The sequence below is a fragment of the Zea mays genome, chromosome 3 (assembly GCF_902167145.1).
Source record: "Zea mays cultivar B73 chromosome 3, Zm-B73-REFERENCE-NAM-5.0, whole genome shotgun sequence".
Classification (NCBI taxonomy): Eukaryota; Viridiplantae; Streptophyta; class Magnoliopsida; order Poales; family Poaceae; genus Zea; species Zea mays.
This window is the reverse complement of record NC_050098.1, coordinates 35,654,411-35,725,908: the sequence shown is the minus strand read 5'-3', so window position 1 is coordinate 35,725,908 and position 71,498 is coordinate 35,654,411. Positions and strand designations below refer to the sequence as shown.

The window sequence follows — 71,498 nt, the reverse complement described above, 5'->3', positions numbered from 1 at the left end:
ATCGTCGAGCCATTTCGGCTTGATCTTGAGAGTGTTTTTCTTCAAGAACTGTGATCTGCCGAGTCATCCCTATCAACAAGTATTCAAACAAAATGAGGTCAGAAGGTAAAACAATCCACGGGCAAGAACAAAGGAGAAGAAGAAAGGACACTAACCAGCATTGGCGGCCTCCAACTCAGATACACGACTCCGAAGCAACACCGGATTCCAACGCTCAAGAGATGAAGCCACCTCCGGGATGGAAGCACCCTGCGACTTCAGCTGGCCGACCATTCCATCCACCAAAGCCTGATAAGAAGAGCGGATGATCATAATGGCAACAATTCACGCAACATAAAGATCCAACTAAAGCACAGCACAGCACCTGGAGGTTGGAGAAAAGCGAAGGGATCCCCAAATCATTCGAAATCGGCTGATGACCAGGTGCCAGACCACCACTCGAAGCAGGTTGCAGCAGACCAGCAGGAACAAGCTCAGTACATTCAGCAGAGTTTAACTCCAGACCAGTGGGGATGCTGCCCTCCAAAGCGACCCCCTGATCCGGAGTCCGAGCCACCATCATGCCGCCAGAGTGTGGAGGTGAACCCACATGAACATCCATGGAAGTGCAGGAGGGAGACCCCGCTCGGACACCCTCGGGGGCTGGGTCAAGGTTGGCACTGCCCACTTGAGCCGGGTCACCCCCGGCAACACCCTCGGGGGCTGGGTAGTGGCCTACACTCCTCGCCTGAGTTGAGCCCTCCCCGGCGACACCCTCGGGGGCTGGGCACATGTCAGCACTATTCAAAGGATCCAAGCTCTCTGTCGTGACCACCTCTAAGGTCGACGGGCCTTCAGCTGTTTCCACAGGATCAGGACGGTCCAAGTCATTATCCCGGCCCTCGAGATCGTGCTCTAAGGTCGACGAGGCACGGGATGACCTCAACCCAGCATCTGGCACGGCTGCACAAGTTTCTGTTGCATCAACGTCCGCAGGTTCCAACAGCAAGTTCTCAGGGACCATATCCTCTAGAGCTTGATCAAAATTGGCCATGGACAGTTCTTGCAGACCAATAAGAGCAGACAAGGCAGGAGAAGGAACCCCACTACTACCACCGCTAGCGACGAACTGACGACTGTTCTTCCGAGTTAATGGAGTTTCATTCTCTTCCTCCTCATCTTCCACAGCAACAGCACAAACAGCATCCTCATCAGCAGCGGGCGGAGCACACCCATTGGGATCAATGTCAGCAAGACCAGTTGTAGTCACTTCTTCAGCAGTAGGAGCTAAGGTGCTGGCATCCTCATCAAAGCTAGACACTCGCCGGAGGCGTCTTCTTTTCCTTTTCTGCTCATCAGCAGAAGGCTCGGGCTGACTAGTTCGGCTGGGACGCCTCGGGCGAGTATCGGCAGGTTTCGAGACATCCAAGGTCGCATCAACCTCTGGAAGCGGCACCACTGCCAATGTACCATCAGGAGCAGTATCAGATGAATCCTCAGCTAGCAGATCGAGCATGTCATTTATGTCTGCGTCACTAGGGTTCAGGGGCACTTCAAAATAAATCTGCCGTTCATCATCAGGTATCTCCCCGAGCGAAGCAACTAAGGAACGGACCTCTTCAGCAGAAGGTCGAACTCTAAGACCCAAATTGCTATCTGTCACGGGCGGATTGGACACAAAAAGAATGAAATCTTTGGGAGAAGGCAGCTTCCAAGCCGAGTATGCCACTGGAGCTCCAACGTTTGAAACCTTACCCCTGAGGATCATCTCGAGTCGGCTCACCAAATCAACAGAAGGAATTCTCCTATTAGTAACTCGAGTCGAGTCGGCCAGCCCTCGGTAAAGATATGCCGGATAGGCCCTGTCCTTCAGCGGCTGAATGTTTTTGAAAACAAAGTCTGTGACCACGGCTTCGGCAGTCAGACCTCTCTCTTTCAGTAATCCAACCTCAGTGAGCAACACGCCCGCCTCGGCTACCTCTTGGTCCGTGGGAGACTCAGTCCAACTCGGAGTACGAACGTCTGCCTGTCTCCCTGAGCGAGGAGGGAGAGAATTTCCATAATTATCCATTATAAACCACTCCAGACGCCAACCTTTAATGCTGTCCTTGAGGGGTATCTCGAGATACTCGGTCTTCCGCCCCCGGCGCATCTCTAAACTGGCACCTCCGACCAATTGATGCTGCCCCCCGGCCATCCCAGGACGGCAGTGATACAGATACTTCCACAAGCCAAAATGCGGAAGCACGCCAAGATAAGCTTCGCAAAGGTGAACGAAAATAGAGATTTGGAGAATGGAGTTAGGGTTCAAGTGAGTCAGGTTGATGTGATAAAAATCAAGGATACCACGGAAAAAAGGAGATATGGGAAGGCCGAGGCCGCGAAGAAGAAAAGGAGTGTAAACCACTGACTCGTGGGTATCTTCGGTTGGGACAGTGGTCCCATGGCAAGAACGCCAAGAACAGAGTTCCCGTGGAGGGAGAACCCCGATGGAAACAAGGCGGAGAAGCTCAACTTCAGAAATCACAGACATATGGTTACCTGCGAAGGGTAACTGACTGTTGGGGTCGATGGTGGGGATCACTGCAGCAGACGAGTTCGCGGTTTTCCTCTTGGGCGCCATCTTGTCTCTCGCTGGCGAAACAGAGCAGGAGGTGAGTGGCAGAGAAGACTCAGATGCGGAAATGCAAGAACTAGGGCACGGAAAGCAAAGGCGGCTAAAAGCGCGACTCTTAAGGGATATTCTTGAGCCAGATACCTTTTCAAAAGTGCCCAGTCATCACCCGGCGGTCATCTCCGAAATCCCAGCATGCCACGTGGATATCTAACAGTTATTTCCAAGAAAGCCGATGTGCCACCTCATCACTCAGCCGTTTTCCTCAGATTAACTTGAGAAGCTGGCTATCACTCGGCGCTGCCTCTAAAACGCCGGCCACGTGTTCAATCGCTCGGCATTGCTTCTAAAATGCCGACGCCGACCTTCAATCACTCGGCGCTGCCTCTAAAGCGCCGACCACGTGTTCAATCGCTCGGCATTACTTCTAAAATGCCGACGCCGACCTTCAATCACTCGGCGCTGCCTCTAAAACGCCGACCACGTGTTCAATCGCTCGGCATTACTTCTAAAATGCCGACGCCGACCATCAATCACTCGGCGCTGCCTCTGAAACGCCGACCACGTGTTCAATCGCTCGGCATTACTTCTAAAATGCCGACGCCGACCATCAATCACTCGGCGCTGCATCTAAAGCGCCGACCCCGTATTTTGTCGCTTGGCATTACTTCTAAAATGCCGATGCCGACCTTCTATCACTCGGCATTGCCTCTAAAACGCTGATCTTGTGTTCGATTGCTCAGTGTTACTTCTAAAACGCTGATATCAATCTTCACAATCGCTCGGCGCTGTTGCTACTATATCAAAAGAATCGGTTCAACATTCAGCAAAAGCAGTGACAAGTCATCAAAAAGAAGGGATAAAACGGCAATCTTCATTAAAGGGAAGTTGACAAGCTTACAAACCAACTCTTTATGAGTTGGTACTTCCCTAATTCTACTTTACATTACTACTACTACTAAACTACATTATACTACACTAATTACTACTACATTATTTTATCTATACTAAACTATACTAATATCTAAGAAGACCAGTGGCACCTAGCCACTGGCCCTGCCCCTGCCGCCGCCGCCGCCCTTGGTGCTGCCCCTGCTGCTGCCCCTGGTGCTGTCCCCGCTGCCGCCGTTGCTGCCCTTGGTGCTGCCCCTGCTGCTGCCCTTGGTGCTGCCCCTGCCGTCGCCGCCGCCCCTGCCACTGCTGCCGCCGTCGTCGTCATCATCGTCGTCGTCGTCGTCGTCGTCTTCACCCTCGTCGCCGCCGTCCGAGTCCTCCTCATCCGAGGAGTACTCCGACTCATCCGAGCCTTCGAGCCCGGCGCGCTCGACGGCCCGGATGTATGTCCAGACCTCCGCGGCTATCCCCTGGGAGTCGTCCGAGTCATCGGACGACGCCGGGGGAGAGACGGGAGCCGAAGACCCCTCGGGCTCGGAGGAGAACTCCTCCTCCGAGTACTCCGAGTCACCAAACTCCTCCGATGGAGGAGTCGGTTCACGCTTACGCTTGTTGTTCTTGCCCATGGTTAAAGCTTTGGGAGAGAAGAAAGGGAAGAAGCAGTAAGGAGCAGCGAAGAGATGTGAAGAAACCAGAGAAGCAAAGGGGTTATTTATAGAAGGGAAAGGCAACCGCTCACTTCTAACCGCGGTCACTGAACAGTCGCAAGGCATTCAATAAGCACTTCCACCCACCCGAAGACACGTCAGACGGCGGACGCCGTTTCATGCAACACTACACCCATTGGGACTCCAGTCAACAGCGCGAAGGATATGATTACACTAGCCGTCCCATCGCATTACTACTCAGAGGCAACCGGCTAAAACACTCAGCGCACCAAGCCGTCCCTTGCCCACACCCATTGGGGGGGGACGCCCAGGAATTATCGGTATATTTTTCAAACGGTCACATCTGTGCAGAGCATGCAGTGAATACCTCAAGACAAAAATGAGATATCAGTAAGGATCAGAGGAAAGCCAAATATAACCAGCAAAGTACAAGATATGGCCGACAGAAGCGACGTGAAGACTAGACAGAGAACGTCCGTCAAACGTCCAATCAATCGCAGAAGCAAATAAATTGCACTACCTAGCAAGATATGGATGGATTGCAAACTCGGCTGCTAAAGACAAAATATACGCTGACCTGGGCAGCAAAATATTGATGACATAATGCTGACCTCCAAAGCATAATGCAAAATAGCCTCATGCCAGTTTCCGCAAGTGAAAGGAAAACCTTCGAATGGATTATCCTTAAAAAATTCATTTGAAGGTCGGGGGCTACACCCATTGGGTGCACCTCCGGTGCACCCCATGGAATATTATTCTAAACCGGTATAGCGCCGACTTCTAAGGCGTAGAGCAAGATCGAAAAGACTAATCCTTAACCGAAATGCAGGAGTACGAATGAAGATAACCTTTGGAAGAAGACCTTCGAGTAGATTATCTTCTAAAATCTACTCAAAGGTTGGGGGCTACACCCATTGGGTGCACCCCCGGTGCACCCAATGAATTCCAGAGTCTTACAATCCAAAATGCCGACCTCTAAGGCACAAGCACAAAGCCGAACTTCGGTCGGACGAGTGATCAAAACCAGAGGAGCAGCAAGGAATCATTTTTTGGGCCTTGGATCTTTGAGTTGATTACCTCTAAATCAACCCAAAGATCGGGGGCTTGTGGGGGATAGATATCCCCTGGGTCCACTAAAGAAGTAAAAGGCCTCACGAACGGCCCAAGGGCCCAATAATTCGTAAGGTCATTCTTTCGTGGGCCTAGGGAGAGACAGCCAACAAAGGAGACGTGAGACTAATTAATGCAAACACAGGCGGCCCACAACGTCGAACGAACGGATCACAACAGAGACCCGACTTTCCCGCGCTGAAGCCCTCATGCAACAGAGCCATGCGAGGATAAGTCGGCGAAGGTTACGTAGGGATAAGCTCAAGGGGTTCACTATCTTCTAGCTACTTGTTGTTATCGTATCACATGTACTGCCCCACGGTCGAGTATATAAGGCCTAGGGGGCACCCCTTCAGATCGATCGACCCTGTTCTACTAAGCCACCCACAAAAACTCTCTGCGCCCTCTATCCAGAGAATCCTCTTGTAACCACGCTCATATACTCACCAGGACGTAGGGTGTTACGCACTTCTAAGCGGCCCGAACCTGCAAATCTTGTCCATTGTCCCTCGTGCGATCGGCACGAACCATTTTGCTACAGTCGTCGGCACCGTCCTACTCCTAAAAGCACCTTGAGGGGCAACCCCGGGTGTGCGGTCGGACCCAAAACACCGACACACCCCTCCACTCCCATACTCAAATTTGTCAAATATGTATCAAACATGAACCGAGGCCACATATATTCTATCACTTTGGATCCATATGCTTCTACAGGCGTCCAAGTGTGTTTCTTTTGTTTCTTCATTAACTATTTCTTTGGCATTGATGTTTTCTCGCTAATTTATTTCATACCTTTGTATAGCACTATATATACGGAATGGGCATATAACATGATCCTTCCAACATGCCTGACTATTATGACTCAAGCTGAATATGTGGACCTATGTGTCGTGGGAAAACTGTAAATAAAATTGCTTTTTTGTATTGAGAAGTCTAATTGTTGTTTTCTGGGTAGCCTGAAAAGCTTCAATATATTTAGAGGTGGGGAACTATGTCCCCCTGACCATCTAAAAAGAATTATAGTTTCTGGTTGCATATGTATATTGTATTTGATTTTGGTGTTCAAATGTTGTGTGAATCTATTTTTATCTGTTGTGTAGTATGATTTCAACAAATTACAAATAAACTTTATCAAAATTTTTATTTTCCCATGTGGACAACATTTTCCGGTTCAGTTCACAAGAAAATCGGTGGGGATGGATGGTTTACCGATGTTTTTTTACCAGAATTTGAATTGTAAATTGGTCTGTTTTTTGACAAAACTAGTGGTTTTCGCATGATTTACTGTTTCCGGTGGCGGGTGGTTTCTGAGTAAATTAAAACGGTTACTTGAACTCTGGACTGCACAGATTTGAACCGTGGTCTCTAGAAAGAGAGCACTCGTCTCTAACCGCCATAACTTATGTTGGTTTATATTGTACAAAGAAATTATATATCATATATAAAAACCGCCATGATGTACCGGCAACTAACTAGTAAAAGTAGAATAATGATGGCAGCAGTCGAATTTCACCATATTTGTATTCTTATATCACAAATAATCTTTGTACCAACGCTATGAGTAGCTCGGTCCTGCGTCACCAGGCTCAAGAGGTCGATTTGCTGGCAATATTATGCCCGTTGCCCCCGCAACCCAGTTCAGGCGAACACGAAGAGAAGATCAGCGGACAGCATCACAGCACACAGTGTTTTATGCTGCAAATATAGGGGGTGTTTGGTTTCTAGGGACTAATTTTTAGTCCCCCATTTTATTCTATTTTAGTCCCTAAATTACTAAATATAGAAACTAAAACTCTATTTTAATTTCCCTATTTAACAATTTATGAACTAAAATGGAATAAAGTGGAGGGACTAAAGTTTAGTCCCTATAAACCAAACACCCCTATAACTGAGGAATGTTTCTAGTTGAATTGATTGATGAATGGCTATATATATAGTAATAAAGAAGCACAAATTAGCATGTTATAGAATCATATATATAGGCTGCCCTACACGCGTGCCTCTCAAGTCTCAACGAGCCGTTTCATCCCACGGTCTCAAGACATGTGCCACGCCGCAAGAGGCAACACCGAAAAGAAGGACACGCGCTAGGTCCGCATGAAGTCGGCATGCGTCCAGTCTATCGACTGACAGACACACGCGACCAGCATCAAATTACATATGTTTTAGGCCGGACGACGACGACGACGACGACGTTACCGAACGTAGTAGGGGGTCGGGAAAAAGAAACAAACAAATCAATGGACATGTTCGTAAGGGATCATGTTGGAGAGCGTGCGGCAGATCTCGGACATCTCGATGAGCGACCTGTTGTGGTCCTCCATGGGGTTCTTGGAGACGGCCTTCCTGAACTCCTCGTCGCAGTTCTGCGTGTCCTGCGCCACCATGCTCATCGTGGCGCGGATGGTGACGGCGTCGCGGAAGCCGATGGCGCGCTTGCAGGCGCCGAGGTTGTCGGCGGCGTCCAGGTAGTAGGTCTTGCAGAGGTTCAGCGCCCTCCGCGCCTCGGGCGTCGCGGCCGTCTTGACCTCCTCCTTGGCGAGCCTCCGCGCCGCCTTCACGCGCTTCTTGAACGCGTCCACCTGCATCTCTAGCACCGTCACCGCGTCCACCACCTTGTACTTGTTGGCGTGCTTCCCCGCCGTCCTGGTGCACAGGTCGGGGGACGGAGTCTTCATGCAGATCTCCGCCACCGCCGCGGCTCCCCCGCCTGCAGACGCCGGCCGCGCGGCCAGGACCGCGACGGCAGCCGCGAGGACGATGAGCAGTGCCCAGGCTCCAGCCATCGCTAGCTAGCTGCTGGTTTTTTTAGTCGATCGCAGGGTCTGTGCAACGAAGGCAGATAAATACTACTCCTACAAGGTGGGACGGGTGGCTTCGGTGGCTCTGCATGCATGCATGGACGACGGAAATGACGGCCCTCCTCCATTGCTCGGGTTGCCATGGTCCGCTCGCTGTCGTCTCTTCCCTTGGGATTATACTCCTTGTCCTCATGTTTCGCTCCTTCTTACTAATCTGAGATGGTCTACGGCCTAGAATAGAGCAAAGAGCGCCTGACCGAAATTTTTAAAAAAGACCATCACAATTTGATTCATTGAGCATCTAACGGCTCAAAACAACATGAAAAGGTTACAAAAAAACGGATAAACGACTTGAAATTTAGAGCTGTTTTAGTTTACAGCGTTCGCCGGGAAGCTGCACACTTTGTGTTAGATTTAATAATGAGTTGGCATTGTATAAGAAAACACATGTGGATCTTAACTCACATCACAGACACAGGTTTCATGTTTCTCCCATAGACGTCTATGCTTACTGCAAATCACATACACGTAATCTATATCTATACTATACTTAAAACATCAGTATCAACGGTCGTCTCGCGTCATTTTTTTACAAATAATCACTCACAGCTATTTCAAATTAATCCGTTGCACGCCTATAGATGGCCAAACGGCGGTCCGGCACGGGCCAGACGCCCGCGGGCCACAACTCTGGCCCAGACACGTCATACCGGTCTACTGGCTATGCCGGCCCAGCCCGTTAGCTCGTCGGCCCATTTGATTAAATCAGCGTAAAATGTTAAAAAACAGTGCATGATGTGGGGTTCAAACCCATGCCCTAATGGAAGAAAGATCGAAGACACTAGGTGAAGTTGTCTAACCAGTAGAACATCATGCTCAGATATTTTTAATATTAAATATAAATTGTATATAAGTATATACTCTTTTTGTAAAATAAAAAATTAATCATGTCAGGCCGGCCAGCACTATGGACCGAGGCTACAGCCCAAGCATGGCACGACGTTCTTGGCTCTGCAAGCATTAGGTCGTTTTTTAGACCACGTTGGCGCAGTGGACTCCATGGTGTTTGAGGTTGCTGAATTAGATGGAACAACAATGATTTGTCACACTAAAACAGAAATCATGATCAACTAAGCCCTCTCGGGGGCTTGCTTAAGAATAAGAAAGAGGAATCTTATGGAAATAGCATGGAATAAGGTTTGATCCTATTCATAGGGATTCCGTAAATATCCCATTCCAAAAATCGAAACAATCGGGACTTTTCGGAGATTGACTGCAGTTACTAATTCATGATCTGGCATGTACAGAATGAAAACTTCATTCTCGATTCTACGAGAATTTTTATGAAAGCGTTTCATTTGCTTCTCTTCCATGGAAGTTTCATTTTCCCAGAATGTATCCTAATTTTTGGCCTAATTCTTCTTCTGATGATCGATTTAACCTCTGATCAAAAAGATAGACCTTGGTTCTATTTCATCTCTTCAACAAGTTTAGTAATAAGCATAATGTTGGCACTTGCTCTCAGCGGCAAGGAAGCCAACAAGGGTGAACGGTGGTGACAGCAGGGTTACGCGCACGGGGGGCAATAGCTCTGTTGATCTAGCCTCTCACGGGCACTGTGCGGGGGTATTTATAGGTATCTGAGTGCCCAGCGCCTTGTGTTAAGGACGCATGTGCCCTTAGACACCTAGTTTATCCCCAGAATATTCCCATAAAGCGGGGTTACAAGCCGTAATTACAAGAATGCCTTTACAAACTAGGCCCGTAACACAAAGGCGGCCACGCGGGGCCCGTTACAATGGGCCAGATCACACGTGGGCCTTAGAGCAGGACGAGGCCGTGCTACGGGGAGACGTCACCGCAGGCCTTCGTCTGGTGCTGAATGAAGCGAAGGGTGTCCCTGCCCGTTTTGTCTTCGTCAAACCAGCGACTGCAGCGAGAGACGACGAGCGAAGGGTGGCGTCTTTGCCTTCGCCCCAACATTTGCCCTCCGAGGGACCAGTTCGACAAAGTCACCTGGTGCCGAAGACGTCGCTGGATGGCGGAGACGCTGCCCTCGCTCGAAGTGGTTCCGCGGGGGTTTCTGATGTGACCGTTGATGGACGGCGTACTGTTGGATTGCGGGTTTCCCGAAGCGTCGCGCCCTGTCGGATTGCGGGTTTCCCGAAGAGCCGCGCCCTGCCTATAAAAGGGGGCGGGGGCCGGCGCTGTTTGAACTTTGCCTTCCGCGCTCCGTGAAAACCCTAGCCTCCCGCCGCCTTGCTGCTCTTCTTCTTCCGCTGCTCCTTTTGCTCGCCGGAGTGCTGGCTCGAGTGAAGCAAACCGCCCGCCGCCGCCGACGGTACGTAGCAATGCCGTCCTCTTCTTCTTCCTCCGACACCACGCCGCCGGCCGCCGCCTCGTCTGAGGAGACGTTGAGTAGCGTGATGGTGGAGGAGTTGCGCGCCGGCGACTCCGTTGATTTTGGTGTGTCACGGATGACGTCAGCCCGCGTTGAAGATATGCAGCGGTTGGGCTACTTTGGCGGCGGAGTTGCTCGTGCTCCGGGGACGGAGGAAGTCCCCGAGCCGGAGGGTGAGTTGGTCGTTTTCGAGGCGTTCTTCGCCGCCGGTCTCCGCTTGCCTGCGCACCGGTTTGTCGGCGAAGTCCTGCGTAGATTCAATGTTCAGATACATCAGCTGACACCGAATGCTATGGTGGCGCTGGCGAAGTATGTCTGGGCGACGACTTCGTACGGCGGGCAGCCGTCTGTTGAAGTTTTTGCGAAGAATTATTGTTTGCATTGGCAGAAGAGGATGGTTGGGGACGGAGTTGCCCAGTTCGGGTCGTGCACATTCACGCCGAAGACCGGCAAGACCACAATGCCAGTAGTGGAGTTGGTTCCGTGCGCCCGCAACAAGTGGGGCAATTGGAATGAATTTTGGTTTTACGTTGCGGAGGGTACTGTCGAAGGCCATAAAGGTCTCCCTGTGTCTGAGATGTGCTCTCATTATTATTCTGCGTATCCGCCTTTTGAAGTGGCAGAAGAGGATGCAGACGAAGGGGCCCTCCGATGCGCCGCCGGTCAGAGCAGTGGGCGTGATTTAGTTGAAGAGTTCGTGGCATACGGGGTCTGGCCCTTGGCGCACGGCTGGGCGTTGGGCGAAGTGTGCCCTCGCCAGATGCCTTTTCACGGTGGAAGGGTGGTGCGAAGTCCTGCCTTCGCACTGAACTTGCGGAATCGTGACCCGGCCGCCTTTGTGCGTGATGCGGAGGACTTGGCGGTGCGGCTCGTGGGACGTTACGTGCCGAGGACTGAAGGCCAGCGCAGCTTTGATATCCGCGGGTCAAATGAGCGCTTGAACAGGGTCTTCGAATTAAATCAATTGCCGTACGACGGCTATCCTGGTCAAGACGAAGCGGACCGCCGTGGGAAGAAACCGGCGGTGGAGACTGGAGGCGACCCTGCGCTGGCGGCCGCCCCCTCCTCAAAAAAGAGAAAATTAGGTACTGCGATGGGGGGACTTGGGGTGTCTGATAGTTTTGCTAGAGAGTTAATGAGGACGTGTGCGGCCCCGGGGGAAAGGATGTCTTCGCCCGAGCTCCGGGAGTCTTCGGCTCGGATGCTGAGGGTTACCGGGGGTTGCTGGCCGAAAAATGTTCCTATCCCCTGCGCGGCTGAGGAGGACTGTTTTACATCTCGTATGGTTCATCGGTGGAGAGTTTTTCCTTACGGGCGAAATATCGGTGCTGTTGTGTGGACAGTGATGGACAAGGATCGCCAAGGGGCGGCGCAAAAACGCCAGGCGACTGTCAGGATTCACGAGGCTCGGCCGAAAAGGCCGCGGGGAACTGCGAAGGCCGTGGCCTCCAGCGGAGGTAAGCCGCCGCTGGCGGCGAAGGCGGGCGCCTCTGCACCTAGCAAGGCGCCGGAGGCAACGGCGGGCGCCGGAGGCTCCAAGTCGGCGAAGGTGGTGCCCCCGGCCAGTGGAATGGCGGAGGCTTCGAAGGCGGCCCGAGCGCTGCCGCTGGCGGGCAAACGTGTTGCCGACTTCGGCACCGACATTACTGTGGACGACTATCTTGGTGGTAAGTCGCTGGCCTATATTTTTTTTGTTTTTTTTTAATTCGAAGATGCGTTGCAGGGTCGGACGAGGGCCAGCTTGCCATGGTTGCGCCTGGCGCGGAGATCGCGACAGCGGCCATAGTGCCGAAGGCGAGGGGCGAGGCCCTTGACGCCGGAGGCGAGGTGTCGGCCCTCGCCGTGGTCAGGGACGAGGCGGGCGCGGCGACCCGCCGGCTGAAGAGAGTGACGGAGGCACTGAGTCAGGCGACGGAGGCGCTGAGTCAGGTCCGTTGAGCCATACTCTCTTCCCCACCTCTCTTGGGGCAACGGCCTTACGTGCTGTGTCGCGGCTCTGCAGGTGGTTGACTTTGCTAGCCGCACTGCGTCGGGGGCCCTCACGGCGGCTGTGTCTGCCGAAGTCGAGAGACTTCGGACACAACATGCTGACGCTGTTCGTGAGAAGTCGGCCTCCGACAGCAAGTGCCGTAAGCTGACGGACAGGGTGGCCGCCCTGGAGAAGGAGAAGGCTGACCTCCGGCGCCAACTGGCGGCGGAGAGGAGGGAAGCTAACGAGGCTATCGCCAAGGGGCAGGCTGCGCAGGCGGAGGCCAAGCTGGCGCGGGCGGAGGGCAATCTTGCCACGGAGCTCGCCGAACATCTGCAAGAGCGGCTCACCGCCCTGGAGAGCCGCGCTAAGGAGGCCGAGGCCGCAATGCATGCGGAGGCCGAACGGACGCGCACTCAGCTTATGGATACATATCGTGAGCTGGGTGCACGGACCGGTGACTTCGAAGTGCCGGACCGAGAGCTCGGCCTTCGCTGTCTGCAGTGGGCGCAGGAGGAGCTGCTGGAACTTCCAGCCATCGTGGGGGGGTTGATGTCGTACGCCTCCCTGGTCACCTGCGAGGGGGCGATGAACGCGCTCTCCCGCGAAGGGTGCCGGCACTTCGAGGCCTTCGACCAGGTGGATGAAGATTTTGATCGAGATATCTATAAGGTCGAAGACCCCGTAGTGAAGGAATCCGCCGGGGCCCTCTACGACCGGATGTGGGGTCTGTACGGTCGTGAGGTGGTCAGGGAGCGGGCCGAGGCTGCGAGGGCTCAGGTAACGTCGTTTGTTTGTTGTTTGCTGTATGCGGGCTGTGCGTGTGTTCGCTGAATTTTTGTGTGTGTTGTCTTAGGCGGAGCGTGGCGAGCGGGTGGACGACTTCGGGGCACTGAACAGCGTGCTGCCTGACCCGGAGCTGACCCCCGCGGAGGCCGCGACTGGAGTCACCCTGGAGACAACCCCGGGGCCTGCGGAAGACGCGCCGAGCGTGCCCACCTCTGCTGTGGCCGGCGAAGACCTGCCTCCAAAGGTGGCCGAAGGCGCGCCTGGCGCCCCCGCAGCTGCTGCGCCGAGCACTGAAGATTCCGTGGCAGTGGTGGCGGAAACGGCGGCGGAGGAGACAGCGGAGGCTCCCGCAGCGGCAGGGCCTTCGCAGGTGGCGTAGTGGGTGTTTAGGGTTGGGGACTTTTTGGATGTTGTGTACTGAATTTTGGTTGCTGCGCAGGTTCAAGATTTTGGGCCTGCGCACGCAACCGCTACTACTGGGTTTTTGGCGGCTTCGACCGCGGAAGATGGAAATGAATATGGTGGGGCTGTATCTGAGTTTTTTGATTTTACTGATTCTGGGAGCTCGGTTGAGTGGACTGAGGAGTCGGAGGAGGAGGACTTGGATTATTTTGCGGCCTTGGACGTGGCTGCGGCGGAGGCTTCGCCACACGCCGCGGACGCGCCAGACGTGCTGGGTCCTAGCACCGGGCGCCGACGACGAAGGGCGGTTGCAAAGCGTAGGGTTAGTGCGGAGGAAGGGGCTCGGCTTCGCGTGAGTAGGGGTGGTCGGCAGGAACTGTTGTCTCTGCCGGACGCCACGAGCACAGGGGAAGGGGAACTGCGAAGTCTTTTTGCGGGTGAGGAGCTTAGGATAATGTTATTTAATTATAGGGAGATGGGGATTATTCCTAAGGTGGAGCCGATGTAGAGTGCGGTGCCCTCGCTTGTATATGTGTAAAAGGTTGTAAGATGAAGTTGTGTGCCCTCGCGTGCCTGTGCCTGCGAGGGCGCTGTATGCTTTGCGTGGCATGGTTGGCTATGCTGTGCTGGTGTGATTATAGTCGGTCTTTAGCGCGGATGGTTTGATGCTGTCGCTCCTGCTTTTGTTGTACTTAGTTTGACTGCTCCCTTAGGCGGCTTCTGCGCGGAGTCTTCGCGAGAGACATCGGAATTTTTTTGCACTTGATGTGTTTAGTCCGGCTGCACCCTTAGGCGACTTCTGCGCGGATAGACTTCGCGATAGACATCGGAATTTTTTCGCACTTGTTGTGCTAAGTCCGGCTGCACCCTTAGGCGACTTCTGCGCGGATAGTCTTCGCGATAGACATCGGAATTTTTTCGCACTTGTTGTGCTAAGTCCGGCTGCACCCTTAGGCGACTTCTGCGCGGATAGACTTCGCGATTGACATCGGAATTTTTTCGCACTTGTTGTGCTAAGTCCGGCTGCACCCTTAGGCGACTTCTGCGCGGATAGACTTCGCGATAGACATCGGAATTTTTTCGCACTTGTTGTGCTAAGTCCGGCTGCACCCTTAGGCGACTTCTGCGCGGATAGTCTTCGCGATAGACATCGGAATTTTTTCGCACTTGTTGTGCTAAGTCCGGCTGCACCCTTAGGCGACTTCTGCGCGAACTCGTCGCACGCGAGGGTGGCTAGCGCTTAGCCTCGTGGTGACTTCGAATTGGTCGAATGCCGAAGACCGTTGTCGCGGTCTTTTTTCGACACATGTTTTTGCGGGGGATTTTTTTTTCACATATATTACATGGCTCCGCCTCGTTAAAAACCTCACCCCCGGGAGGAAAAGAGTGCGGGCCGGTACAAGATTGTTTGCGGCGAATTACAAGGGCGAAATCAGCCCTAAATGGGTCAAACAAAAAAATTGCGAAGGTTGTCGATGTTCCAGGAGTGCTCCAGGTCCTCGTCGTTTGGCGTTGTGAGCCTGTAAGCGCTGGGGGAAGCTTTTGACTTGACTATGAAGGGGCCCTCCCACTTGGGCTCCAACTTGCCCTTGGACTCCGTCCGAGCTGTCCGGATGAGTACGAGGTCCCCCTCGCTGAACTCCCTCGGGATGACTGCGCGGTCGCGCCATGCTTTGGTTTGGGCTTGATATTTGTTTAGGGCCTGTAGGGCGAAGACCCGGTCTCCGTCGATGAGATCTTTTGAAGTTGGCTCATCCACGTCGGGGACGGCTGACGGAACTGTACGCGGGGACCCATGCTTTATTTCTTGCGGGGTCATTGCCTCCGATCCGTATAGAAGGCGGAAAGGAGTGAACCCGGTCGCCCTGCACTCAGTTGTGTTCAGCGCCCAGACTGCCTCCGGTAATAAATCGGTCCATCTGCCTTTTCTTTCATCGAGGAGCATCTTTTTGACAGCTGTGAATATTTTCCCATTGGCGCGCTCCACGACCCCGTTGGACTGCGGATGATAGACTGAAGCGAAGGCAAGCTTGGTGCCGATGGAGAAACAAAAATCCTTGAAATCTTGGCTGTCGAACTGCTTTCCGTTGTCAACTGTAGCTCGGACGGTACTCCGAAGCGGCAAACGATGTTCTGCCAGAAGAATTTTTGGGCAGTCTTTGATGTGATTGTGGAAACAGCCCTCGCTTCAATCCATTTGGTGAAGTATTCGACGGCTACGAAGGCGAACTTAAGGTTCCCCTGAGCGGTGGGCAGGGGCCCGACGATGTCCAGGCCCCAGCGCTGGAGAGGCCATGTATGGGCGATCAGCTTTGTATATTGCGAGGGGTTGCCTGACCGAGGGGAGAACTTCTGGCAGGCTTCGCAGGACCTCGTGACCCGATTTGCGGCGCAGATCATTGCGGGCCAGTAAAACCCTTGACTGATCACCTTGGCAGCCAGGGCCCTTGGCCCTGCGTGCGAGCCGCACGTGCCACTGTGGACTTCGCGTAGGATCTGCATGCCTTCGGTTTCGGTGACGCATTTGAGCATTGGCTGACTGACCCCTTTCTTGTATAGTTGGCCCTCGATCAGAGCGAAGTCCCGGCTTCGATGTCTGAGGCGCTTTGCCTCACTGACGTCGGCTGGATGATAGTACCCCTGTAGGAACAGGGTTATTGGTGCCCTCCAGTCTTCGGTCATGATTAGGTTGACTATACGGTGGCCTTCGCTATCATTAGTTATCTGGAGCCCTTCGGGGCTCCGGACGGCTGGAGTGCCGATGGTGTGGAAAAACACGTCGGAGGGCAGGGGCTCGCCCCTGGCGGCGGCCTTGGCTAAGGCATCGGCCTCCTCGTTCTTGGCCCTATCCACATGCTGCAGGGTGAATCCCTTGAATTGTCTCTCGAGACTTCGGATAGCCGCGAGGTATTGCATGAGGGCGGGGTCTTTTGCTGCATAGTCTTTCTCGACCTGTCCGGCAACTATCTTGGAGTCTGTCTTGATGATACATGTGGTGACTCCGAGGGCCCTTAGCTTGCGGAGGCCGAGGATAACCGCTTCATACTCTGCTATATTGTTTGTACATTTGTCGGATTCCAGAGCGAAGTTGAGGCGTGCTGCATATCTGTGTTTGACTCCGGCAGGTGAGGTGACGACTGCAGCGACGCCTGCCCCCGCATGGCACCATGCACCGTCGCAATGAATGGTCCAGATCTTCTATGTGGACGGGTCCGGCTGTGTTGCTGGCCCAGTCCAGTCGACGACGAAGTCTGCCAGGACTTGCGACTTGATGGTTGTCCTGGGCTCGAAGCTGATGTGGTAGCCGGAGAGTTCGGCTGTCCACTTGGCAATCCTCACCGATGCCTCCGGGTTTCTGAATAGTTCGCCGAGCCCTCTGTCAGAGGTGACTCGGACCTTGAATGCTTCAAAGTAATGGCGCAGTTTGCGCGAGGACATGACAACTGCGTAGGCGATCTTCTCCAGCTCTGTCATGTTGCATTTGGACGGTGTCAGGACTTCGGAGACATAGTAAACAGGGCACTGTCTGACTGCGCCTTCGACTGACTGCTCCTGCACTAGTGCCGCGCTGACCGCGTGCGGCGAAGCCGCGACATAGAGCAATAGGGGGAGCGAGGAGTCGGGGCTGGTGAGGATGGCCAGCTCCGACAGGTACTGTTTGAGTGAGGCGAAGGCCGCCGCTTGCTCCAGTCCCCAGGCGAAGTCTTTCGCGCCGCGGAGTGTTTTGAGGAAGGGGAGACTTCGCTCGGCGGACTTGGAGATGAATCTGTTGAGAGCGGCCAGTCTGCCTGTCAGACGCTGGACGTCCCTGACGGACTGCGGAGGCGACATGTCGACGATGGCCTGGATCTTGGTTGGGTTGGCCTCGATGCCGCGGTGTGACACCAGGTAACCCAATATCTTGCCCTGGCGAACACCAAAGACGCACTTTTCCGGGTTCAGGCGGAGTCGTGCATCTCGCATGTTCGCGAATGTCTCGGCGAGGTCGGCGAGGTGGTCCTCCTTATTCTTGCTGGCGACGACGATGTCGTCCACATATGTAAATATATTTCTGCCGACCTGGCCCTCGAGTACTGTTTTGGTGAGTCTGGAGAAGGTGGACCCCGCATTCTTGAGTCCCTCCGGCATCCTGATGAAGCAATAAGTGCCGAAGGGTGTTATAAAGCTGGTGCTAGCCTTGTCTTCCTCCTTCATGTATATCTGGTGATAGCCGGAGAAGCAGTCGAGGAGTGACATGACCTCGCACCCGGCCGCGCTATCGACTATCTTGTCGATCCGCGGCAACGGGAAGTTGTCCTTCGGGCAGGCCTTATTGAGACTGGTGAAGTCTATGCACATTCGCCATTTCCCGCTTTTTTCTGCACCATTACGACATTGGAGAGCCACGTGGGGTAAGCCACTGGCTCGATGAATTTAGCTTCTAGGAGGCGGTGCACTTCCGCCTTGGCGGCCTCTGTCTTTTCGTCGGACATTTTGCGGAGCCTTTGCTTTTTTGGCCGCACCGAAGGGTCAATTCCCAAGCTGTGCTCAATTATGGATCGGCTGACTCCGACCAGGTCTAGGGCGGACCAGGCGAAGACATCTTTATTTTTGGCCAGGCAGCAGAGAAGCCTTTCTTCTTCATGTGACGTAAGGTCTTCGCTGATAGTGACTGTCTGCTTGGGCGTGGCCTGATCAAGGGGAACAGTCCTGGTTCCATCTTGGCTCTGCAACTGTGCCTTCTCGTGCTGCTTGTCGGCTGGGCTGGCGGGCGCGGGGACCTCGCGTTGGGCCGTGAGACAGTGTACGTTCCTCTGACCAGGCACGAAGTCCCGCTCTATGTTGCGCGCCGTCTGCTGGTTGCCGTAGATCGTGATAGCGCCTAGCGGACCTGGTATCTTCATACATAGGTACAGTCCGTGGATGGCGGCTTCGAACTTATTGATTGAGCCCCGGCCCATGATGGCGTTGTACGGATATACCATGTCGACAATGTCGAAGGTTACTTGCTCACTTCGGGCATTGGGTGCTACACCGAAGGAGAGGGGAAGCTCTATTTTGCCAACGGGGAAGGTGCCTTTGCCGCCGAAGCCATACAACGGATTGTCCGAAGGCTTGAGCAGGCTGTGGCTTATACCCATGCGGTCGAAGGCGTGGAGGAAGATGATGTCCGCCTGACTGCCGTTGTCGACTAGGACTTTGTGCAAGTCCCAGCCTGCCACGCTGCAATTGATGACCATAGCGTCGATGTGGGGGGCGCTGCGCAGGTCGACGTCTCGTGCATCGAAGGTTAGCGGTATATGGGACCACTTCGTCTGCACGACTGGGCCGGTAACCGCGACATGGTTGATGCTGCGGTAGTGGTCCCGCTTCTGCCGCTTGGTGTCGAAGTCAGTGCTGGACCCCCCTGTTATCATGTGAATGACTCCGCGATATGGTTGATCGGCGAAGTCTTCCTGTTTTGGGGCGTGGGGGATGTTTTGGTGTTGCTGGTGTGGTGGTGGGGGTGGAGGAGGTACGATTTGTACTTCCTGATGGTGTTGGTAAGCGTGGTGCGGTGGATGCAGAGCGGGAGCGTGGATATATGGTGGAGGGGGTGGCTGGTAATTATGCGCGACAATTCTGGGATTGTCGGCTGGCTGCGCCCGCGCCATTCTGTCTCTGGTGGCCTTCGTTTCGGGGCAGTCTTTCGTTTGGTGGGCGCAGTCTTCGCCGTGGAAAAGGCAGTAGAACCGGCGCGGCGGCTGCGCGCGCCCTCGGCCCCTGCCACGAGTTCCGTTCCCGCGGCCTTGGGGGGGATATTCCTGGCGACGAGGGGGGTCAGCAGCAGGCTGCTGGTTTGCGATGTTGTGCACTTGCTGCTGACTGCGGCCATCTCGACCGGAGTCTGGTTGTGGAGTCCTCGTCCATGTGCGGCTGGACTGCGGGGCATCCTTGGGCTTCCGCTGTGACTCAACTTTGCGCTGGTGGAGCTCTTCGGATTTGGCATATTTTTCAAAGAGCTGATATAGCTCCTGAAGGTTCTTGGGTGGATCTCTTATACAGTGGCTGTAGAGGACGCCGGCCCGAAGGCCACTGATGGCGTAGTGGATAGCGATCTGATCATCGATGGAGGGCAGCTGTGACTTGAGCGTTAAGAATTTGCGGTAATACTCCCGCAGAGTCTCCTTTTCCAGCTGTTTGCAAAGCGAGAGCTCGGCCAAAGCGTCGGTGTCTGGGCGGTACCCTTGGAAGTTGAGAAGGAACTTGTCCCTGAGACTTCTCCACGAATCAATGGACAGCGGAGGCAATCTGGTGAACCAGGTGAGTGCTGGGCCCTCTAGGGCGATGATGAAAGACTTCGCCATTGTGGCGTCGTCCCCTCCGGCGGATGCAACGGCGACTTGATAACTCATTATGTATTGTGCCGGATCGGTGCTGCCGTTGTACTTGGGATATGCCCCTGCTCGGAAGTTAGCTGGCCACGGCGTCACTTGCAGGTGTGGCGCCAGGGGACTTCGCTCATCGAGGTAGTTGACCCCTTGGAATGGTGCGCCGTGCTGGAAGGCGTAATCATGTTGGTGGAAACGCGGGTTCTCCGGCTGCGGCCGGTGTTGCAGGGGTGGGCCATGCTGCAGGCCGAGGTGGCCTTCGCGCGTGTCCTCCGGTTGCGCGCGCTGCTGGAGGGGTGGCTCTTGCTGTAGACCGAGGTGGCCTTCGCGTTGCATCAGCGCGATCTCGCGCTCGAGGTCTTGGGCCTTCTGCTCCTCGTCGCGTATCATCTGCCGCACCTTGGCTAGTGCGGACACACGTTGGCGCTTGGCTTCCAGTATCTCTTTCTGCCTCTGGAGATTGCGGTTCTTGAGGCGCAGGGCGCGCAGCTGTAACTGTTCTTCTGTTGAGACGCCGAGGACCTCGCCGTCCTCGGTGAGATCCGCGCCCTCCACTGGGGCGAAGCCTGGGGGCGGCTGCGATTGTCCTTCGGGCCCGCAGGTGCGGAAGGTGTCGTCTTCGCAGGTGCGGGGAATGTTGTCTTCAGTGGGCTCTTGGTGGGTGGATTGGGTGAGGGCGAGGGCCTTGCCTTTTCTTGCGGCCAGCAGTGCTGCCTTCGCAGCCTCGTTAGCCTTCGGGTTAGCTCTCTTGGGTGCCATCGCGGGTGGTCTTGTCGTAGCACGAACGGTGGGCGCCAAATGTTGGCACTTGCTCTCAGCGGCAAGGAAGCCAACAAGGGTGAACGGTGGTGACAGCAGGGTTACGCGCACGGGGGGCAATAGCTCTGTTGATCTAGCCTCTCACGGGCACTGTGCGGGGGTATTTATAGGTATCTGAGTGCCCAGCGCCTTGTGTTAAGGACGCATGTGCCCTCAGACACCTAGTTTATCCCCAGAATATTCCCATAAAGCGGGGTTACAAGCCGTAATTACAAGAATGCCTTTACAAACTAGGCCCGTAACACAAAGGCGGCCACGCGGGGCCCGTTACAATGGGCCAGATCACACGTGGGCCTTAGAGCAGGACGAGGCCGTGCTACGGGGAGACGTCACCGCAGGCCTTCGTCTGGTGCTGAATGAAGCGAAGGGTGTCCCTGCCCGTTTTGTCTTCGTCAAACCAGCGACTGCAGCGAGAGACGACGAGCGAAGGGTGGCGTCTTTGCCTTCGCCCCAACACATAACGACCCTATTGTTCCGATGGAGAGAAGAACCTATAATTAGCTTTTCGGGAAATTTCCAAACGAACAATTTCAACGAAATCTTTCAATTTCTTATTTTATTATGTTCAACTTTATGTATTCCTCTATCCATAGAGTACATTGAATGTACAGAAATGGCTATAACAGAGTTTCTGTTATTCGTATTAACAGCTACTCTAGGGGGAATGTTTTTATGTGGTGTTGCCCTCATATAAGAGGGGGAGATAAAAAGAAGGTAAAATTCAATTCAAATAGTTAATTAAGTTCAGAAGGCTATTCCATAATTGAATTCCAATAAAAAATACTTAGTCTCTTAAACAAGACATTCTAAAACTTAGAGAATTCTAGTCATTAGGATTTCCTTTTATATGAAATAAGCAATATTCGAGAATTTCCTATAAATATAGGTTTTCTTTGGAATTCAATCAATCAATTACGAAACAAGAGAGCTCTTTTATTTTAACAAAAAGAAATACAAAAATGATTAGAAAGTAAAATTATTCAATCTTTTTTTGTATTTTAATAAATATTTTTTTTACTAATAACTAAAATGAAAAGTTATTTATTGGCTTTAAACGTTAGTAATTGCTACGAAGTATCATAATTTATATGGAGCGCATCCAGTTTTTATTGATGCCTGACTTTAGCAATCACTCCATATTTTGATCTATCTTTTTTATAAGTTTGAGTTTTGTCGGTGTTTTGGACCCACGAGGACCCTCAATCGACTAGTGAATTTGATGTTGCGTGTCCCTACCCAGATGGGTTGATGCAAGATAAAAAAACAAGTGGGAGGATGAGGCTTATATTATCTTGCACCGGTGTGCTCGTAGTAGGGGTTACAAGCGTCGCGAGAGAGAGGGTTCGGCCTTGAGGTGAGTCGTCTGAGTTAGCATCCTTCGCCTTCGCCCTCCCTCCCCTCCCCCTCGGGAAGGCCCTGGGCATCCCCTTTTATAGATACAAGGAGATGATCCAGTTGTACATATGGAGGTGTAGCTATGTGCTAACGTGGCCGACGGAGAAGTACTTGAGCCCTATAGAAGCGCAGCTGGCGGTGCGGCCTGGGTTCTGCTGATGTTTCTTTGCCTTCGTAGAGAGCTAAGACGAATCGACGTCATGGACGCATGCAGGGAACCATCATTACCTGTTATTGGAGTAATTTGATGTGACACCGGTCTTGTTCCTTCGTAGCCTGAGGCAGCTAGCTAGAGGTAGGGTAATGATGTATCCCCTGTGGCGTAGTCGGTCCAAGGCCGAGGTCGGGCGAGGCGGTGACTTCTCCTGAGGCCGAGGCTGAGGTCGGGTGAGGCGGTGACTCCTCCCGAGGCCGAGGCTGAGGTCGAGCGAGACGGGGACCTTCCCCCGAGGCCGAGGCCTGGGTTCAGGCGAGGCGGAGACCTTCTCCGAGGCCGAGGCTGAGGCCGAGGCCTAGGGTCGGGCGAGGCGGACCTCCCTGTTGTGCCCGAGGCTGAACTCGAGAGAGGCCACGACTTACTATTGTTAGTCTTACCCTGGAGATTGGCACAGTAGTCGGAACGAGGCGAACAGTGTTGTTACCCTGTCAGAACGATCAGTAAAGGGGCGAAGCGACTGCGGTCATTTCGACCTTGCCAACTGAGGGGCGCGTGTCAGGATAAGGTGTCAGGTGATCCCCGCATTAAATGTGCATACGATACGGTCGAGGGTAAGGTGATTCGGCCGAGGTTGCTGCACGACAAAGTTTGCCCGAGCTTGGCCTCGGGCGAGCCGGGGGTGCGTCTACCGCCTGAGGGGACCGAGGCGTGAATCCATTCGGGACTACTGTTCTTGCCCGAGGCTGGGCTCGGACGAGACAAGATCGCGTCCCTTGGTAGATGAGGCTTTTACTTTGAGTTGTGCTTACCAGTCTTTACTGTCTATTTTGAGGATGTTTTCCAGCTGTGCTTAGGAGTATTGGGGGTACCCCTAATTATGGTACCCGACAGTAGCCCCCGAGCCTCAAAGGGAGTGTAGGCACTCGCTTGGAGGTTCTGCCGGATTTTTTGCAAGGGGACCAGCCTTTCTCGGTTATATTTTGTTCCGATGGGTGCGCGCGAGCGCACCCGTCGGGTGTAGCCCCCGAGGCCTCGGAGGAGTGGTTTGACTCTTCTGAGGTCTTAATTCTTCTTGTGATTCCTTGGTCGGCCTTGTTGTTCCCTCATGCGGCCTGGCCATAGCCCGGGTGCATGGTCAGGCTCCAAGTCTTTAAGCTGGTTTATCGACGTGGTCAACAATTTGGTCGTAGCCTGGTGCGAGAGCAGCCTCCGAGCCTCTACACGGAGCGAGAGGACGATCGAGGACTGTCTCGGCTTTTTATTGTACGCCCCTTCGTCACCTTTCCGCAAGGAGGAGGGGGGAATGTGCCATGTTACCCTCAGTGGGCGCTGAACATGGTGTTTCTAGTGAGTTGCTATTGGGTGATCCAAGCAGACGCCCGAGCCCTGTTCGATAAGGGTCGGCTAGTGGCTCGGAGGCACGTTCCAAAAGTACCTGCAGGTGATTTGCTGGACCCGGACCCATTTGATAGGGTCCGAGGGCTCGGTGCCTCCCTTCGGTGGGATTCCATTACAAATCGTTCCCACTGGTCTCGGAAATGTCCTAGGGTACCTCGGGAGCGTAGCCCGAGCCTCGGCCATGTAACGGATGTACCCAGGGTCATCCCTGACTATGCATGCTCTGGGGCGGCTGTCGAACCCTTCCGAGGGGCCAACCTTCGACCCCCTGATTAGTAAAGGGCTCGGAGCCCGAGTGCTCTGGGGCGGTTGCCGAACCCCACAGGGCGCAACCTTCGAACCCCTGATCAGTAGGAGGGCTCGGGGCCCGTTTCCTTCGCTGAGAAGGATCCTTTCGAAATATCCCCTTTCCCGATCCCTGTGGCAAGAGAGAGAGAGAGAGGGAAAAGGAAAAAGGATATAAATTTAAACAACGTGGCACACCTTTTTTGAGGCGGTCATCATGATGGAGGCGAAACGGTGCCCGCTTCGCCTGCCAGAGGTGTCGCGTGCCCTGCCAGGGAGTTAATGCGACGGGACGGGCGACTCGCGGGGTATCTGTTGCGCGTGCGCGAGTCGTTCGAGGAACGGAAAACCCGTTTTGCCTTCGAGTTTGAAATTCACGAAGGGTTCGGGCGAAGTTTTGGGTGGATCTCGCCCGGGCCTTTATATACCCGAAAGAGGGGCCGACGGTGGTTCTTTACCCTGTCATTTGCACTTGCCTTCTGCTTTTGTTTTCGCAACCTAAGAGAGTAGACAGAGAAGAGAAAACCGCGCACCTCGTCCTCTCTTCTCCCACCGCTCCCGTCCGGCGATGGCTGATAAGGCGACCGTCATTTCGCCGCGCGACCTGTGGCCTTTCTCCACCGTCACTGTGGAGGATTTGCAGGCCCTTGTTACCGAGGGTTTGCTCCATCCTCTCTCTGGCGGGCCGCAGCCTGAGTGGATGGCCCCCGGGAGCGAGGCCGACCTGACTCCGTCGCCGGGGTATGTGGTCAGTTTCACCCCCTTCCATGAGCGGGGGTTTGGGATGCCAACGAGCCGCTTCATGCGGGCGCTCCCGCACTACTACGGGGTGGAGCTGCATAACTTCAACCCCAACTCCATCATGCAAGCGGCTATTTTCGTGACGGTTTGTGAGGGGTTTCTGGGGATTGACCCCCACTGGGACCTGTGGACCCATCTCTTCTCCGCGGAGTTCTTCGCCGCGTCGACGGACGTGAAGAAGGTCCATATGGTGGGCTGGCGGCTGCACCCTCCAGCTGAGGTCAGGGCGGGCACAGCAGTACATCCCTGCCTCCCTTGTGTCTTCGAACAAGGGGTGGCAGAACCGGTGGTTTTATCTCCAGAACGACGATGGGATGCTTCCGCTATTTTCTCAACGAGTGGTGACCGCTGCCGGTGATAACTGGCGCTGGGGGGCCACACTCGAGAACCAGGAGAAGCTCCAGCCCATTCTTCGTGCCCTGCAGAAGTTACAAGCCGAGGGCCTTACCGCCGCAGGGGTCGTCGCCGCTATTCACTGCCGGAGGGTGCTCCCGTTGGCAGAGCGGCGGTTGCGGCTTTCGGAGATGAAGCTGGGGGTTGATTTGGAGGGTTCACGGATGTCCTCGACCTCCCTCTCCGCCGACGACCTCCTCAGACGGGTAGCGGGCACGGTAGGAAGGCTGGACGCTGACATCCTTAGCCAGCCCCCGATGCGTCCCGACCATGGGTATGTGTCCCAGGTAAGTGTCCGACCCTCCTTCTGTTTTGCGTTGTTTTTATTACGTCTTTAGTTCTTACTGTTGGGATTTTCATTCGTCCCCAGGGGTTGAGGAATTTTAAACTCTCTCGGCCACCGATCCTGGAGGACGCGACGGGCCGGACTGCGCGTAGGCTCGCCGCGGAGAAGGACAAGGAGAAGAAGGACGCGGAAAAGGCCTGAGCTCACGAGAGGATGCGAGCTTGGGAAGCTTTGGAGAAGCGTCGTCGGAGGCAAGCAAGGATGGGCTCCCGTTGGAGCCATCGCCGGACACGCCTGACGACGACGACGACGACGACGACGACGATGATGATGATGATGATGATGATGATGATGATGATGAAGACGATGACATGGTGGACCGGCTTGGCTTCAGTCCGGATTCGAGGCTGGCCCAGGGGTCATCAAGCCATCTTCCAGGTGGGCTGGCGTCACCAACGTTCGGGGCCGGGACACCGGGGTCCTGGTCCGAGGAGCAGAGGCGGGCCGAGGGGGTACTTGACCCCTTGGCCGAGATAATTGGGGTGACTCCGGGGGGTCAGGCCGAACCGCATGTCCCCCAAGAGCAAGCGCCTGTGCCAGCCATACGGGAGGTTGGTCCCTCGGCCGTCGTGGTGTCGCCTGGGCAAGCCGCCCCTCGGTGCCTCGGGCGTCCGAGGTGGAAGCGGCGTCGAAGCCGGCTCTGGGGCAACCCTCAGCAGCGCCCGCAGAGACCGGGGCCCGAGAGGTCTCCCCATAGGCACGATTGGCCTTGCCCCGGAGCGGGTAAGTATCTGAGGATACCTCTGTTTCAGTTTTTTCGCTGTGTGTCTTGAACTTGCCCTCTCTCTCTTTCAGCAAGCGGAGGCAAGGCTCGGCTGGTCTGGCCCCCACGAAGGCTCTTAAGACGAGGCCGGCCTCTGCAACCGGTGCTGCGGCGCGCCACGCCGGTTGGTTGGCCTCCGCACAAGGCACCCTCTGGCGGGGGGCCAGGCGGCACGAGCTGTCATGGGGCAAGCCTCCCAGGTTGACCCCCTGTTGGAGCGGCCATCATGCCGGGGGAGGCCGTTGACGCGGCCGCGGCCCCGAGCCCGCCTGTCTTGTTGCCGGCGCCGGCATCGATTCCTGTCGGGGTCGTCGCTGATTCGCCCGCGGAGCCGCCCGTCGCCGCCGATGTCGGGATGGCTGAGGCGCCTCCGCCCTTGGTCATCCCCGATCTCCCCATTTTCGACCATGAGGAGGGGGCGGCCGTTGTTGCCGAGGTCAGTGAGCGGAGGCCTGTCACCTTGGCCGAGGAGAGGCCCGAGACATCGACTGTGGTGGTACCCGATGCACCGACTGCAGGGGGGCCCGACGCCTCGGCTGAGGGGCGCGCAGAACCGTGGCCCGTCTTGGGGAGCAGTGGCCTTATCCCCACACAGCTCAATCCCAATGAGTGGTGTGGGCAACCGCTCCTGTTCTGGAGCCGCGACACCTCGGAGCCCCTCCTCTCCCTCAACGATGAGTTGGAGGAGCAGTTTCAGGTTAATTTCCGTGAATATACTGAGGCGGCGATGAGGTCGCTTCGGTCGACCATGGAAATCCTTTCCAGGGACGTTCCCAGGGTCTTCCAGGTAAGGTTTTAGACGTACACCTCACGTGATCAGGGCATTCTTTGTGATATCCTGTTTTCCTTTCTCAAGAGCTTGCGGATGTGAGCACCGCTAAGTCGTTGTTCATCCGCCGTGAAAGCGACGTTTGGGAGTCGCTGCGGTCTCAGTGGGCCGCGCTTACCGAGGCCAATGAGCGCCTTGCCCAACAGAGCGCCGAGGTGGCAGACCTTCGGCTGCTCTGTGATGAGCTAAAGTCGGAGGCAGCGACGGCGCAGACAGAGGTGGCGTCGGCACGAACGGAGGCTTCGTCGGCCCAGGAGCAGGTGGCTTCCCAGGCCGAGGAGATGCAACAGCGGCAGCTGGAGCTTGGCCAGGTCACCAGCGAGCGGGACCAATTCCGGAGCCAAGCTGTCAAGGCCGTGAGCCGGGCTGAGGCCCTTAGGGGATAGCTGGCTGAGGTTACGGAGCGGCTAGCCGAGGCGACCGCTCGGGCTGGGACCCTTGCGAAGGGCCTGGTCGTGGCCGTCGGGTCTGCCCACTCCGGCCAAGCCATGGCCTCACAGCAGCGTGCCTGTGCCGAAGGTCTGTTTTGTCTGCTTTGTGATTTTGTTTTTGTCTTCATTCTTCTCCTCGTGTCTGAAGAATATTGTCCGGTTGTCTTCAGGGTTCGAGACGGCTCTTAACGAGTCCGTCAAGAACTGCAAGGCGCTTGCCCAGGCGGCTGAGCAGAAGGAGGCCGACCACGTGGCCATGTCCGAGGCCATCTCGGCCTTTTGCCGGAACTTCGGCCTCGACGACATCCCCTCGGGTAGCTCCCCCCAGAGTCGCATGCGGGCCTTGGGCGGCCACGTGTGCAGCAAACTCCGTGGGGCGCTGCACCACGGCGTTAGGCGGGCCTTCGTCGTCTTCGCTTCCCACTACGACGTGGATTTGGAGCGGGTCAGCGAGGGCTACTGCTTACCCGACGAAGAGGAGGCCGCCTTAGCCGGGTCCAAAGGCTTGATGCGGCTGCCGAGGGCCCAAGCGCGGTGCTGGCTTCCTCTTTTGAGGTGGAGATCCTTCTGCCTGTGTCGCTGTCCGAGGCCGGGCCAGATTCTGCCGCAGGCGGGAATGACGCCGAGGGTGCTGCTCCTCCCCCCGCCGACACCTGAGCCTGTGGGGAACAATTTATTTTAAGTATGCGTATGTTTCTTGCGGCCGCTGAGGCCTAAACATTTTTAGTGTCAGAGTATAAAGTTGTGTTTTCTTTCCTCTTGTTTTGAGCGTTAGGACTTGTTCGGTAGCAGAATCACTTGTCTGAGCGTGAGTTACTTTTCACGGAAGGTGATGAGTGAGGTATCCGTATCCCGGAGGCGTAGGAGTCCCTCGGCTCGGTCGGCCTTGCCATTCAAGGTCTCTCTACCTCGTTTTTAGGATTCTGTTATCGATATAGTCGAAAGGCACGGAAGTCGTTTTGGTAGAAAACTTTTCCGAGGAAAATTTTGACGCAGAGGGGGTTCCCCCCTTCTAGCCCCCGAGGGAGGTTCGGTTTTTGCTGAGGCAAGGCCGATCCTCCCTTGACGGTTAGACTTTTATTTATACATGTAAAGAGATCGAGATACATGAATGACTTGAAACACTTTAAGGGTAAAAGCGACGTAGCAGTTCGATGTTCCAAGCGTTGTTGTAGACCTCGCCTTGATCGTTGGCCAGCTTGTATGTCCCGGGCTTCAAAATTTTGGCGATGATGAATGGCCCTTCCCAGGGAGGAGTAAGCTTGTGGCGCCCTCGGGCGTCTTGTCATAGCCGAAGCACCAAGTCTCCCACTTGGAAGTCTCGGGGCCGAATCCTTCGGGCGTGGTAGCGTCGCAGAGACTGCTGGTACCGCGCCGAGTGTAGTAAGGCTACGTCCCGAGCCTCTTCCAGCTGGTCCAGTGAATCTTCTCGGCTGGTCTGGTTGTTTTGGTCGTCGTATGCCTTTGTCCTCGGGGAACCGTATTCGAAGACCGTGGGTAGGACGGCCTCGGCCCCATAGACTAGAAAAAACGGCAAGAAACCCGTGGTCCGGCTCGGCGTCGTCCTCAGACTCCAAACCACCGAGGGTAGCTCTTTTATCCACCGCTTGCCAAACTTGTTGAGGTCGTTGTAGATCCTCGGTTTTAGTCCCTGCAAAATCATGCCATTGGCGCGCTCCACCTGCCCGTTTGTCATTGGGTGAGCAACGGCGGCCCAGTCCACACGAATGTGGTGGCCTTCACATAAGTCTAGGAACTTTTTCCCAGTGAATTGCGTGCCATTGTCGATGATGATGGAGTTTGGGATCCCAAAGCGGTGGATGATATTTGTAAAGAACGCCACCGCCTGCTCGGACCCGATGCTGGTTAGGGGTCGGACTTCAATCCATTTGGAGAATTTGTCGATGGCGACCAGTAGGTGCGTGAAGCCTCCGGGTGCCTTCTACAAGGGACCGACGAGGTCCAGACCCCATACGGTAAACGACCAAGTGATAGGTATTGTCTGTAGGGCCTGAGCGGGCAGGTGCGTCCGTCTCGCGTAGAATTGACACCCTCGGCAGGAGCGTACAATCCTAGTGGCGTCGGCCACTGCGGTCGGCCAGTAGAAACCTTGTCGGAAAGCGTTTCCTACGAGGGCTCGAGGTGCTGCATGGTGACCGCAAGCCCCCGAGTGTATTTCTTGTAACAGCTCTTGTCCTTGGGCGACAGATATGCATCGTTGGAGAATGCCTGAGGGGCTGCGGTGGTACAACTCTTTTTCATCACCCAGTAAAACGAACGACTTGGCGCGCCGAGCCAGTCGCCGAGCTTCGGCCTTGTCGAGGGGCAGCTCTCCTCGGAGGAGATATTCCCAGTATAGGGTCCGCCAGTTTAGGTTTGGAGTGACCCCACTCTGCTCTATCTCGACGCGCAGGGCCTCACCCTCGGCGGCCGAGGGTACCTCGGGCTGGACCAAGGCCTCCTTGGTTTCGGGTGTGTCGTTGAGTTTGACGGATGGTTGATATATGTCCCTGGAGAAGACATTCGGGGGAACCGTCGTTCGCCCCGAGGCTGTTTTAGCCAGCTCATCCGTGGTCTCGTTGTACCGTCGAGCAACATGGTTGAGTTCCAACCCGTAGAACTTATCTTCCAAGCGTCGAACTTCGTCACAGTAGGCCTCCATTTTTTGATCGCGACAGTGAGAGTTCTTCATGACTTGGTCAATAACGAGCTGCGAGTCGCCACGAGCGTCGAGGCGCCGAACCCCTAGCTTGACGGCGATGCGCAATCCATTAACCAAGGCCTCGTACTCGGCCACGTTGTTTGACGCCGGAAAATGGAGGCGTATTACGTAGCGCACATGTTTCCCGAGGGTGATATAAAGAGCAAGCCAGCACCTGCTCCAGTTTTCATAAGCGACCCATCAAAGTACATGGTCCAAAGTTCGGCCTAGATTGGAGCTGTCGGCAATTGGGTGTCGACCTATTCAGCCAGGAAGTCTGCCAAGGCTTGAGATTTTATGGCGTTCCGAGGAGCGAATGAAAGTGTTTCCCCCATGAGTTCCACTACCCATTTTTCTATCCTACCCGAGGCCTCTCGGCACTGGATGATCTCTCCTAGGGGGAAGGATGACACCACAGTCACCGGATGAGACTCGAAGTAGTGTCGCAGCTTTCGCCGTGTTAGAATCACCACGTACAGTAGCTTCTGGATTTATGGGTAGCGGATTTTGGTCTCGAATAGCACCTCGTTGATGAAGTAGACCGGCCTCTGGATGAGCAGTGCATGCCCCTCTTCTCGTCTCTCGACTACGACCGCAGCGCTGACCACCTGAGTGGTTGCGGCTACGTAAATAAAGAGATTCTCTCCCGCAGCGGGGGCACCAAGATGGGCGCATTAGTAAGAAGTGCCTTTAAGTTTCCGAGGGCTTCTTCGGCCTCGGGAGTCCAAGTGAAGCGCTCGACCTTCCTTAAGAGGCGGTACAAGGGCAATCCTTTCTCGCCAAGGTGCGAGATGAAGCGGCTCAGAGCCGCAAGGCATCCAATGACCCTTTGTACCCCTTTTAAATCTTTGATGGGTCCCATGTTGGTGATGGCCGCGATTTTCTCTGGGTTGACCTCGATGCCTCGTTCGGAGACGATGAACCCTAGGAGCATGCCTCGGGGGACTCCGAAGACACACTTCTCAGGATTGAGTTTTACGCTCTTCGCTTTTAGGCACCTGAATGTCACCTCAAGGTCAGAGAGGAGGTCGGAGGCTTTCCTTGTTTTGACAACGATGTCATCGACATAAGCCTCGACCGTTCTACCGATGTGTTCTCCGAACACATGGTTCATGCACCTTTGGTATGTTGCACCTGCATTCCTCAAGCCAAATGGCATAGTAGTATAACAATTCATGCCAAAAGGTGTGATAAAAGAAGTCGCGAGCTGGTCGGATTCTTTCATCTTGATTTGGTGATAGCCTGAATAGGCATCGAGGAAAGACAAGGTTTTGCACCCAGCGGTGGAGTCCACAATTTGATCGATGCGGGGCAGAGGGTAGGGAACCTTTGGACATGCTTTATTTAACCCAGTGTAGTCTACACACATCCTCCATTTCCCACCTTTTTTTCCTTACAAGTATAGGGTTAGCTAACCATTCTGGATGGAATACCTCTTTGATGAACCCTGCCGTCATTAGCTTGTGGACCTCCTCGCCTATGGCCCTACGCTTTTCTTCATCAAAACGGCGTAGGTGCTGTTTCACGGGTCGGGCACTGGCTCGGATGTCCAGTGAGTGCTCGGCGACATCCCTCGGTATGCCTGGCATGTCCGAGGGACTCCACGCAAAAACTTTGGCGTTTGCGCGGAGAAAGTCGATGAGCACTGCTTCCTATTTGGGGTCGAGCTCAGAGTCGATCCTGACTTTCTTCTGGCGTCGTTGCTGGGGTCAAGAGAGACAGACTTAACCGCCTCGGCTGGTTCGAAGTTGCCGGCGTGCCGCTTCGCATCGGGCGCCTCTTTGGAGAGGCAATCCAGGTCGGCGATGAGGGCTTCGGACTCGGTGAGGGCTTCGACGTACTCCACGCATTCCACGTCGCAATCGTAAGCGTGGCGGTATGTGGATCCGACGGTGATGGTTCCCTTAGGGCCTGGCATCTTGAGCTTGAGGTACGTGTAGTTGGGGACGGCCATGAACTTGGTGTAGCACGGCCTTCCCAACACCGCGTGATAGGTCCCTCGGAACCCGACTACCTCGAAAGTGAGGGTTTCCTTTCGGAAGTTGGAGGGAGTTCCGAAGCAGACTGGCAAATCAAGTTGCCCAAGGGGCAGGACACGCTTGCCGGGGACGATCCCGTGAAAAGGTGCTGCACCGGCCCGGATCGTGGACAGATCGACCCCAAGAGCCCTAGGGTCTCGGCGTAGATGATGTTGAGGTTGCTGCCTCCGTCCATGAGGACCTTGGAGAGCCTAGCGTTGCCGATGACAGTGTCAACGACAAGCGGGTACCTTCCTGGGCTCGATACGCAGTTGGGGTGGTCGCCTTGGTCGAAAGTAATGGGTTCGTCGGACAAGTCTAGGTAGACTGGTGTCGCTACCTTTGCTGAGCAGACCTCCCGACGTTTCTGCTTGTGGTGTCGAGCCGAGGCATTCGCTACTTGCCCACCGTAGATCATGAAGCAGTTGTGGACCTCCAGGAACTCCTCTTCTTTGTCGCCCCCCTTCTTGTTGTTGCCTTGGTCCTTGCCACCTTCTGCCGAGGGCCCGGCCTTATTGAAGTAACGCCGGAGCATGTCGCACTCCTCAAGGGTGTGCTTGACGGGACCCCTGTGATAGGGGCACGACTCCTTGAGCATCTTGTCGAACACGTTGGCCCCTCCAGGAGGTTTCCGAGGATTCCTGTGCTCGGCAGCAGCGACGAGATTCGCGTCAATGGCGTTGCGTTTTGCTTGCGCCTTCTTCCTGGTCTTCTTCTTCGTGCCACGCTGGACGGACATCTCGGGGACGTCTTCCTTCTGTCTTTCCTGAGGCTGCTTGTCCTTCCGGAAGATGGCTTCGACCGCCTCCTGACCAGAGGCAAACTTGGTGGCTATGTCCATCAATTCGCTCGCCTTGGTGGGAGTCTTGCATCCAAGTTTGCTTACCAGGTCCCGGCAAGTGGTGCCGGCGAGGAATGCTCCGATGACGTCCGAGTCGGTGATATTGGGCAACTCGGTGCACTGCTTTGAAAACCACCGGATGTACTCTCGCAGGGATTCCCCTGGCTGCTGGCGACAGCTTTGGAGATCCCACGAGTTCCTAGGGCGCACGTACGTACCTTGGAAATTTCCAGCGAAGGCCTTGACCAGGTCGTCCCAGTCGAAGATCTGCGTAGGAGGCAGATGCTCCAGCCAGGCCCGGGCAGCGTCGGAGAGGAAAAGGGGGAGGTTGTGGATGATGAGGTTGTTGTCGTCCGTCCCTCCCAACTGGCACGCCAGCCGGTAATCTGCGAGCCACAACTCCGGCCTCGTCTCCCCCGAGTACTTGGTAATGGTAGTCGGGGCTCGGAACCGGGCCGGGAACGGCGCCCGTCGTATGGCCCGGCTGAAGACCCGCGGACCTGGTGGTTCGAGCGAGGGGCTCCGATCCTCCTCACTATCGTAGTGTCCCCCGCGCCTGGGGTGGTAGCCTCGGCGCACCTTCTCCTCGAGGCGGGCTCGACGGTCGTGGCAGTGTTGCTCGTCGCCGAGGCGATCCCGAGCTGCAGGTGTCCTGTCTCCTGTGTGCTCGGTGTGGATCGAGGCCTTGCACATGCGTCGAGAGGACACTGCGTGATGCTCCGAGGGGCCTCCTCGCCTTTGGGAGGCAGAGCTCTCGACTCGTCGGACAGCGGCATTTTCCAGGAGGTCCTTGAGTTCGCCCTGGATACGTCGCCCCTCGGTGGTGGATGGCTCCGGCATTGTTCGAAGTAACATCGCCGCTGCAGCTAGGTTCTGGCCGGCCCCGCTGAAGGCCAGGGGCAGCCTTGCCCTGGCATCGTCAATGATACGACGCTGAACGTCCCAGGGCCGATGACGCGCTCCTCCAGCGAGTGCTTGGCCTACCCACTCCTGCTCGATGTTTTGTCGAAGCTGCACAAGTTGCCCCGTTTCTTCGTCGAGCTTGGCCTGCATCTCGCGGAGTTGCTCGAGCTGTGTGCCCTGACCCCCGCATGGACTCGGACCACAGCTAGCTCCCGCGGGATCTCAACGCGAGACGCAAGCACAGGGGCGTCGTCATTTCCTGGCATGCCGAGGTGGTTGTCTTCGTCGTGATCCCCCTGATCGATGTGGAAACACTCGCGACTTAGGTTGTAACCCTCGTCGCCAAGGCTGTGGCCATCATCAGAGTAGCCGGAGAGGCAGTGGTCACATGCGGACATGAAGTCTCGCATGGCACTGGGATCACGGAGTCCGGAGAAATCCCAACTGAAGTCGGGGTCGTCCTCTTCCTCGGAACCCGCGAGTCCGGAGGTTGAGACGGCCGTCAACAGGTCCCAAGTTGACCACATATGGTACCCTGGAAGGTCAGGATATGCGCTTGCAAAAGCGCTCGCCGAAGTGGGGTCGCTTGGTGGATCGAAGCTGAATCTAAAAGGAACAGGATGGGAAACAGATGGTACCTCCTGGTTGACGGGCGGTGGTGAAGTCGCATCGGGGATGGAATGCGCCGCTATCTCAGGTGCGAGACTAATGCCCGACAAGTCCCTCGCAAGGGTGCTGGCGTCATTAGTCCGCCTGGGATTGGCACGTTGCTGGGAAGCGACACCCGTCGTTGTCCCAGGTGCGAGGATAACATCCGACATGTCTCCGACAGGGGTGCCGATGTCGTCAACTCGCTCTGGTCCGACAGCCGACGAGGTGCCGCCTCTTGCCTGGCCATGGTTGCTCTGTCTCCTCCTCCTCCTCCGGCGAGGAGGGTGGCGGGGCAAACCGGGTGTTCCTCTTCTGCCACGGGGAGATGTCGTCATCGAGTTCGCCCCGGCCGAGCGAGCTGACGACCGTCGTTGTTGTCGTGCTGTGGGGGGAGGAGTACCATGTCGTAGCTGCCGTCGGGGGACATGAACTCGAGACTCCCAAAGCGGAGCATCGTCCCGGGCCGAAGATGTTGCTGAAGATTATCCATCTGGAACTCAACGGGAAAGTATTGTCAACACGCAGCTGTGCCCCTATCTGGCGTGCCAACTGTCGGCGTTTTGGACCCGCGAGGACCCTCAACCGACTAGTGAATTTGATGATGCGTGTCCCTGCCCAGATGGGTTGATGCAAGATGAAACACAAGTGGGAGGATGAGGCTTATATTATCTTGCAACGGGGTGCTCGTAGTAGGGGTTACAAGCGTCGCGAGAGAGAGGGTTCGGCCTTGAGGTGAGCCGTCTGAGTTAGCCTCCTTCGCCTTCGCCCTCCCTCCCCTCCCCCCTCGGGAAGGCCCTGAGCATCCCCTTTTATAGATACAAGGAGATGATCCAGCTATACATATGGGGGTGTAGCTATGTGCTAACGTGGCCGGCGGAGAAGTACTTGAGCCCTGTAGAAGCGCAGCTGGCGGTGCGACCTGGGTTCTGCTGACGTTTCTTTGCCTTCGTAGAGAGCTGAGAACAATCGATGTCATGGACGCATGCAGGGAACCATCATTACCTGTTATTGGAGTAATTTGATGTGACACCGGTCTTGTTCCTTCGTAGCCTGAGGCAGCTAGCTAGGGGTAGGGTAATGATGTATCCCCTGTGGCGTAGTCAGTCCGAGGCCGAGGTCGGGCGAGGCGGTGACTTCTCCTGAGGCCGAGGCTGAGGTCGGGCGAGGCGGTGACTCCTCCCGAGGCCGAGGCTGAGGTCGGGCGAGACGGGGACCTTCCCCCGAGGCCGAGGCCTGGGTTCAGGCGAGGCGGAAACCTTCTCCGAGGCCGAGGCTGAGGCCGAGGCCTGGGGTCGGGCGAGATGGAGCTCCCTGTTATGCCCGAGGCTGAACTCGGGAGAGGCCGCGACTTACTGTTGTTAGTCTTACTCTGGTGGTTGGCACAGTAGTCGGAACGGGGCGAACATTGTTGTTACCCTGTTAGAACGATCAGTAAAGGGGCAAAGCGACTGCAGTCATTTCGACCTTGCCAGCTGAGGCGCGCGTGTCAGGATAAGGTGTCAGGTGATCCCCGCATTAAATGTGCATGCGGTACGGTCGGTGGTAAGGCAATTCGGCCGAGGTTGCTGCACGATAAAGTTTGCCCGAGCTTGGCCTCGGGCGAGCCGGGGGTGCGTCTGCCGCCTGAGGGGACCCTCAGGCGAGGCGTGAATCCATTCGGTACTATTGTTCTTGCCCGAGGCTGGGCTCGGACGAGACAAGATCGCATCCCTTGGTAGATGAGGCTTTTACTTTGAGCTGTGCTTACCGGTCTTTACGACCTGTTTTGAGGATGTTTTCCAGCCGTGCTTAGGAGTATTGGGGGTACCCCTAATTATGGTACCCGACAAGTTTATGTGACTTATTTTAGAAACTTGAGCTTACAAATTTTCTCTTATTTGGTCTCTGTATGGTGGAATTATGTTATTTTATAATTTCTGTTTGTTCAGTCAGTCGTTGTGAACTATCTTCTAATCGCTCACTTCATTGGCCGTGTTGTACCAAGACATATTGCATGGAGTAAACAATAACATCAGTTAGCCAAATTAAAAAATATTATACGAATAGCGGAGACAATCAATAAAAATCTTAATTTTTTTGGTCGATAGTTTACGTGTGTATTGTTGTAAGCCATCGCAACGCACAGGCAACCGACTAGTATCTGTATACACGACTGTAATGGTGAATTAAAAAACTAAAAATACAAATTTATTTATTACATCACACATGATGTTTTATAAATTATTTATTATATTATTGTACAATTTGTTTCTACACCATGCAAATACAGTACAATCAACTCAGAAGAATAAACTACACTATGCTATATATAGGAGTTACCGTCCGTTCTATATTATGCCATACACAGCAACACTGAAGATATATATCAAATTAAAGTCATGACTCATGAAACTAAAAAAGATGAACGTGATCATCCCTTGTAAGCAGAGAATGGGTAGTTCATCTTGAATCGTTTCATTTCAAAATTGATATTGCTATACTGGCACAGGATGCTACCAGAGACCAAAATCGCAACTTGCAAAGCAACGGTAAACACTGAGAAATTGAATACTCCGTCTGTCTTAAAATAGTAATCATTATATCTATATTCATATCGATGATTATGAATATATATATATATATATATATATATATATATATATATATATATATATATATATATATATAACATACATTGATTATTGTATGAATCCAGTAAAAGGTAAAACAAATTTTAATTTGGTACTGGGAGTGTTACTCAACCACCAACACATATATTTACTAGAGTGATGCGTCTATTTATGTAGGGCTAGTTTGGGTACTAGCATAGACCTCAATCCACATGTATTGAGGTGGATTGTGGTATAACTTAAATTAATTTATACATCAATCCACTTCAACACATGTGGATTGGGGGTAGATACTAAGCTCACTCTAGGGTTACAGTTTCAATAACACTCAGCAGGCTATCCAGTCAGTTTTCCCTTCCCTCCCCTAACTAGCCTCTCTTGTCGTCGGCCACTAGTTGTCGTCGCTCGCCACTGGCCATGGGTACAACACTCCTCCCTCTTGTTCTTGTCCCCTTCCCTACCTCACTCTTTCCCATAACTGGGCAATGATGGTGTCGCCTTTGGCCACCATCTGCACTGCTCTCCAACCTCTGCCCTAGGCATGTTCGTTGAGGCCTCTGCCGTCGCTGGTGTGCCCCTCCGACTGCCTTTCCCAGCGCGTGCGCGTCTGCCACGACCCTAGCCGCCACCGACCCATCCCCTGCCACTGTCGCTGAAAGTCGCCTAAATAGGGTGATAGACGAAACCTAAAATTTATTAACTAAAGACAAAATTTGATCTCATTTAGAGGTTAGCACACAATATGATTTGATTGGAGTAAAGAGATAAGTTTTTCTTGTGTAGTTGCTCTCTTGAATGTGAAGAGTTATAACTCAGAGCAACAAGAGAATGTATAAAGATAGTCAATCGCAAGAGAAACTTAGGGAGGGAAGGAGGAAAACAAATTGCAAACAAAAGAATACAATAGATAGAACTTGTTTATCGGAGTTCAGTTTCACAAAGAAACCTACGTATATGTTGAGGAGTTCACTAAGGACTGGGTTTCTCTCAATCATTTCCTCACTCAAGTGATCACCAAGATGAAACTTGAGTTCCCTTCTCTTTTCTCAATCGAGAACCAAAGTCTCCGCAAGACGCTTCACACGTTGAAGGCTCTTCCTAGCTTTTATAATGGATGGTGCCTTACACCACGACTCAAGAACACAACACACTCTTATTTTTAGCATTCTCTCAAGGCTCTATCTCAATTCACACAAAAAACTATCTTTGTGCTCAATTCTCTCTTTTGTGGAACTTAGAGGCTTTGGTCTCTTTGAGAGTGTTGCTCTAGTATATTGGAGTTATCGCTCAACTCTTGTGCGTTGAATGGACTGGTTGGAGGTGTATTTATAGTCCCCCAACCACACATATAGTTGTTGGAACCAACTCCCAAAAGTTGGACAGAATTCAGGTGCACCGTACCTCTCACTGTAGCAGGTCTAGTGCTCACCGACCTCTGCCCCCTGCGATTTCAGTGACCATTCTAAAAAGGATGTCAGGTGGCACTGAACTGGTCGTCCGATGTGCCACCGGACCTGACATGTGGACTACCATGTCAGGCGACCATTAGGTAGCCGAATCCGACAGTTGGGTCCTGAATAAAGCTGGGCAGAAAACCCAATACCCGAAGCTCAAACAAAGAAAACCCAAACCCGAACTTGAAAAACCCAAACAATAATTAGGGTAGCAACTCCCGGTACTCACAATTATTAAGCCAATTTGGGGTCAAACATATCAATACCCGAAATTCCCTAATATACCCAAAAAACCAAGATGCGAGAGATGCTAATTTCAAAAATTAGAAATCTTGCCTGAGTCACCTCTCACACAGTCATGCTATGTAGCCTAGATTGCAATTTGCAAATTCATCCACCGGTCACCGCTACACGCCCTGACGGCTGAAGCCCATCGGCATTGCGAGACACTACACCCGCACAACGCAAGCCACAGTCCTCTATTACCCACTCGTACTTGCATGCCAGCTCAAGCTCATCGTGTGGCGTCCAGCACCTCGCTAGGTTATGTGCTGCTCTTGTCGCGTTGTGTCATCGTCGTTTGGCTGTCCGACAACATGTCGTCTAGTGCTCGCTCGCACGCCCGCGTCGCAGCGCGTTGCCTGATGCCCACTCCTAGAGATGGCAACGGGGAATTCCCCGTCGGGTTTTGGCTCCCCATCCCCATCCCCGCGACGAAAAAACTTCCCCGCGGGGATCCCCACGAACGCTTGCGGGGGACATTTCTTCCCCATCCCCGTTACCCGCGGGGATAAATCCCCATCGGGGATCCCCGTCCCCGCATAAATTATAATTAGATCGTACTTCATTTGTTTATTAATGTAAAACATTTTCACTTATACACATTGTTAGATGTAAAAAATCATTATGTGTACATTAAAATGAACGTATTTGTACAACTAGTGATCTCTTGGCAAGATAATTATTTATTTTTTATCATTAACTATTATATAAAAACATCGTCACATGTAAGTTTAACGGGTCCCCGCGGGGAACGGGGATGGGGAATGCTTCCCCATCCCCATCCCCGTTTACCCGTCGGGGGAGAAAATTTCCCCGTTTACATCCCCGTGGGGGAAAAATTTCCCCATCCCCGTCCCCTAATAGAGGAATTCCCCGCGGGGAATCGAGGATCGGGTCCCCATTGCCATCTCTACCCACTCCCCTATCTTAGAGACTCCCTCGTCGCAATTGACCAGTACAAGAGGCTAGGAGCACAACCATGCAGTAATTTCGGGTATATCATTTGATCCAAACTCGAATCCGAATTTTTAGGTATCCGAAGATAACGGGTCAGGCTCGGGTTCAACAACTAGATACTCAAAATTTTGAGAACCCAAACAACCTAACACTTATTTTCGAGTATACCAGAACGTTCGACCCTACTCCTGAAGGTCCGGTGCACTAGCTGCCCTTTCTTTGAAGAACATCCGGTGATCTATATAGGGATGGTAATTTTACCCGCGGGTTCGACCCGTTGGATTCGGATTCGGGTATAATATTTCACCCGCGGGTCTTACCCATACCCGACCCACGGTAAAGTCGGGTCGAGTTCATGATAACAAGACTTATATATACGTACGTATGTATGTAAATCCGTGAAATATAAATGGCGCTCGTCGATCTCATGCATCACTCGCATTGCTGCTTTTCCACGCTGGAACGAGCCCCCCCGGGTATTATACTTTACCCGCGGGTCCCCGCGGATATCCGAAATAGGCAAATAGCTAATTGCGGCCCACCTGGTAGGCAAATAGCCCAGCCCACACGGCTCTAACCCTAGGCCACCCGGCCACACCCAGGCCCCCACCCGCCACTCCGCCAGGCCGCCACCCACCCCCACTTGGCCACTCCCCCAGGCGGGCAAGCATGGCGCCCATGCCCCAGCCCCTAGACCCTAGATTCCAGACCACGTCGCCACCGCACCACCGGAGTCTATGGCCAGCCACCGCCCTCGCCCACCCGCGAGCCAGCGAGCGCGAGCCGTTGAGTCCCTGGCTCCCTGCGCGTGCGAGACCAGAGATCTAGGCAGCGAACGAGCCATGTCCGTCCCCCGCCACCAGCGACCAGATGGTGCCGGTCATCCCTGCTGCGACGAGCTGGCGCCGTGAAGCCGCCCTCCAGGCCTACAACTCTAGTAAGTTGCAAGCACTTATACCTATTTATGTTCTCTTATTTATAATATGCTCATATGGACCGTGGACTGAACTATGAACTTATAAATAATTCGAGGAGCTGAACTCTTTTCCTTCATAGGGTTTTGTCACGAAGTATGAGTTTTTACTTAGAAAGGTTTTTAATGAGACAACACTACACTAAGGCTCCAAAACATTTAAAGACTATTTTGTAGCCTATTTGCCTTGTCTTATGTTGGTTTGAATGTCTAGTTGGTTAATGGATTGAATTTATGTTCAGTTTTGATGTGAATGTAAGGTTTTTCTGTTAAATGTGATGTTTTATGTACAAGTAAGGTTTTTCTGTTAAATTTAATGTATTCTGTGTATTTAGTTACTGGATCCGAGTCCTGCACGACACTAACAGGCTGACCGTGCCCCAGCTGAGCCTAGCCTGACCCGCATAATAGTGGGCGTGCCGTGCTTGGACAACAAAACTAGCCCACGGGCCAGCCCTACCCGACCCGTGAAAATAACGTGTCATGTCATGTCCTGGCATGCCCGTGCCACCCACCGAGCGGCACCCAGTTGAGCCGAGACGAGGCTGTCTCGTTTTTAACCCTAGCTCTGGCTAGACACCGGCGGATATTCTCGCGCCTGTGTTAAAAAAAGTGCAAGATATTGTGAGAATAAACAGACGATGCGGATCTGCCGTTCTACTGTGTTCTAGTCTTCTCGGCCGACAATTTGATCGATAACCACATGGTGATATATAATCAAGTTAGGCATGCATTTTTCCACAGCCATGTATGTCATCATGAGTTAGGTACACGAAAGTAAATAACTCCCGCGCGCTGAAACTCTATTGTTCCATCGATCGGTTACAACTTACAAAAAAAAAAAAAACTCCGGCCTTGACAATTGACGGATTCGTCGAGCTCGAAGAACGAAAAATGAGACGGAGGAAGTAGTCAGAGATGCATAGAAATAGAGGGTGTGGGTGTGGCTCCTTCCTGTCAGAGAGGGTCAAAGCAGCCACCTGAATTCAAATCAAGGACAAGGACTCGCCGAACCCCAGTCGATCCCTATGCGTGCGTGTGTGTGAGAGAGAAGTGGCCATGACCCATCATGATCCATCCGATAGTCAGCCCAGCCCCATCTCTGAACCGTACGTTCACGGCAGAGAAAATGAGCACAAAACTTATATATATGTGTGTGTATGTAAATCCGCGAAATATAAATGGCGCTCGTCGATCTCATGCATCGCTCGCATCGCTGCTTTTCCACGCTGAAACGAGCCCCCCGGCTGTGGTCGTTGATTAAAGAAGAGGTAAAGCGTCGCTGCTACTACGCTAGCACGGGAAGTCGAGTCGGCAAAGGAAGAGCAGTAGGTCATGATTGCGCACATGAGATCGATGTCGACGTCTAGCCCCGGATTTGATGCGCGGCGCTTAAGCTAGCAGCTAGGCTCCCGTTAGTGACTCACCGGTGACCGTGTACACTTTAGATGGTCAATAACCACGAGACCCGTGAGCCCGGCACGAAGCCTGCTGTTCGGACCCGATCCGAGCCCGGCACGGTCCGGTTCTATGCGGGCTCAGGCCGGTCCGGTACAAATAAGCGGGCTGGGCTCGGACAGGAAACTAGTCACGGTGGGCTAGCCCGCCACGACCCGTTTACCTCTAAGCTCGTTAAGCCCGTTATTTTACACTAAAACGTGCTTGTCGGCCCGCATATCCGCTTTTCGGCCCGCTTTTTTCGTGCTAAACGAGCCGGCCTGGCCCGTTTAGGCTCGATGCGGGCCGAGCTCGGACAGAAAATTAAACTCACCTGCTTAGTCGGTCCAGCCCAATTTTATAACCGTGTCTAGCGGGCCGGGCTTCACCGGACCCGAGCCGGGCCGGGCTTCACTGGGCCCGAGCCGAGCCGGGCGGCCCGTTTGGCCATCTCTACTGTACACTAAGGCTCCTATTCCACTCTCCAATTCAAACTGCACTCGCTCGTTTGCCTTGCACGTCGTTATTGACGAAGATGGCCTAAGATTTTTTTTGAGGCAATTACTGTACGAAAGACCTACAATACTTTTGTATTAAAAAAATATTATGTACAAGGTTATAGGAAGAGATTAGAGAGGGGATTAAAAAAAAGATCTGTTGTAGCCATGCTCCAATTCTATTGGCTGTCTGAAGGCTTCACTCTATGGCAAATTAGGAGCATCTCTGTAACAAACACACTTTGCATTCGTTATTGGCGTGGTATGTTTTCAATTATTGGTGGTATGTTTTTAAAGATTCATCCATTTCTATTTTTCCTTATGCACCAAATCATGATTATGAGGTACCTTCGCTCGTATTTGCTGAATAGCTAAGAGATGGTTAGAACGTGCGTGGTGGAGTCACCCCAGTTAGTTGCCAGCATCTCTTTGCATACTAGCAATTTACGAAGATCTGCGGAAGGATCTCTTCTTTCTAAAGTATGCAGTTTTTCACATGTATACGAATCTAACTCCATACTTCTTCACCTGAGCAGAGACTTCGTGTTTAGCCTATTTTTTTTCAAGAACAGACAGAATAAAACCTATATTCCGGTTGACACTTTATCTTCCACAACTAAACATAAGCTGGATGGACTGTCATAGTCACAGTCATATGTTTGTGTGCTTTTTGTGAAGAATATTGTTGTGCTCCTCAATTGTGCGACCATTTGTTCCGTTGATCAGATATCTGTTGGCTTTGTAAGGCCTGCCTTAGACTTCGAGATGGCCTAATATCGATAGATTAGCTTGTCCTCAAGGTAGGCTGCTGGCCTAGCCCCGCGTGACCCATCTTTTGTTGCCTTCCACGTGAAGCCTAACTAGGATTTTATCTTTATCCTTGCCCGGTGTGCTTGCATGTGTGGAATGAAACGGCGACAGACGGAGACGGTTATTATGTGTCTGTTTGATTCAGCTTTTTTTCTGACCAGCTTTTCTGGAAATCTGGCTGTGGGGAGAATCTGAGTATCATTACGATTACACGTGTAGGAAGATAAATTTGTTCATAGGGCTCAGGATCTAGAAAGTGACAGATTCCTACTATTACAACGACTCAACCGATTATGTGTTTATGTTGATTTTGAATGGTTTTTGCCCCCAACAAATTTTATAGAAGCTGGCTCAAAAGCTGAGCGTTTGGCAGTCTGCAGCAGTTTTTGGTGGCCAGAAGCTGTAAGAAGCCGAAACAAACAGGACCTATATATACAGGCATACAGCCATCCAAAATCGTCGATCTACTAGCATGCTGTGAAATTGCCGATTCTCGCCCCGGCCGTAGACAAAACGAGCGAGCATTGACTTTTGAGGGCCCGAGAGCCCACGTCGGTCGTCTTTCAACCTCGAGTAAAACCACCACAGTGGACTGGACTGGACAGGACACACACCGATCCCTTCTGAAAAATCCCCCTCCCCTCCCCGAGGTTGCAGCGGCGAGGGAGGGGAGAGATAATAATAATCGCAGGAGGGAAAAGCAGCAGCGCAGGCGCAAAAAGCAAATCAAAGCCACACCACCACCACCACCGGCAGCTGCCGAGAGCCGCGCCCGCGCCCGAACACAAGGGAGAGCGGCCGGAGAGGAAAGCCAAATCCATCCACTCCACCCCGTACGCCGCCGCCGTCCCTGTCCCTCCCCTCTTCCCGCGCGCATGGGCCCCAAATCGCCAGCGCCGCGACGAGCGCGCCTGCCCCCGCGGCGGCGGTAGCAGCAGCAGCAGCTGCTGCTGTGTGCTTCGCGTCTTCGCCGGGGATGGCGCGGCTCGGGCGAGCGGGCTGCCGCTCCGGTCCAGCCCGAGGTGAGCACCCTCCCCCCCATCTGATCTGCGTGGGCCCTAGCCTCCTTGCTGCTCCTTGCTTCATGGAAGGCTTGGTGCGATGGGCTCGAGTAGTCTGGGCGCGTGCCACGATTGTGCTTGCCCGATTTGAGGTTCTGCCGGCGGGGAAATGACGGCTCCACGGCGGGGTCTGGGCTATGGGAGGGCGCGCTGCTCCAACTACCGTCGGGAGCTCGTTACCAACATTTGGGCGCACAGTGGGAAAGCTCGCCTGTAGATTCGAGTCCGTTTGGGGGTAGTGGGAGCGGCGGATTCGAGTTCACATGTAGTCTTCCAGGCGCCAGCAGCCATGGAACAATCAATACGGTAGAGATTGTGCAGCCTATGCTTAACAGTGAGGAGGATGTAATGGACACTGCAGCAGATACTAGGCAGTTTCATATTCGTAGTCTCTGTGGCCTCCTTGCTTGTGGGGGGAAAAAGTAATCTTTTTTGTCCGACTCCGATGCTTATGTTTTATTCAAACGCACTCGTGTGTAAAATCGATGGGTGCGAGAGTGGACAAATCTGAATGAGGTGAAACAATACCTTGGATAATGAATCGGGAAATGGCATAGCTATCCTGTTTAAATTAACAATGCCAAGCCTTGGCAAAGAACATCTGATCTGCTGAACATGTATCATGGTATGATTCAAATGATCGAGAAGGTCGGATACTAATGTGTCAGTTAATAATGTTTGGCACAAGGGAGTGGAGGTATTTTGTAATTCAGATGGAACACAAGTGTGTGTTTATGTGCATATGGACATTTCTTTCTCTGCCTACAATTGTATCATTCAAGGGCATACGTAAAGGGCAGATATGGTACGACCTTTTTATCTTACCACCTTAGAAGGGCTCCATAACATTTGTATGTTGTTTTTAGGGAGCCAATGAGCCATGGGCCACCAGAATCTTTTGTCTACGCTTTATGCCCATTCCACACAATGTACTTTCTTGCTTAAAATAATTCTCACTGGATGGTGTACAGCTTTTTTTTCAGGAATTCCTGAAGACACATTGAGAAATTTTATGTCCAATGTCTTGCCTGCTGTATTGATCCTGGAGTTTCTCAGTGGGACCAATTTGATTGTTCAAACGTTTGCTCTAGAAGTAGTCGCCCCTGCCATGCCTCCATTCCAAGGTTGGGGACCATTTCATTCTTTGGCATCCCAAACTAAAGTCCTTGTGAGTGTTTCTGCACAACCAGATGATGGCCTCCAAAGACAAAAGAAGCTATATTCATCAGCAGTTGCCATGTCATCCACACATCCTCCTATTTCAGCACCTAGCTATCGTTACATGCCTGGTGCTTTAGATCTTGCCATTTATTCCTCAGATCTATCACGTCCTCCAGTGCAGCATACCAGACACTTAGCAACAGCTGCTCCTGCTCACGTAGATGCTGACCCTCCGGATGCAGCTTCAAATTCTAGCGCAGCTCCTTTGGGATTAGTGCAGCCTCCAGTGTCTCCTCACAGTGGTAAGTCTATTTGCCAGAGCCTTGAAGTATTCTGATTGTAAATGAGCTCTCACACAGCTTAAAATTACATAATCCTGTTGAGGGGTTGGTCATTTGTCTATTCTAGAAGAGCATCATTTATACATTTCGTTCTGATCTATTTGTTCCATTTTTTATGCGACGGATATCATTTACTCCAATAGTATCTGTTCTATGTTATAGATTTGCTTTATTCTCTTAACCATATTGTGATTTATGTTTGTTTGTTAGGTTGTTGTGCACCGAACATGGTACAAAAACGAGGGACCCGGGACTGCCATTGTGTTTATCCAGTGAGAATTGAGCTCTTCCTTCGTAATGTTTCCTTGACTTCAAACTGGAGCAACAAATTTCTTCAAGAACTTGCTTCTCAGCTCAACCTGCGCGTTAATCAGTTTGAGATTGTAAATTTTTATGTTGTTGGAGCTTCTGGGCTAAATATCACAATGGATATAGCTCCCTACACTGGAATTAGCTTTGCTGCTGATCAAGTCAAGGCAATGAATTATTCACTTACTCTGCATACAGTTCGGATTGATCCTGTGTTGGTCGGGGACTATAATCTTCTTAATTTAACTTGGTTCAGGTCATTGGCTCCAGCTCCAGGTAATAGCTTTCAATCTTGTACTTGTTCTGTTTGTCATAATGAGAGTAGTTTTGTTACTGTCCAGGAAGAGAAATTCTGGATTATTTTTGTTCTTATTGTTTACTTAATGTGCGATTGAAGAATTTCTGAGATGCATGATATTATGAGGTATATGTTCTTTGTTATGGAAATTTGGACCTTTCAATTGACATATATCAAACTGGTTCATAGCTATAGAAAAGAATGAGACACCAATCATTGTTCTTAGGGCCGTTGCCTCGGCGATGGTGGCCGACGCCTTGCCAAAACAGGGGAGGAGAGGGAGGGATGAGAGACCATGGAGGAGAAAGGAAGAGCAGGAGCTCGGGCGTATGGGTCATTGATGTGCCTATGAGGAGAAAGGAAACATTACGAAGGAAGAGCAGGAGATTAGGCCTCTGCTTTCTATTATTTTCTTCGGCTCCGGAGTTCACTCTGCCTGCTATGCTAGCGCTGGATCCAGTGTGTTGGGGACGCAGATCTATCCGTGCTCAACTGTGATGGTGACAATCTGGAAGGGAAAGGTGTTGGTGCTCCATTTGAGCAGGGGAAAGTGGATGATTCATTGCCAGCGGAGGTGCATTGGAGCAGCAGGGTTCATCAGACTGGTGGTGGCATCAGCATCGTGGACTAGAGAGGTGGCACTGATGTGAGAGCCGAGAGTTCAGGGACCGAGGGTATGTGAGGTGGGAGGGGAGGGGGTTTTTTATGGGCCGTTAACTTGGATTGGGCTTTAGTAGGCTATGTGGGCTCACTGCTTCTTATGTGTATAGGTCATTAATGTGTCTATTTTTCATTTTTTTTCTCTGATATATGGGAATATGGTGGCTGCCTTGACCACCTTACCGACTCACCTTAAGTTCCTAGGCGATAAGATGGTGGTGGCAACCCACATGTCACCTCATTGCCTTAAGAACCATGCCACCAATCTACCGTATTGATCCCCTACCTACCAAGCTCTTTCTTACGAAGAGTTAAAAATGGTCATTAAGTCAGAACAGTATGGAACGATGGTATTCAATTTTCTCTTCCTTTCTAAAGTTATATTTTGTGCGCTTGTCGCTGGCTTGCTTTTTCCTGCTTATAACTAAATATCACCCCCTCCCACATTTTAGTTGCACCTTAATGTTTTACCCAATTTTCTTGGATACATGTATTATGCCTTTAAACTTAAGAGTATTCAATGACCCTGGTATAAGTTGTAAGGAAAGTTTTTTTTGTTCAAAAAGTTTAGAGGCATGCCTGTTTTACATTTTATCACAGTATTATTTCTCTTCGATGAACACTGGATGTGCTCCCTTGATGGTATGATACAAAATTGAATATCAAAGACATGATGATTCTTACATAGTATAAAAACTATTAACTTCACAAAACATAACTATTTGTGCCTAACTGCCAACTTATGGAATCAGTTTCATTTTTTTACTTGCACCACCACTTTCACAAAGGGCAGACACAGTGCCAGAGGCTCTCACATATGTGGAGTGTGGGAAAGGGATAAGCCGAGACAAGCCTTCCCCCTGCAAATATGGAGAGGCTGCTTCGATCTTGTGATCTGGTGACTTAGTGGGATAGCTCTCACCACTGCAGCTGGCCTGCCTTTCGCACCACCACTTTCACAGCCTACAAAATTTTGTATGGACCCACTTGTTAGCCAACAGCGCACTAGTGTTATGGGTGGGTATGGCCATGTGGCTCTGTGTGGCTGGCATGTGGGTCCAAGCAAAATGTTGCAGGTTTGTGAAACTAAGGCGCAAATTGATATCAGAAATTGTAGTTCCTTGATAGTTAGATGTAGGTACCCCACTTTTGTGAAACCAAATGACAATAAGTGGCCTTTTTTTATGTGTCATGGTATCTTGATTTTTAAAAACGTTACTGTTCTTAATATTGCTATCTGTATCATTGGCAGCTCCAGCATTCACAATGGCACCTAGGGCCTCTCCATCTACAGCATCTACCTTTCCAAGACAGAGTGAGGGTCCAAGCAAAAATAGACATGCAAGCCTGATCACAGTGGTTATTATATGTGTTGGTTCTCTAATTGGAGTCTTGCTGATTGTTTTAACAATATGCTTCTGCACATTTAGGAAAGGGAAAAAGAGAGTGCCTCATGTTGAAACTCGTATGTATCTTACTATCTACTATTCAACTATGTTCTATTTTCTTGAGACCAATACACACTTGTGTTTATTGACATTATGGTGATTCGATGGTTTGTCATTTTTATAGAAAAAAAACATGTAAAATGCAATGTTTGCAAAATGTTGCTGTGAACTATGTAGCTCCTATTTCATTAAAGCACTGCATATAACTGTCCAAACTCCAAACTATATAACATAAGGTAAATTGTGATTATGCTTTGCAGTTTGCACTAAGGCATTTGTGGGCTTTTGTAATGTGTGGTATACTTTATTTTTGCCATCCAGTAAGTTAATGAATTTGCACTAAGCATTCAAATGATTGTCATGATAAAAGAAATGCATCTTGAATACTTTACAGGCTTTTGGAATATAATAATGCAATTCTGACTGTAGTCTTTCAAAGATTAAAAGCAGTGTCAAAAGTATTTTCTGATGATGGGCTATTCAAGATCCCAGCCTCTGCACTCTAGTACTGACGTTAGTGGAGATGGACGTTGTATCCAAGTTCATAGTCAACCTGAAACAAAACCAAGTTGTTTAGGTTCTTTCCTGGTATTTTGAAAAACACATTTATCGCATGTTTAACCTCATAATTCTTTATACAGCCAAGCAAAGGACAGCAGATGCAGTTTCTACAGTGGAGTCCCTTCCTCGCCCCACCAGCACAAGGTTCCTTTCATACGAAGAACTGAAAGTGGCAACAAATAACTTCGAGCCTTCAAGTGTGCTTGGAGAAGGTGGTTTTGGCCGTGTCTTCAAGGGGGTACTGGGTGATGGCACTGCTGTCGCTATAAAGAAGCTTACTAACGGAGGGCACCAAGGAGATAAGGAGTTTTTAGTTGAAGTGGAAATGCTGAGCAGGTTGCACCACCGGAATCTTGTGAAACTGATTGGTTATTACAGCAGCCGTGAATCATCACAGAACCTTCTTTGTTATGAGCTTGTTCCCAATGGAAGCCTAGAGGCTTGGCTTCATGGTACGATCTATTGCATCTTCTCTTACCAAATCCTCTGTGCATAGGCCCCATTTTATTTGCACCTGAACCTACTATTTCAGTTTGTTTGGACCATGTAACTTCTAGAAATAAGAAACATAATTCCGGGTTACGTCCTGCGCGCCACCCTCCGGCTGGGCTGTTGCAGAGTGGGCGGTGACGGCCCGCTAGTGATGGGGGGCCAGTGTTCGGGGGTTTTCTCGGCCAGGACCATGTTTCGGTCTCTTCTTAATATAATACTGGGAGGGCGGTCTTTCCCTCTCCGGCGAGTTTTCTATAATTCTGACCTTACACTGCATTTTATCAGGTACACAAGGTGCTAGCCGCCCCTTGGACTGGGACGCCAGGATGAGGATAGCACTTGATGCTGCCAGGGGATTAGCATACCTCCATGAGGATTCGCAGCCTTGCGTAATCCACAGGGATTTCAAAGCATCTAATATATTGCTTGAGAATGATTTCCATGCTAAAGTGTCCGATTTTGGTCTGGCAAAACAGGCGCCGGAAGGTCGGACGAACTATCTTTCTACTCGTGTTATGGGAACTTTCGGGTAATCTGAATGTCCTTTTACATTTAGCCATGGGTCCATGGCCCAGCAATTTATTTTCTGAATTTACCTTCACCTTGTACTTCTGGCCTTTTTGCAGGTATGTTGCACCGGAGTACGCCATGACAGGACACTTGCTTGTAAAAAGTGATGTATATAGCTATGGAGTTGTTCTACTTGAACTACTAACTGGGAGGAGGCCCGTTGATATGTCACAGCCCTCTGGGCAGGAAAACCTAGTGACTTGGGTAACACTTCTTTCTTTTAGGAGTATACTATCTTCAGTTCCTGTGTGATTTTACAGCTAAATTGGAATATTTTAACGTGATGACTCTCAGACACTCTGGATTGTGTGTGCATACGTTGTTTTTATGTATGTGTGGGCAGCTGACAACTGGAATTTAAATCTGAAATTGCTCGTATATATATATATATATATATATATATATATATATATGATTATTTGTCCCTTCGTGGTGTGGTGCATGAAGAGGTGATATCACACTCAAGACATTCTTTTGCTCTGTTGGCTGCAGGCACGGCCAATTCTCCGAGACCAAGATAGATTAGGAGAGCTAGCTGATCCCAGGCTTGGCGGCCAGTACCCGAAAGATGATTTTGTGCGGGTGTGCACAATCGCAGCAGCCTGCGTTTCGCCAGAGGCGAACCAGAGGCCAACAATGGGCGAGGTGGTGCAGTCACTCAAGATGGTGCAGCGCTCTGTGGAGTTCCAGGAATCTGTGCCAACACCTCCCGCTCGCCCCAACGTCCGGCAATCGTCGACGACCTATGAGTCTGATGGCACCTCGTCCATGTTCTCTTCGGGCCCCTTCTCAGGCCTCAGCCCCTTCGAGACCGAAACCATTCCAAGGACTGCGGTTTTCTCAGAAGATCTCCATGAAGGTCGATGACTGGTGGGGGGTGGCTGCCTTGCCATCGCCGAGCCGAGCCGTTTCTCTAGAGCCTGTAGCCATGTAGTCAAGCATTCAAAGGCTGGTGGTCCAATTGGCCTGGCCAGCCATTGGGAGGAAAGGGGTACCTGTAAATTCCATTTTTCTGCGCCGTCTCAAAAGACTACTACTAGATTATTACAACCCACAAGGACGTTCTCTGGCTTTGTATGGAAGAAATGGTTTTGTTCGAAGTTGCTGCTGTCCTCAGTCCATAGCTCCTGAATTACGCAGACAGACAGTCCTAACTCCTACATGCAGCCAAACGCCCGTTGTGTGGGTGGACATGTTTGTAGGGTTTCTCAGCTGCATGCCCCTACTGGCCTCCAACCGCGTTCTCCCGCGGTCAAGCACCCTCACGGTCTCACCTCCGAGACCTTTCTCTCTCTTCCCCTTTCACCAATCGCTGTCACCCATGCAATGCATCTTCTCTTCCGTCACCATAGGCCGCCGGACTGCCTAGCTCCCTCCCAATCTCTCGGCGCATGGCTGGCAGAGCTCGGGGCCCATTCCTGGTGCTGCTACTCGTCGCCGGCGTCGCTGCCACCGCAGAGTCCAAGGTGTACGCTCCGGCGGACCGGGTGTTGCTCAACTGTGGGTCGACGACGGACGGCCTGGACGCGGACGGCCGGAGGTGGGTGGCTGACACGAACGACAACACGTGGCTGGCCGACTCCGGCAAGTCGTCCCTGATGATGGCGGCCGACAAGGTGGACACTGGGCTGCCGTCCACCATCCCCTACATGACGGCGCGTGTGTTCACCGTGGAGGCCGTGTACAACTTCACCGTGAACCCACGGGACCGCCACTGGGTGCGCCTCCACTTCTACCCGTCCTCCTACAGCGGGCTCTCCGCCGCCGGCTTCCACTTCTCCGTGTCCACGTCCACCGGCATCACGCTACTCCGCAACTTCAGCGCGTACACCTACGCAAAGGCGCTGAGCCAGGCGTACATCATCCGGGAGTTCTCCTTCCCGCCTACGCCCGCGGGGTTCCTCACCCTCACCTTCACGCCAACGCCCATGGGCAACGAGACCTACGCCTACGTCAATGGCATCGAGGTGATCTCCATGCCCGACATCTTCGTCGACCCGGCGATCATGGTCGGCTTCGCGGACCAGACCGTAGACATCGCCAGCTCCACGCTCCAGACCATGTACCGGTTGAATGTCGGCGGCTCGTACATCCCGCCGTCCAACGACTCCGGCCTCACCCGGCACTGGTACGACGACACGCCATACGTGTACGGCGCGACGCAGGGCGTCACCTACAGGGCCGGCCCGCATTTCCAGATCAAGTACCCCAGCGAGATCGCCGAGTACGCCGCGCCGCCGGAGGTGTACCTGGGCACCCGATCCATGGGCTCCGACCCTCGCCTGAACCAGAACTACAACCTCACCTGGACCATGGCGGTGGACGGCAACTTCACCTACGTCGCGCGCCTCCACTTCTGCGAGCTGCTGCTCAGCCGGGCCAACCAGCGGGCGTTCGACATCTACGTCAACAACAAGACGGCGCAGGCCGACGCCGACGTGATCGGGATGACGTCGGAGAAGGGCGTGCCCATATACAAGGACTACGCGGTGTACGTGGCCGACGACCCTGATGGCCAGGCCATGTGGGTGGCGCTGCACCCGTCCGTAGCGCTCCGGCCGCAGTTCTACGACGCCATCCTCAACGGCCTCGAGATCTTCAAGCTCAACGACACCGCGGGCAACCTCGCCGCGCCAGACCCCGAGCCGTCCAGGTTGCTCGCCAAGGCGGAGCTGGGCGCTGGAGAGCAGGAGGCGCCCAGGAGTGAGCACCCCCACATATCGACGGTGATGGGCGGCACGGCAGGCGGCGCGGCCGTGCTCGGGATCATCGCTGCGATCTGCGTTGTGTGGAACCATGAAAAGAAGAGCAGGGAGGCAGCCAGCACCGGCGGGTCGCACACCTCCGGGTGGCTGCCGCTGTACCACTCCCACAACAGCGGCAAGTCGTCGGGCCACCTCCCGGCGAACCTTGCTGGCATGTGCCGGCACTTCTCGTTCGCCGAGATCAAGGTGGCCACCAAGAACTTCAGCGAGTCGCTGGTGATCGGTGTGGGCGGGTTCGGCAAAGTGTACCGGGGCGTCGTGGATGGCGACACCAAGGTGGCCATCAAGCGGTCGAACCCGTCGTCGGAGCAGGGCGTGCAGGAGTTCCAGACGGAGGTGGAGATGCTGTCCAAGCTGCGGCACCGGCACCTTGTCTCCCTCATCGGCTTCTGCGAGGATGCCGGCGAGATGATCCTCGTGTATGACTACATGGAGCATGGCACGCTGCGGGAGCACCTCTACATGGGCGGCAAGCCGCCGCTGTCGTGGCGGCACCGCCTAGACATCTGCATCGGCGCCGCGCGGGGCCTCCACTACCTCCACACGGGCGCCAAGTACACCATCATCCACCGCGACGTCAAGACCACCAACATCCTCGTGGACCGGGACTGGGTCGCCAAGGTCTCCGACTTCGGCCTCTCCAAGTCCGGCCCGACGACAGTGAACCAGACGCACGTGAGCACCATGGTCAAGGGCAGCTTCGGGTACCTCGACCCGGAGTACTTCCGGCGGCAGCAGCTGACGGACAAGTCCGACGTGTACTCCTTCGGCGTCGTCCTCTTCGAGGTGCTCCTCGCGCGGCCAGCGCTCGACCCGGCGCTGCCACGGGAGCAGGTCAGCCTCGCCGACTACGCGCTCAACTGCCAGCGGACCGGCACCCTGCCAGACGTTGTCGACCCAGCGATCAAGGACCAGATCGCGCCGGAGTGTTTGAAGAAGGTCGCGGACACGGCCGAGAAGTGCCTCGCCGAGCAGAGCATCGACCGGCCGTCCATGGGGGACGTCCTGTGGAACCTCGAGTTCGCGCTGCAGCTGCAGGACACCTACGAAGGAGGCAGCTGCGGGCGGCGGGCCGTGGGCGACGGCAGCGGCACGGGGCGCCCGGCACTCGAGCCGAGCAACAGCAACGGGAGCACGGCGAGCGTCACGACGCTGGGGACGTCGTCCACGTCCCGGGCGCACGAGGCGGCGTGCGCGATCATGGAGGAGACCGACAATGAGGCGTTCTCGCAGCTCGTGCGCCCAACTGGCCGGTAACACGGCGCTCGGTAGAGATACTCTCGAGGAATTTCTATCCATTGCCCGAAAGATCCTGTGCATGCGCGCTCTCATAGTAGTGCTTTATTAGAAAAATCACCTCTACTCCGTATTGGTTACTCTAATTTAGTTTTTTTTGTTTTTTTGGTAGATAGTAATATAGTATACAATGTATTTAGCCATGTTCTTGGAAATTTTGAAGTTAAAAGTTAGCCGGCCATGAAAATGTCTACACCTCCATTGCCTCCACCATCTGTGATACACAATACCGACTAACCCCGTCAATTACCATTAAAACACTTGGGCACCTTCGCGGCTCTGTGTTGCTGGCAATTATGTAAAAGAAGAACTGGCGTGGTGTTGAAGGCAGAGCTTGAGGCACATTTTGTCTACTGCAGAGGCGAAGAGGAACTATGGACATGTGATTGCCAAGAAATAGATCACGGCATAATAGATGTAGAATGTCAGCCAAACGGGTGGATCTAAAGTAGTTTTTCTAGAAAGAACTGCTTTTAAGTAGTACTGTTTTCGTAGCATATTAGATCTTTTTTTTCTCTCTGTTTTTTTAAAAGAGGCTCTTGTATTTATACCTCTGTTTCCTATTAAAATTATTTTTATCGTTTTTTAACTTCGCGAGTTTACTCCTGCATTTTCAAAACCACTTCACTTTGCCCTTATTCCGTCATCCTTCCCTAACGATGTTAATTTTGGTAAGAACCGTGCTATAAATACGACTGAGAACACCGACTCAGATTAGACCTCATAGAGTTCTACTACGGCGTCAAATAATTGTATCGCATGAACTCTACTCAACAGCAGGTCCTAGAGCAGACACCGTGAGGTCGTACCATAATCGGACAAATGAGTCGTACGCATAGCATTTCCGTTTTGTTAAAAGAGACAAATATACCAACATGATTTATCGTCTGGTTTCTATGGCTATTTGAGTGTTTGAATGCACTAAAACTAATAGTTAGTGACTAAAATTAGTTGAAGACAGCCAAACATCCTAGTTAATAGTTCAACTATTAACTACTTTTAGTAAATTAGTCAATAGTTAGCTAGCTATTTGTTAGTTAGCTAATTCCACTAACAATTTTTTAGTCAACTAACTATTATCTCTAGTGCATTCAAACATCCCCTTATATTCTATTTTAATAGAAATAGTTAGATTTGGTCAAATATGTTTGATACAATTTATAACTATTTTATGTCAGATTTATAATATTGAAAAGTATTAAATTTTTTGGCATCGTCTTAGCAATATTTTGATAGCATTGAGACTAGTAGCTGAACAAGGAATTAAAAACAGCATATAAGATTATCAAGTGCTAATAACTATAGATACTTTCGTATAAAGACATGTATATTTGGACTTAGGTGTACTTCCAACCGGCAAGACAGGCCTGCGGTGTCTGGATGATATGTCGCACCGATTGTGACAACAATACAAAGCACAATGCTATTATAATGTCTGTTTCAAAAGGGAGCAAATAAAAAAATTTAGCAACAAGATTGCCATTGATAGAAATGAACATGGCATTTCTTGCACACTAAGGGGGTGTTTGGTTTGAAGAATCACTCCATCCAAAATGTGATGGTGCATCATGGGTCCATTCTTCAAATTGGTGGGATGACCCTATTCCTCATATTAGTACTAACTAATTAATTATAAGGAATGAGGTGATGATGGATCAACTCATTCCATTCCACAAAACAAACAAAAAATTGAGGAGTGAGAAAATGATGGACTACCTCATTTCTCAAACCAAACAGCCTATAAGGCTCCGTTCCAAACCTCTAGAACTAATTGTGAGTCAGCTAATAAATCATTAGTTGGTTTTAGCTAGGTTAGAGCAGCCAACAACTAATAGCTATTTGATAGGTATAGCTAACAATTAGCTGATCTGTTCTAAATTAACCTCTGAGCTAATTTTAGCTGCTAAGAACAAATCCAAGAGACTAGCCAAATCGTTTTGTGGTGATGTAGATTCATCCTCGGTATCATCATGTCCCTCCTCATCGTCGCTTTTGTCTTCACTATCATCGTTAGCAACAAGACATTTATAACTAGTGGGAGATGAACCTGTCGGTGAGGTAGATTCACCGCTTGGTGTCCATCATTCTTGTTCTTCTCCATTGGACAAGTTAGTACCACAAGCAATAAAGGGAGCAGGAGCAGTGCATATGGACTTAAAAATTTTCAACTTAATTTTAGTCCATAGATCATGAGCATCAACAAATAAATGGCTATCAGTACTTATGATGGAAAAATAAGCACCTTTAGAAAGAGAGTTAACTAAGATGTTGCAAGCATGATGATTGAGAGATAAATATCTTAGTTCAATCTTAGAAGGATTTTTACTAATATTGGAGGGAAAAATACTTCTACTAAAAATCTATCTCAAATCAGGATCAATATACATAAAAGTATTATAAATAGAGACAGATCAATATTTATAATTAGAACCATCGTCTAAAAGAAGTTCTAGAGTTACGTCTTGTGACGACATCGTCATCTCCGGACGGCTAAGCCCACGATAGAGAGCCTAGCTTTGATACCAATTGAAAGTTCCCTTTTCTCGGGAACAAATTCTGGATGTCGCCTAGAGGGGGTGAATAGGCGAATAAAAAATAACACTTAAAAACCGGAAATTCTTACTCTACTCGAAGACTGGATCATAGTGGAATGAAAGACCCTTCGAGTAGGTCGCAGCGAAATTGAAGTTCCTATCTCAAAATACCCTGCACTTCAAAGACAACTTGTACTTAAATAAGTATTAAAGTGTAAGTATAAAAAGCAATTAAGACAGGGAGACAACACACAACACAAAGCAGAGCACACATACATATGGATTTATTCCGAGGTTTCGTTAAGCTTGAAATGCTTGTCTAGTCCTCGTTGAAGTTAGCCACACCTTGGCTTGGAGTCTATTTCAACTCCTTCGTCCGTTTGCTCAGATTTGTCAATGTGACAGATAGAGCCTTCCACTATGTTGATGATGGTTACAATGATGTCGCGACTACTTACAGTCTTCTTGACAGCACTCTGGCAGAGTAACAATACTTGCTCTTGCTCTCAGCAGCACCTCCCCTCTCTCTAAATACTTATAACTGCGCCTCTACACAAACTAGAGAGATACACAAGAGAGGGAGAGAGAATTGATCACAACGATTCATGGACTTGTTGGCTGCACTTGTACACTTGTTGGAGACACCAAAGGGTCCCTTTTATAGCCTCAAATGAGCCCCTAGCCATTGCCCCTTTCATTGCAAAGACGATCTCAATCCTGGGAAAAACTGCCACTTCTGCGGGGGCACCAGACTTTCCGGTGCGCCTCTGCCCAACAGTCGCTGAATTCGTGATTGGCCACCTTCCGCTTCTATGGGGGCACCAGACTGTTCGGTGCTCCAATATTCCCGTTGGCACCGCTGATGTGTCAACTAGCCGTTGCCTTCGAGGACCACCAGACTATCCAGTGACCGGTCCTAGACTGTCCGGCGCATGGGCCCGGACTTTTCGATGCATGGGCCCAGACTATCTGGCTTTTTTAGCTGAGATGCCCAAGCTAGACAGTTGGCCGTCCAGAACACCAGACTAGACGGTGAGGTGCATCGGACTGTCTGGTGCTACTAAGACAGCAACACACTTGTGTGCTTTCCTCCTCTTGCTTCCCATTCATCTTCACTTTTGGGAGGTCTTTCCTGTGACTTAGGCAAATACTTTTAGAGTATAATTCAATTGACTAAGTCCCAGAAGATTACCTCTTTTCATATATTCTCCCATCTTTTCTGTTTCACCTCAAACATAGCTCCATCTTCTAGTGACCTTGTTTTTTCATCTTGAGTTTGATCTTGAGCCTTATGACTTACACCACATAGCTATAAATGTTACCTCATTGGTTGTAAGTCACGTCCTTAGGTAGTGATCCTTGACGCACCATAGCTCTTCTCAACTCGATCAACCTTGACTTAGCACGTCATCTTCTTCACCCCTAGCTTTGGGTTCCTCGACCTCCTTGACCTTCTCCTGTGCACTCAGTACATCGAAGCTCTTCTTGCCTCCATCCTTGGCTTGGCCAGTTGTCTTCAAGATATGCACACCAAGTCTCACATAAACATGTCCTTCTACACTTGTGATATCCACAACCATAATCATATCAGCGTTTGGACCATCACTCTTGAACACTTATGTTGAACTTTATAGGCTTTACACTAAGCACCTGTCCAACACTTAACACACTTGTCAGTCCTTTAATTGGATTGTAATCCAAACCACCAAAACCCACAAGAGAGCTTTCATCTTGATTTGTCCCCCTACCCTAAGGCGACCCTATCCCTTTTATAGGCCGGGAGAGGGGTCGACTAGCGGTGGATTCTCTAGGAAGGAGCCGTAAGTGAGATCACCTAGAGGGGGGGTTGAATAGGTGATCCTGCAAAAATTAACTCTAAACAACACAAACTTGGTTTATAATAAGTGTTAGTGAAAACTAAAACCAAGTTAGGATGAGAAGATAGATGCAGAGAGAACTCTTCTCTTGGTTGCTCCTTTAAGATGTGTATTAAACTTAGGAGCAATATTGCAAGAGAGTTGAGAACCCAAGAAGATAGTAATCACAATAGGTAAATGGACAAGTGACACGACAATTTTTACCATGGTTCGACCAATGCCTACTCCATGTTGTGGTGACATACTTTGGTCAAGGGTTGCACTCAACTTCTCTCAAGTGATCCAAAGATCAAACTTTACTCCTCACAATAAGTAAATGGACAAGTGCCACAAATATCTTCCTTATATCAAAATCCCGTTGTGAGGAATCTCCACAAGTTGGAGTCTCTCACACCTTACACAATTGATTACAAACAAAATCAGAGTAAGGATGGGAGTAGAAACGCACACAAGAGCACAACGCAGCAACAACACGCACACAAGTAAAAAGAGAGAGCGCATGAAACATAATGACAGAGTTACAACTCAAGAACGTGCTCAAATCTCTCTCTAGCAAAACAACAGCATGGTTGCAAAGATTCAGAGTTGTAGTGTGATCAAAGAGCGCTTTTGTTTGTTGTGTAACAACTCCATGCACTTAGAGGGTCCTTTTATATCCCCAAGGAACCAAAGGAGCCGTTTGATCTTCATTTTGAAGGCCCTGGTTGCCTTTTTGTCTGTAGTGCACCGGACACTCAACAGTAGTCGATCTCCTTCCTTATTCAACTGAGTCGATCGTTGCTAGTCGTTGGTCACTTGGCACATCGGACAGTCCGGTGGCGTACCGAACAGTCCGGTGCAGCCTGGTAACCATTGTCGAGCTGACGTGGCCAGCGCTGATCACGCGGTCAATCGTTGGCTGAGGCGTGTGGCTGGCACACCGGACTGTCCAATGATTTATAGCCATGGCGCCTCGGCAAAAACCTGAGAGTAGTTGTTTTGCCGGCTGACAGCTTGGGCACCGGACATTGTCCGGTGCACACCAAACAGTCCGATGCTCCCTCGACTGGCACAAGTTTGGCTAAAGTTACCCAAACACAACTTCTCGAAATTGGTTTGATTTGAGAAGTTTCCTATCACTTAGATGAACATAGTTAGCAACTAAAATAGTTTACTAAGTGCTAGAATCATATCTTGTTTCTTCAATGCAATAGGATTTGCAATATACACCAAAATGCACTTTTCTTATATTTCTCTTTCAAATACATGTGCTCATGCTCATATATGAAGAGTGTGTTAAGCATTTAATCACCAAAACAACATAGAAATTGCCCAAGGTCACATTTCCCTTTCAGTAAGGCAGGGGTAAAACCAATGGATTAGCCCGAGTGAGTCCACGTGTACTCATGGGGCCCGGTGGCTGCCTGACTGTCATGTATTTATCGTGGTGGATGATGTAGGGTTAGCGATGGTCCCTGGCGCTATCATTTAGGCTACACTGACCCTTAGCTTTTGTAGCCTGGGGTTCGATGCGGCCCATCACGTAGTGCCCTGTGGGGGGTCTTCGTACTCAGGCCTAGTCCGATAGGTCATAAGTGCGCCACAGGCCGAGGGGCACGCGGTCCATTAATGCGTCGTAGTCCGGGGGTTGTAGGTCATGAGTGCTATGTGGCTCGAGGGGTTCGTAGGTCATGAGTGGCAAGCGGACCGGCGCCCACACTGTGACTCGACGCTAGTCGTGGTTATTGTGACACCCCAGGTGTCTGTTTCATGTTATGTCGGGAGATTTATCCTAATCTCGGAAGCTCAGTAAAAATTTCTATTTCTCGATCGCATTTATCTCCATTCATCAAGTTACTCATGAATGTTTCACCAAATTTGGAAATTATTCGATCTCGAGAACAGCCAAATTAAGAGCCTATTAAAACTTTTATTTCTCGGAGCAAAGGCAAATTCAAAAGTCAATCTCGTCTCACAATTCCTGTCCAGACTCATTTATTCGGACTCTCAATTGTTGTTATGTTATCCAATCGGTGTCTGAATCTGATTTCTTGATATTCGGTCTATGTCCGACTATTTAATCTGAATCCGCATTCTCGAGCAGAATCTCTGTTGTGTCAACCTCTAACTAATTATTATGCAAATCGACTTGTTTTCTCTATATCATAATTCATCTTTATGTATCAAGTGTCTTCTAAAGATTTCTCGAAGTTTGAAACAAATGCTCACATAAAAAGATGAATCCTATATATACTTGCTTGAAACTTCTCGTTTGGACAAATGCAAATTTTGAAATTCAACCAAACCTTGTCATCTTGCTCAAACAACTCTATATGAACTCTAAAACAAAAGTTATTAAGGGTCCCTGCCAAGAAATGTCGAGAAAATACCACGATCGCATTAAAATATAATTTGAAGCTTTATAATGATGCTACCTTGACCAAAGTGAAACTTTAATTTATATTTAAGATATGAGGCTTGACCTTTAATAAAAGTTGTAGAACCTATGTTATACAACAATTTTTATATTTAAACCAAGCCTTGATTCAATCTCTATGTATCTCAAACAGTGCCATCGAGACAGAATAAAAATCTGATTTCAGGATTCAAATTCTTAGTCTGAAATCAGTGTCGTTCGAGTCGACGTCTCGCGTTCCCAATTTTTTTGTTGAACAACTCAAGTTTCCTCAAATATAAAAGTTATTAATAACTAATAGAGGCGCAATATATTAAAAGATGACATTCATCCGATTCCGTTTGACATATTTTAACACTCAGTTTTCACAAGTTTCCACTGATTTCTAACCCACTGACAAATCAAATTTCGTGGGTCTATAACTCTCTAAGCATGCTCGAATCACCTTAAGTTCTGTACAAAAATTGTAGAGCGTAGATCAAGGAAGATGTTTTGTGCAGTGACCAAGATCCGAAAACAAGCAGAAAATGACAAAACACGCCGCCCAAGGTCGTCACTGTAGCATCTGCCACCTGCTGCAGCTGGCTGACATGTCTAGAGCTTAGCTCTATAAATGGCAGCCACCCTCTCCCATCAACCATCTCCACTTCTTCTCCCTCCCTGCTCGGGCACGTGAGATCCTCCAATGCTCGCCCCTGCCCTCAAGCACAGCCATGCCCTGGCCTCTGGCCAGCTTCCTCTGTTGCGAGCTCCTGCTCGTCCATGGCCATCTCCTAGCCATATCCTCACCTTCCCTCTCCCTTCTCAAGCTCAGCCCCCATGGCGCCCAGCTCCTAGGTTCGACCGAGCTCCTCCCTCCCATGACGCTCTCCTCCCCCACGGCCCCCTACCACTGCTCCCTCAAGTCCAGCCATGGTGGCTACCGGTTCTTCCTGCTGTTCATGTGGCTAGAGGAAGAAGATAACTCCATGAGACTATGACAGGTGGGCCTAAGGTTAAGTGCACAAGTGACCAAATTGACAGATTTTTGCGTTATGTTCTAAAATTCATATCTCGAGTTTTAGAGCTCCTAAAATCATGAAATTTGTTTTGTTGGCTTCCTTATAAAATGCTCTAACTATTGGATCTATAAGTTGTCATGTTTTAGTGGAAAAGGTTTTCTGTAGAAATTCGTATTTAAAACTGGTTTGGGAAAAAATGAACTTGCTTCTCTCCATAGTTTTAATTATAAAAATCCAAAAATGATGAAACTTGTTTTGTTAGTTAAGTGATGTCATACTCTAACTAAGAAAAATATAAAATCCATATGTGGTTCACTGTTTTATTGGTATGTTAATTAAATCATGTTAAATAGGAAAAAGAAGATTGAGTTGCTTGTTATTTTTGGATCTGTAGCTCTAGTGCTCCAAATGAATTGAAATTTTTACAGTAGACTCTTGGTGTGATGCTTGGTGACTGGTAAACATTTCATGAATTCTGGTGCATGTATGATTAAGTTAGTGATTTAACTTGTTTAATGCCCATTAAGTAGTTTTAAATGATTTACAAATAATGTATAGATGTAAAAATGAAAAATGGTATTCCACTGTCCTTGCATGATATTATAGTAGCCCAGGAAAACTTAATATGGTCATGCATCCATAGAAAAATAATTAGTTTTAGATTTAACTTGCTCTCACATGCTTTAGTGCATTAACAATTTGTTCTTTTTGTAGAAATTAATATATAAAACCTGGACATGTGACATTTGTACAGTAGTCATGATTGTTTATCACCTATCTCTAATAAAAAATTGGAGTCCAAATGAGATGTTTACGACACCACCCAAAAATAACATTTATAGGCTAAAAATAACATTTAATATGAATAAGTGGAATCATGTGTGTCTCTTGATTGCTTGGGTTGTACCTTGATGACAATTAGAGAATTTATGGTTTTGTCATGGTAGTTTAGAGCAAAGTATTTATGGTGCTTTACCATAATCTCGTTTGGTAGCTAAGTTAAGTAGGATTGCCCATGAACTGAAATTTCTGCATGTATGCTCTCTATTATGGTGTGATGATGATATTTGTGATTAAAGTAGATGTCCTATATTTGTGTAGTAAAGCTTAGATTTAAGTTGCAAGCGATGCGGGGAATGTTTTGGTAAAGGTATATGTGAAATTTAAATAAGTCATTTTATGTGTGCGGTATGTGGTGTAGTGGTGGTATGAGAAATATGTTTAAAATCAACTAGTTGACATATTCAGTTAAGAGTTGTTTCATTAATTTGGATTGTATGATGAAGTGTGAAAGGGAAATGTGCCCTTGGGCAATTTCTATTATGTTTTGGTGATTAAGTGCCTAACTCATTTAAATAAGTTCTTATGTGCTAAATGAAGAGATAAGTGAAAATCAAAGAGAAGGTACGTTTCTAGACTTAGTACATAGTTTTTAAGTACTAATATGTTTTATCTAAGTGCTAGAAACCGTGAGAAGAAAAGAAGAAAAGAATTGCAAATGACTTGGCTTGGTGCAGCCAAAGTCCAGCTCGGTCTGGCACACCGGACTGTCCGGTGGTGCACCAGACAGTGTCCGGTGCGCCAGGCTGGCATCCGGCGAACAGGCCACTCTCGGGAAAAAATCGGCAGCGTACGCCTATAATTCATCGGACTGTCCAGTGAGCCAACGGTCGCCAAAGCAACGGTCGGCCGCGCAATCCGCGGGCGACGCGTTGCCCGCGCCAACGGTCGGCAGGAGGCACCGGACAGTGTCCGGTGTGCTAACTGCCACGAATCTGCAACGGTCATCTGCGCCAGAATAGGAAGGAGATCGACACCGGACCGTCTATAGTGACTGTCCAGTGGCGCACCGGACTGTCCGGTGCGCCACCCGACAGAAGGCAAGGATGGTCTTCCTTGTTGGCGTCCAACGGCTCCTAGCTGCCTTGGGGCTATAAAAGGGACCCCTAGGCGCATGGAGGAGTCACCCAAGCTTTCACTCATCATTCTAAGGCATCCAGACTCTGCCCCCGCGCATTCGCTTTGTTGTGTTAGAGATTTGAGATCCATTCGAGTCGAGAACTCCCTGTGTGTCATTTGAGCTCAAGTCTTCACTTGTGTGCGTTGGTGTGCTGCATTTTTGAGTCTTGTGTGCGTTGCTCTTCCCAACCTTACTCTTGTGCGTTCTTTGTGATCAATCTTGTAAGGGCGAGAGGCTCCAACTTGTGGAGATTCCTCGCAAACAGGAAAAGATATAAGGAAGAAAAGCCATGGTATTCAAGTTGATCAATGGATCACTTGAAAGGGGTTGAGTGCAACCCTCGTCCATTGGGACGCCACAACGTGGAAGTAGGCAAGTGTTACTTGGCCGAACCACGGGATAAAATCGGGTGTCTCTTGTGATTGTTCCTTCTTTAATTGTCTTTGTTCGCAAGAGCTCGTCTCATTGACTTGATTAACCCGCACTAATATTTTTATAATCAAGGTTGTTGGAATTTAGTGTTGAATTTTACAGGATCACCTATTCACCCCCCCCCCCTCTAGGTGCTCTCAATTGGTATCAGAGCCATTCTCTTCATCTAAGGGACTAATCGCCCGAAGAGATGGATCCTAAGGGAAAGGGGATGGTGGTCAACGACAAGGATAAGGAGTCCCTCTTCAACGAGCCAAGGGATGACAAGCCCACTGACTCAGGATCGAGTCACAAGAAGAGGGACAGGAAGAAGAAAAGGCGGATCAAGAAGATCATTTACTACGACAGCGACGCCTCCTCTTCTTCACCAAGAGACGACGACGACGACTCGTCTAAAAAGAAACCGGTTAATCAAAACTATTATTTTGATTATTCTTGTATTCCGTTCAATTCCAATGCTCATTTGCTTTCAATTCCACTTGGTAAACCTCCATACTTTGATGGAGAAGACTACTCTTTTTGGAGTCACAAAATGCGTAGTCACTTATTTTCTCTCCATCCTAGTATTTGGGATATAGTTGAAAATGGAATGCATTTCGACAGTACCGATAACCCTGTGTTTATTAATGAGCAAATTCATAAGAATGCACAAGCTACTTCCACGTTGGACAACGCCAAGCAAATTTGGGATAACCTCAAGACATCACATGAGGGAAACGACGCCACCATGATCACCAAAATGGAGTTGGTGGAAGGCGAACTGGGAAGATTCGCGATGATCAGGGGAGAGGAGCCAACACAAGCATACAACAGGCTCAAGACCCTAGTCAACGAAATTAGGAGCTATGGAAGCACAAGATGGACGGACCACGACGTTGTTCGACTAATGCTAAGGTCATTTACGGTAATTGACCCCCATCTTGTCAACCTTATTCGTGAGAATCCCAGGTACAACAAGATGACGCCCGAGGAGATTCTTGGGAAGTTTGTGAGCGGATGCATGATGGTGAAGGAGGCTCGATATGTGGACGATGCTCTAAACGGTCCACTAACCGTCCACGAGCCTCAAACTGTTGCCCTCAAAGCAACCAGCAGCAGGGAGATGCTACCAAGCAAGGTGGCATAAGTGGAGGCCGTTGTCCTCAACAAAGATGAGATGGCGCTTATCATCAAGTGCTTCAAGACCGCACTAAAAGGATGCAAGGAGTACCCCAACGAGAATAAGACAAGGGGAAAGCGCTCCTGCTTCAAATGCGGTAAGACTGGTCATTTTATTGATCAATGTCCCGATAATGAAAATGACCAGGGGGAAGAAAGACATGGGAAGAAGGAGAAGAAGAAAAGCTATAGGAAGGCGAAAGGCGAGGCTCATCTTGGCAAAGAATGGGATTCTGACTGCTCTTCATCCGACTCCGACGATGAAGGACTCGCAACCTCGGCCTTCAACAAGTCTTCGCTCTTCCCCAACGAACTCCACACTTGCCTCATGGCCAAGGAGAAGAAGGTAAGTGGTCGAGATTGTCGGTGTTTTGGGTCCGACCACACACCCGGGGTTACCCCTCAAGGTGTTTTTAGGAGTAGGACGGTGTCGACGACTGTAGCAAAATGGTTCATGCCAGTTGCACGAGGGACAGTGGACAATGTTTACAGGTTCGGGCCGCTTAGAGATGCGTAACACCCTACGTCCTGGTGAGTATGCTGGGTGAACAAGATTACAAGAGAGCTCTCTGAAATGAGAATGCAGAGAGTTGAAGTGGGTGGCTAAGTAATAGGGTCGATCGTTCTGAAGGGGTGCCCCCTAGGCCTTATATATTCAACCGTGGGGCAATACACGTGGATATGATAACAATGCGTAGCTAAAAGATAGTGAACTGTTTGAGTTTATCTCCCTGTAGTTCTGCCGACCTATCCTCGCATGGCTCCGTTGCATGGGGGCTCCAGCGCGGGAAAGTTGGATCTCTGTTGTGGTTGCTCGCTTGACGTTGTGGGCCGTCCGGGTTTGCACCAATCCGGCCTCGTGTCAAACTGCTTTGCTGATTGTTCCTCCCCAGGCCCACGAAAGAATGACCTTACGATTTATTGGGCCCTTGGGCCTTTCGTGAGGTCTTTTACTCTTTTAGTGGACCCAGGGGATATCTGTCCCCCACAAGCCCCCGATCTTTGGGTTAATTTAGAGGTAATCAGCCCAAAGATTCCAGGTCCAGCTTGCAGGCGATTTGAAGAGAACGACTTCTTACTGTCTCCTCCTGCTTTGATCACTTGTAAACCGAAGCTTTGTTTTGTGCTTGTGCCTTAGAGGTCGGCATTTCGTTTTGTAGGACCCTGAACTTCATTGGGTGCACCGGAGGTGCACCCAATGGGTGTAGCCCCCGAGCTTCGAGTAGATTTTTAGAAAATAATCTACTCGAAGGTCTTCACCAGAAATGTTTTCCATTTTTACTCCTGCATTTTGGTTGAGGGCCAGCCTTGTCTTTAATCTTGTCCCATGCCTTAGAAGTCGGCACTATCTTGGCTTGGAATGATGATCCATGGGGTGCACCGAAGGTGCACCCAATGGGTGTAGCCCCCGACCTTCAAGTGGATTTTTGAGGATAATCCATTCGAAGGTCTTCCTTTTGTGTCTTTTTGCTGAAGATTATCCTTTCTGCTTGTAAAAATTGGCATGATGCCATCCGCATTATGCTTTGGAGGTCAGCATTATGTCATCAATATTATGCTTCAGAGGTCAGCATGTATTTTGTCTTTTGTAGCCGAGTTCGCAATCCATCCATATCTTGCTAGGTAGTGTAATTTATTTGCTCTGCGACTGATTGGACATTTGATGGACGTTCTCTGTCTAGTCTTCACGTCGCTTCTGTCGGCCATATTTTGTACTTCACCGGCTATATTTGGCTTTCCTTTGATCCTTACTGATATCTCATTTTTGTCTTGAGGTATTCACTGCGTGCCCTGCACAGATGTGACCGTTTTGAAAAATATACTGATAATTCCTGGGCGTCCCCCCCCAATGGGTGTGGGCAAGGGACGGCTTGGTACGCTGAGTGTTTTAGCCGGCTGCTTCTAAGTAGTAATGTGATGTGACGGCGGGTGTAATCATATCCTCCGCGCTATTGACTGGAGTCCCAATGGGTGTTGTTTTGCGTGAAACGGCGTCAGCCGCCTGACGTGTCTTCAGACGGGTTGAAGTGCTTATTGAATGCTTTGCGACTGTTCAGTGACCGCGGTTGGAGGTGAGCGGTTGCCTTCTCCTTCTATAAATAATGTCGTTGTCTCTCCGGCTTTTCCACATCTCTTGCTGTTCTCTGTTGTTTGCTTTTCTTCTCTCCCTTTAGCTTCCACCATGGGCAACAACAACAAGCGCAAGCGCGAGCCAACTCCTCCATCGGAGGATTTTGGTGACTCGGAGTACTCAGAGGAGGAGTTCTCCTCTGAGTCTGAGGGGTCTCCGGCTCCCATCCCCCTGCGTGAGTCGTCTGATGACTCAGACGACTCCCAGGGGCTCGCGGCGGAGGTCTGGACGTACATCCGGGCCGTCGAGCGCTCCGGCTCGAGGGCTCGGATAAGTCAGAGTACTCCTCGGATGAGGAGGACTCGGACGGTGGCGGCGAGGACGAGGACGACGACGACGAAGGCGATGGCGGCGGTGAAGGTGACGGCAGCGGCAGGGGCGGCAGCAGCGGCAACAAGGACGGTGACGGCGGCGGCGGCAGGGGCGGCAGCGGCGGTGGCAGCAGCAGCAGGGGCGACAGCGGCGGTGGCGGCAACAGCAGGGGCAGCAACAGGGGCGGCAGCGGCGGCGGCAGCAACAGGGCCAGTGGCTAGATGCCACTGGTCATTAGATGTTAGTATAGTATAGTTAGAATAATGTAGTGGTATTTAGTAGTGTAGAGTAGTATAGTGTAGTGTAGTAGTAGTAGTAGTAATGTAATGTAATGTAGCAGTAGTAATAGGGAAGTATCAACTCATAATGAGTTGATTTGTAAGTATGATATCTTCCCTTTAATGAAGAAATGATGTTGGCTTTTCTGTGATGATTGCTCGTTGATATTCATAACTCAAGGTTCTTGAATCATTCCTTTTCCCGCCTTTTTCGTGAAGTTGATTCCTTTGGAATAGTAAGTGAATAACTCGGGCCTCATATCGACGCTTTTAGAAGTAGTTGCCGAGCGACTTGTAGATGATGTCAGAGTTTTAGAGATAACTGCCGAGTAACTTGAAGACGACGTCGGCGTCTTAGAGGTAACTGCCGAGCGACTGAACACGATGTCGGAGTTTTAGAGTTAACTGCCGAGCGACTTGAAGACAGCGTCGGCGTTTTAGAGGTAACGCCGAGCGACTGAACACGATGTTGGAGTTTTAGAGTCAACTGCCGAGCGACTTGAGGGCGACGTCAGCATTTTAGAGGTAATGCCGAGCGACTTAATACTATGTCGGAGTTTTAGAGTCAACTGCCGAGCGACTGAAGACGACGTCGGCGTTTTAGAAGCAACGCCGAGTGACCTGAGGGCGACGTCAGCGTTTTAGAGGTAACGCCGAGCGACTTGAAGACGACGTCAGCGTTTTAGAGGTAACGCCGAGTGATAGCGGGCTGCGTGGGCCACTTTGAGGATAATAGCCGAGTGATGATGTGGCGCACCGGTGTTCTGGAAATAACTGCTGGGTGATCACGTGGCACGCCGGTGTTTTGGAAATAACCACCGGGTGCTGACTGGGCGCTTTTTGAAACGGTATCTGGCTCGGGAATATCCCATAAGTGCTGCGCTTTTAGCCGCCTCTGCTTTCCGTGCCCTAGTTCTTGCTTCCGAATCCTCTCTGCAATTCGCCTCCCACTCTGCTCGCCGGTAGAATCGAGATGGCGCCCAAGAGGAAGGCCTCGAGTTCGTCTGCCGTGGTGATTCCTCCAATCGACCCCAACAACCAGTTGCCTTTCGCAGGTAACCATATGTCCATCATCTCTGAGCCCGAACTTCTCCACCTCGTATCCATTGGGGTTCTCCCTTCGAGGGAACTCTGTTCTTGGCGGATTTGCCATGGGGTTACTGTCCCAACTGAGGATACCCATGAGTCCGTGATTTATGCTCCTTTCCTTCTCCGCGGCCTTGACCTTCCCATTTCCCCCTTTTTCCGCGGCCTCCTTGATTTCTACCATATTAATTTGACCCATCTGAATCCCAATTCTATCCTGCAAATCTCCATTTTCGTTCATTTATGCGAAGCCTTTCTTGGCGTGCTGCCACATTTCGGGTTGTAGAAGTACTTGTATCACTGTCGCCCTGGGATGGCCGGGGGACAACATCAGTTGGTTGGGGGTGCTAGCTTGGAGATGCGCCGCGGCAGGAAGACTGAGTATCTCGAAATCCCTCTCAAAGACAGTATCAAGGGATGGCGCTTGGAGTGGTTCATAGTTGAGAATTATGGAAACTCTCTCCCCCCCGGTCGGGAAGACAGCCGGATGTTCGCACCCCAAGCTGGACTGAGTCCCCCACAGATCAGGAGGTAGCTGAGGCAGGTGCTTTGCTGGCTGAAGTTGGACTGTTGAAGGAGAGGGGTCTGAGTGCTGAAGCTGTTGTTGCTGATTTTGTCTTCAAGAATATTCAGCCGTTGAAAGAAAGGGCGCACCCGGCTTATCTGTATCGAGGCCTAGCCGACTCAACTCAGGTTACCAACAGAAGAATTCCCTCTGCAGACTTGGTGAGCCGACTTGAGATGATCCTTAGAGGCAAGGTGTCAAATGTTGGTGCCCCAGTGGCATATTCGGCCTGGAACCTGCCTCCTCCCAAAGCCTTCACCCTTTTTGTGTCGAATCCACCTGTCACTGATGGCAGTTTGGGTCTTAGAGTGCGACCCTCTGCTGAAGAAGTTAATGCCTTGGTTGCCTCGCTCGGGGAGATTCCTGATGATGAACGGCAGGTCCACTTTGAGGTGCCCCTGAATCCTAGCGATGCAGAGATAAGTGCTATGTTTGATTTGCTGGCTGAGGACTCTTCTGATGCTGCTCCTGCTGGGACATCGGTGGTGGCGCCCCTCCTAGAGGCTGATACAACTTTGGATACTCAGAAGCCTGCCAGTACTCGCCCGAGGCGCCCTTGCCGAGCCAATCAACCTGATCCTTCTGCTGATGAGCAGAAAAAGAAAAAGAGACGCCTCCGGCGAGTATCCAGTTTGGATCGGGACGTTGGTACCTCGATTCCTGCTGCTGAAGAAGTGTCTGTGACTGAATTTACTGACGCTGACCCCAATGGGTGTACCCAATCTGCTGCTGATCCCAATGGGTGTGCCCCTTCTGTTGCTGATCCCAATGTGGGTGCTGCCTGTGTTGCTAATGTGGACGACGAGGAGGAAGAAGATGAAGTTCCTTTGACTCAGAAAAATAGTCGGCAGTTCATTGCTAGCGATGAAAGTAGTGGAGTCTCTTCTCCTGCTTTGTCTGCTCTCATTGGCCTGCAAGAACTGTCCCTGGCCAATTTTGATCAGACTCTTGAGGATATGGTTCCAGAGGATTTGTTATCGGAGCCAGTGGATGATGGTGTGATGGAGGTTTGTGCTGATGTGCTTGATGCTGGGTTGAGGTCATCCCGTGCCTCGTCGACCTTGGAGCGCGATCTCGAGG

General features: G+C 51.2%; 2 protein-coding genes across 2 annotated transcripts; one reads left to right on the top strand and one right to left on the bottom strand.

Moving 5' to 3' along the window:
- Positions 1-7,166: 7,166 nt before the first annotated feature.
- On the bottom strand, positions 7,167-8,062 carry LOC100282210 (pectinesterase inhibitor domain containing protein). Its single transcript, NM_001155122.1, has one exon. The coding sequence runs from the start codon at positions 8,049-8,051 to the stop codon at positions 7,503-7,505; it is 549 nt and encodes a 182-aa protein (NP_001148594.1). The 5' UTR covers positions 8,052-8,062; the 3' UTR covers positions 7,167-7,502.
- A 36,358-nt stretch (positions 8,063-44,420) lies between these two features.
- On the top strand, positions 44,421-51,747 carry LOC100279235 (putative protein kinase superfamily protein). The gene is given in 8 exon segments (NM_001152256.1): positions 44,421-44,749; positions 45,772-46,251; positions 46,501-46,875; positions 48,810-49,022; positions 49,647-50,018; positions 50,344-50,587; positions 50,685-50,832; positions 51,121-51,747. Coding segments are annotated over 8 exon segments (2,253 nt in total). The 5' UTR covers positions 44,421-44,703; the 3' UTR covers positions 51,496-51,747.
- Positions 51,748-71,498: the final 19,751 nt, after the last annotated feature.

Bases quoted from the DNA above. Each gene is read 5' to 3' on its own strand.
- LOC100282210 (NM_001155122.1), bottom strand. From the start codon at position 8,051: ATGGCTGGAGCCTGGGCACTGCTCATCGTCCTCGCGGCTGCCGTCGCG.